Genomic DNA, 72089 nt, shown 5'->3' with positions numbered 1-72089 from the left:
TCCTTTGCATAAACAGAGGAACGACGCTCAGAAATGGCACAATCAAAATCTTGAATATGAGAAGAATAAGCTTCAGCTGCCACAACCTTTGCTTCCTCTTTGGCAGCCTTGGTATCCTCTTTTTCAAGGAGCATAAACTCAGTTGCCAGAATAGCCATCTTTTTGCATCATTGCAAATAGAGCAGTCTTCCTATACTCGGCCGTATGCTTCACAAAGGAACTTTGGCAAACAACATTTCTAATGTCGTCAACAAACTTGGCACAAGAGTTCAGATCTTCAAGCAGATCTGGTTTCAAAAGCACACAAATCTCAGCAGCCTCCCTAGAAGTAGGCTTAGTAGATTTCTCACAGATGCCCACGCGAACAGTCTCCTCTTTCCCAGCAGGCGCCACAGGCTCAGATCTAGCAGCCTCATTTTTCTTCCTGTTGGAAGAAGTCATGTCAATCACAAGCCTCCGACAGTAGGTGGACCCTCACGAGCAACAAAGGAAGTCTTCAGTTTTTTCTTAACCAGCATCTCTTGAGCAGAAGGGGAAAATCTCTTCTTTCCACCTTCATTCACAATAAGCTCCATGATAGCAATCAGACAACCCAAAGTATTCACCTTGATCCTCTTTACCGTTTCTCTCGAAAGCAACCCATATTTCTCCCAGCGAAGAGAAATAAGCAACCAATGTTATTCACGGTACTCAATAGGGGAACTCAACCCATATTGGCTTTTCCTCATTTTTTCTCTCAGACCAACAGGCAGGAGGCCTGCATGCCCAGCATTCCAGTAGCCCATAAGGCCCTCGACCTCTTTATCTCTCTCAATCGTCGGCCTGGCCCCCATCAGGTCCAAGAAGCCAGAAGACATGAGCCATGCGACTCGCCTAGCATTGCGCTTCAGTGCCTCAATCCGCGGCCCCAGCCGCACAAGTTGCCCTTGGCTCTATCCAAGCCAAACAGCCCAAGTAGTGGTCCCTGCCACAACACCTCATCAGCCAATACCAAGCCGACTCCTGGCATTTACCAACCGACATGCAGCATCACCCCGACGGCTGCCCCGTGATAGCACTATCCAAGAAGAAGACAAGAAAAATTAAATTTTTCTTACATCGGTACCGCACAGAGAAGAGGAAGAAAACAACGAAAAATGGTCCTCTGCATGGGCAAGATGTAGAAGATTGCTAGAGGAGAGGGAACAAATATCTTCTAAGCTCTCTCTTTCTTGTAGGGTAAAATAAATTGCTCTTCAAAGTTGATTTAATAACCCACTTAAGGTGGGCTTAAATAGGCTTTGAGAAAAATTTATTTCCCTTTCCTAGAAGGATCTAATTTCCTATTAAAAAGGGAATCTACATCAAAATAGGAAGCAATCTTAAGTTTCCTAAAGCAAGAAGATCTCTACACCTGTTGCCCTTTCCTGCAAGCAGCCCAACAGGTGTGGGGGCATTTGTGGAGCCAAAAATAATCAAAATGCGACACGTGGAATTTTAGGTGAAGAGGACAAAATTACCCTCAAGACACACTGGGTTTCCTACATGCAAGCAGTGGAGAATCATCCATCAACCAAGTCAAGAGTGCCCAAAATAGGTAACAAGTTCAAATTTATCTCATCCATTTTTACTCCATATTCTCTACAAGGAAATCATTTTATTGATGCACAAAATCGGCGAGGACTTTGGTACAACAGAAAGTGTCAAGTTTGTGACCTTCGCTAGATTGCTCTGGTCATTAGTATGGATAAGTATGTAAATGAATAGAGACAGGGAAACAATCAACACAAGATGTACGTGGTTCACCCAGATTGACTACGTCCACGGAGTAGAGGAGTTCTCATTAGTTATGAAGGATTTACACAAATACATAGGGTTAAGCTCTCTTTTAATGAGTTCTAGTGAATAGTTTAGTACAAATGAAATTAGGGATTATTGTGGGAGAATGATCCCCTTTTATAGAAGAGAGTTTCTAGCTTTGTTCTGACATTGCCCCGTGTCGTGTTGTGATTGGCCTCTGATATCGACACGTGTTGCGCTGTGATTGGCCTCTGATACCGACACGTGTCGCGTTGTGATTGGCCTCCTGGTTGGAGGAAACATCTTGTGGGTTCTTGATGGTATACTGTTAACCAGTACTCAGTAGTTTCGGGATTGGTCAAGTATGGTACAAACACATTCCATAACCTTCAAAACCTTCCATATAAATTAAATTAATTAGGCCAATTAATGGATTAATTCCTAATTAATCCATTAATCACCTAATTAATCACCCATTATACCAATTAATCACCCATTACACAAATTATCACACATTACACACCAAAAAGACCCCAAAGGGCCAGCCACCTTTTCTCCAAAGGGGATCAGCCATGCTCTATATATTGAACCCCATTTTTCTATAAAAAGCTAGTTCCACACTCTTGTGAAACTCCCAAAAACTCTCCAAACACTTTTCTCTCTAAGTTCTAACTTTGGCATCGGAGGTTCTTCAGCCAAAGCCGCCCCCATTCATCTTGGGCGCGTGAGGCTCTTGGCCTTGACCCTAAGGTGTTAATTGTTTTGTAGGTGTAATTTTGTCCAAGAACAAGGAAGAAGAAATTTGCATCCACAATTATGGTTAATGGAGCCTTGTGATTTGGACTACTACTATTACAAGGACGTGGTCGTTCTATCTTGGGAGACAAGCGCCGATCAACCATGAGCACCGTAGTGGGGCGTAAACTTATCTTAAAGACAAAGTGTCTAACACTTGCCTCAACTGTATTTTTAGGTTTTACTAATCCATTATGTCATGTTCATTTAACATTGGTTACTCATGTGCATGCATTAATTTTGATATATAATTGGATAAATTATTTTTTAATTTTCTAAGTGATTTAATATAGTAATTAGACCATATTTTTCCAACAATCTTAATACAAGTTTATGGTTTAGTTGCTATTGAAGTTGATCAATTAAAAATTGACTAGTGAGAAAATCATGGACAAAAAAAATATAGTATTCGATTATATGTTTTTGTCATTCTGGTAAGTATATTCGTGTGTCATTGAAAATATGAATAATATGTAATAAATCAGTATATGGTTGTGGTTTGCATGTTTATTACAAAGCATGACTCAATGTATATCAAATCCTGGTTTACGGTTGAATGCTTTGGATACATCTTGTTGTATCATATTTGACACTTTGACACTTCGACTGCTTGAACCCTTGTGAATATATGCTTTGCATTTAAAATCTGTCTACAATCTATGTATATATATACTTGGAAGTTTCTCTTACACTTGTTGACTTATAAATTTGCAGTTTTCTTTAATTTCATTTAGAAGTCTGGAGAATTAGATTGGTTGGTTACGGTTGACCAATTGAAGTCTGAAAGTGTCTTTTGAAACTAATGCAACCCTAGTAAGGGTTACATTGTTTGACCAAAGGACACAATTGGGGTCTTGGGTAGTATATGGAACTAGTACATGAAAGACCTGAAAATGAGATAATTTCTTTACTGCATATACACATGCATGAGTCTTATATGCTTGATGTGTTTTTACGTGGAAAGGGCTACCCTCTTTGCTAAGCATTGGAAAAGAAATCTATTACATGGTCTCTGTTCCAACCAATTGATTGAGACTGACAATAGCCTGAACGACGATTTTTCCCATATGTATGTTGGAAATTATATATTATAATTAATATTATAATACTTAATTTTTATATGAATGAAAAATAAAAGTCATGTGTCATAGTTGAATTCAAATTCATGAGTTGTGTTTGTTCGTTAGAACTTTAGGCAACAGTCACAATGTTTCAAAAGGGGGTGGCTTCAATTCTATATAAACTTAAACATCCCACATGTCTAGAGATTTAAGAGAAGAGTTTTTCTCTAAGGTCTTTTAGTCTTGGTTAGTCAAATTTCGAGTCGTGTTTTGAGAGTATGAAATATATGAAGTTCGCCTAAGTCCGATGATTTAAGTGCTTTGACTTCGGATTATAGATTGTTAAATCCTGAGAGACGGACTGATAGGAGCATATTTAGGCGACTTACTTAGCTTGTTTTCGTGCATCAATGTTGTTAATTCATAATTGTTTTAGTAGTTTAAGCCATTTTCGTGTGTTTTTAGGTTCATATGGCTAAGGAAGCAAAAAGATGCATTTTGGAGCATTTTGGAGCAAAATTGGGCTTGGAATGGATAGCATATGCTTGGAGCCAAAGTGTTGGACGAATTTGAAAGCCTTGTATGCACTTTGGACATAAAACAAAGGGCCTAGCCCAATCAAACAATCCTTTGAGCCATGCAAAACCTCTAGCCCAATCAACAACCCTTAGCCACATGCATTCACATGCATCACAACCCCAAAACCATCAAGAAACACCATTCACACACACATGCACTTACTCTTTCATCATTGCACCACCATTCACACACACATGCACTTACTCCTTCATCATTACACCACCTTCTCCATCTTTATTCCACATGCATTCATCATAATTCACCCTAGCTACCACCATTCACACACACATGCACTTATTCTTTCATCATTGCACCACCATTCACACACACATGCACTTACTCTTTCATCATTGCACCACCATTCACACACACATGCACTTACTTTTTCATCATTGCACCACCAATTCAACACATGCATTCACACACCAACAACCTAGCTCTTTTTCCATCATTATTTCATTCCATTCCATACACTCTCCCATTCGCAGAAACCATTCAACCTTAGCCGCTCCACCTTCATTTACAACACACTTGGAGCACCCACACCGAAGGCAACTCTTAAGGGATTTCGACATCAGTTTTGCTTCAAGGGTTCTTTCTTCTTAATCCTATGTTCACTCATGTTATATATTTTTATGTCAAACCTTTTGTAAACATGAAGTGTAACTAATCTCTCTCTAGGGATTCGATGTAGCCTTGCAAGATTGCCATGTAGTTAATTCAGAATTCTCATTTAATCTATCTATTTCTTGTTTCATTCTCCGTTTTAATTGTGACTTAGTGTGTTGATTTTAATGCTTGATCATCATTTGAATTAACCACAGGTTGTTTAGCCAAGATTAAAGCACACATCATGCATAATCTTGGTGGATATGTGAATGAATGAAGGGAATGTTTCGCAAACATCCTGCCGAGTGTTCCCTTTGGTTTTGTGAAAGTTTCTTGTGCACTATATATTCTTGATTAGGAACCAAAGTTGCACATCACAATTAGGCTCATGATTAGAGACATTTGATCAAATCCACACATCATATGGTTGATCATATCTAAGTGAAACAAACTCAAGAAATAGGTAGATGGATGAGTATAATCTGATTCAACAAGCATGGCCTTGGGTTAGCAATGGTAAAATCGAATCCCTAGCTTCATCTCCATTGGTACTATCTCATTTTATTAGCTGTTGATTCATTCATTTTGTGTTTACTTCATTTCCTTATGCTTTCAAGTTACAACAACAAATCTGCCTACATTGATTAGTTTTATTTCTCTAGTAAAGAGTTCTTGCAAAACAAGTGATTATATAGGTCCAATTAGTCCCTGTGGATTCGACACCCTTACTTGTGCCATTATACTAAACATATTCTAGCATGAAGAAGGAAATCAACAATCAAAATGGCGCCGTTGCCGGGGACTGATTTCAGTCCCTTATAATTGCTTGTTTTGATATTAAACCTTGTTCTTTTCATTTTAAGTAGATTTCTGATTTTTATTCAAACTTGTTTTATCTTGTTTCAGGTAGTATATGTCAAATAGACTTGCTGAATTAGGCCAAAGAATTGAACGGTTAAAGGGCAACACTTTGGAAAGCTTTGTGCCAACAAGTTCCTCCATTGTCCGTGAAGAAGAGGAAGGGAAACCGTCTAGTCCAACAAGTGAAGGATCTGAGCACTTTAATTGGGAAAGAGAAGAAGAGATGGCGGGCAACCAAGATGATCTTCGAGCTTTGGAGGATTTTGCTCAACCAATCATACCAAATTCACCTTCATGCATCTTGCTGCCCACAGAAGCTAGAAACTATGATCTTAAATCTTCACATTTCCATATGTTTCCTTCTTTTTATGGCTTACCTAATGAAGATCCTTTAGCTCATATTAAAGAATTTTACAATGTTGTGAGTGGTTTACCTTTACAGGGAGTAAGCGAAGCAAATCTGAGGATGAGAGTGTTCCCTTACACCTTGAAAGATAGGGCCAAGGGTTGGTTGATGACTCTAGTACCTGGTTCACTCACCACATGGGATGCCGTGGCTAAGAAGTTTTTGGAAAAGTTCTTTTCCACTCAAAAGACAGCCACATTAAGGGGACAAATCTTCAACTTCAAACAAGATGATGGAGAACCTTTCAATGAGTGTTGGGAGCGCTTTAAAGGCCTTTTGTTGCAATGTCCACACCATGGGTTACCTCTTCACTTACAAATGCAAATTTTCTATGATGGACTAACCCAAACATGTCAATCAACTGTTGATAATGCAGCAGGTGGAGCTTTGAAGAAAAAGAATGCTCAAGAGTCATATAACATTTATGAGATGTTGGGATCTAATGCTCAACACAAAGATGTAAGGGGTAAGAGAGTTGGAGTATATGAAACAAGCTCTAATCATGATCTTTCTTTGCAGGTAGCTAACCTAGAAAAGAAGCTTGAATCCGTGCTCAACATGGTGCCAAAAGCAAGTGAAGTGTGTGCCATTTGCAACATACCAAGCCACCTTACTCATCAATGTCCATCTAAGGAGGCTTACCCCGAGTATGTCCAAGAGCAAGTGAACCTCATGAATTCTTACAATCAAAGGCCAAGGAATGATGTGTATTCCAATACATATAACCCAAGTTAGAGAGATCATCCCAATCTTTCGTGGAAGAACAACAATCAATTCCAAAACTTCCAACCAAAACCTACACTTGAAGATACGGTTAAATTGTTAGCCCAAAATACCTTGCAATTCCAACAAACCACCAATAGCACTCTCCAACAACATTCGGCGGCTCTAACCAAAATGGAGACACAATTGGGGCAGATTGCAGATGCCTTGAGCCAAAGAGAGGTTGGAAAGTTTCCAAGCCAACACGTGATACTCCAAAGGAACCAAGAGCAAGCCAAAGCAATCACTACACTTAAAAGTGGTAAGGTTATCAATAATAGAGTTGGCAATGAAGCTACTAATGAATCTGATCATGTGAATGCAGGGGTTACTCAAGGAGAAAATGAGAAATCAAATGAGGAACCAAGCCATGCTACTCCTTCGTTTGAAGCACCAAATCTTCACAAGGCCGAGAAACCTTACACTCCACCAATACCATTCCGTGGAAGACTTGCCAAGAGCAAGCAGGATAAGTCATTTAAGGAGATTTTTGATATTCTAAGTAAGGTAAATGTTAACTTACCTTTGCTTGATGTCATTAGGAACATGCCAGCTTATGGGAAGTTCTTCAAAGAGTTAAACAACTACAAAATGAAGTATGGACTACATGAGAAGGTAGTGGTGTCCGAGAATGTAAGTTCCGTGTTGCAAAGAAAACTTCCACCAAAGCTCAAGGATCCAGGAAGTTTTTCTATCAACATCACCATAGGAGACAAGAAGGTAGAGAAGGCGATGCTTGACTTAGGTGCTAGCATCAACTTAATGCCTTATTCCGTATACCTTCAACTAGGTTTGGGGGAATTGAAAGCCACCACCATCTCATTACAACTTGCGGACAGATCCGTGAAATATCCAAGAGGTATAGTGGAGGATATTCTAGTTCAAATTGATAAACTAATCTTGCCTGCGGATTTTGTAGTGTTGGACATGGAAGAAGCTCCTATACATGACTGAGAATTGCCTATTTTGCTTGGGAGACCGTTTATGGCCACGGCCAAGACCATCATTGATGTGCAAAATGGACTCCTCACTATGACAGTGCTAGGAGAGACCGTTCAATTCAAAGTGTTTGAGTCTCTTTCACATCCTTCTTCATCTCTTGATTGTTATGCCATTGATGTGCTTGATTCGCTTGTTTTCTCTAAGTTCTTGCAGGCACAATCTAATGAACCATTACAAACTGTTTTGAGTCAATCTCAAGATGAGTTTGATGAAGAAGATGCACTCATGGAAGAGGTAGCTGCCTTGGAAGCATTGGCACCGTATCCTTTGAATATTTTACCTCTTTTAGAGCCTTTAGAACCATCGAGGTCACATTTAATCCCTTCCACTGTTAAGGCACCAAAACTTGAACTTAAACCACTTCCACCACATCTAAAGTATGCATATCTAGCTGAATTTGAAACTCTTCCAGTTATCATAACTTCTGACCTCACCCCAAATGAAGAAGATAAACTAATTAGGGTGTTAAAAGAGTTCAAATCAGTTATTGGTTGGTCTATTGCAGATATCAAGGGAATAAGCCCTACCATGTGCATGCATAGGATTCTTTTGGAAGAAGGAGCAAAGTCAACCCGTGAACCACAAAGGAGGCTCAATCCACACATGAAGGAAGTTGTGAGGAATGAAGTGTTGAAGTTGTTAGATGTGGGGATCATATATCCCATTTCTGATAGCAAATGGGTGAGTGCTATTCAGGTGGTACCTAAGAAGGTGGGAATCACGGTGATGAAGAATGAAAACAAAGAGCTTGTGCCCACAAAGCCCACGGCTAGTTGGCGTGTTTGCACCGATTACAGGAAGTTGAATTCTAGCACTAGAAAAGATTACTTTCCTATGCCTTTCATAGATCAAATGCTTGAGAGATTGGCAGGTTACTCACACTATTGTTTTCTTGATGGTTACTCAGGTTACAATCAAATTGCAATTGCTCCGGAGGATCAAGAGAAAACTACCTTTACTTGCCCGTTTGGCACATTTGCATATAGGAGAATGCCTTTTGGACTTTGCAATGCTCCAGCAACATTCCAAAGATGCATGTTGGCAATCTTTTCTGACATGGTAGAAAGATTCATTGAGGTATTTATGGATGACTTTTCGGTGTTTGGTTCCTCTTTTGATGAATGTCTTAACCATCTCTCTTTAGTACTTCAAAGATGTCAGGAAACAAATTTGGTTCTCAATTGGGAAAAGTGCCAATTTATGGTGAAACAAGGAATTGTGTTGGGGCATGTAATCTCTAGCCAAGGAATGGAGGTGGACAAAGCCAAAATTGACATCATCACCAATATGGCAGCTCCTACAACCGTGAAAGGAGTAAGAAGTTTTTTGGGACATGCGGGTTTTTATCGTCGTTTCATTAAGAACTTTTCAATGATCACTCGTCCATTATGCAATCTGTTAGCTAAAGATGTTGTATTTCATTTTGATAAAGCTTGTATGGATGCATTCAATACTTTGAAACATGAATTAACCTCAACCCCTATTATTATGGCACCAGATTGGTCTTTACCTTTTGAATTAATGTGTGATGCCTCTGACTATGCTATTGGTGCAGTTTTAGGGCAAAGGGTGAACAAGCTCCCACACGTGATCTACTATGCAAGCCGGACTCTAAATGATGCTCAACTTAACTATTCCACAACTGAAAAGGAGTTGCTTGCTATTGTTTTTGCCTTAGAGAAGTTTCGGTCATATCTTGTTGGATCTAAAGTTATTGTGTTTTCTGATCATGCAGCCCTTAGGTACTTGATGACAAAAAAGGATGCTAAGCCACGCTTAATTAGATGGATACTCTTACTACAAGAGTTTGACTTGGAAATTCGAGATAAGAAGGGAAGTGATAATGTTGTGGCTGACCATTTGTCACGGCTCAATGAAAACCATGGAGTTGGACAACCTTTGCCTCTAAATGAATCATTTCCAGATGAACAACTCCTTGTTATTCAAGAAAAAGAACCGTGGTATGCTGATTTTGTTAATTATCTTGTTTGTGGTATAATTAGAAATGATCTTTCTTTTCAGGAAATAAAGAAGTTCCTTGCCATGGTAAAGCACTACGTTTGGGACGAACCATATTTGTTTAAATATTGCCCTGACCAAATCATTTGGAGGTGTGTCCCAGAGAGTGAGCAACAAAACATTCTAACGTTCAGCCATACATTGGCATGTGGAGGACATTTTGGTGCGAAAAAGACATCTCTAAAGGTTTTACAATCTGGTTTCTTTTGGCCTACTTTATTCAAAGATGCTTTTGATTTTTGTTCTAAGTGTGATAGGTGCCAGAAAATGGGGAACATTAGCCGAAGAAATGAGATGCCATTGAACAACATTTTGGTGGTGGAGCTCTTTGATGTTTGGGGAATCGATTTCATGGGACCATTTCCATCCTCTTTTGGTTACTTATACATATTAGTGGCAGTAGATTATGTATCCAAATGGGTTGAAGCCATTGCTACAATAACTAATGATCATAAGGTTGTTTTGAATTTTCTTAAAGATGTGATTTTTTGTAGGTTTGGAACCCCAATAGCTATTATTAGTGATGGTGGCAGCCATTTCTGCAACAAACCCTTTGAATCATTGATGAAGAAGTACAACATCAACCACAAAGTGGCAACCCCGTACCATCCTCAAACCTCAGGACAAGTGGAGATTAGCAATAGGGAGATCAAGAACATTTTGATGAAGACCGTAAGCCCTACAAGGAAGGATTGGTCACTGAGGTTGAATGATGCACTATGGGCATATAGAACAACATATAAGACCCCCATTGGCATGAGTCCTTATCGCCTTGTGTTTGGGAAAGCTTGTCATTTGCCAATGGAGCTTGAACACCGTGCATATTGGGCCATCAAGAAGTTCAACTTTGATTACAAGGATGCTGGAATAGCAAGAAAGCTCCAACTTAATGAGTTGGAAGAACTCAGAAATGAAGCATATGAGAATGCCAAATTCTACAAGGAACGGACTAAGCTCTATCATGACAAGGCCATCCTACGGAAGGAGTTTCACCAAGGTATGAAAGTACTGTTGTATGACTCACGTTTGAGACTTTTTCCAGGTAAATTGAAGTCTAGGTGGGTGAGACCATTTAAGGTGCTGCAAACATTTCCCCACGGAGCTGTGGAGATAGAGAACATGAAGAATGGCACCTCTTTTAAAGTCAATGGGCAGCGATTGAAACCATATTTGGAGAAAGTGGAGGAAGAGCAAGTTTATCAAGTTGTAGATTTTCTTGAGTTTACAACACCGTGAACACGCTACCATGTCTTGCCTAGACATTAAATAAAGCGCTTACTAGGAGGTAACCTAGTGTGGTTTGTGTTCTTTCCTCATTTTGTGTTTATGTTGTCACCATTCCATATTCTTTGCCTACTTGCCTTGTGTTAGTTATGGTTAAGTGTGTTTTTGCTTACTAATACGAATGTATATGAGGGCTATGTTTGTAGACAAACTATTGGGTTGCTATGAAAAAGGGTTTTATGACACGAGACATGTCATAACTTTCGAAGGGGTGTTTATTTGTAATTTCATGTCGGAGCACAAAGGTAAGCCGCCTCCCCGAATTTCAATTTTCTTTTATACTAATATGTTGTTAATGATTCAGGCATCCACTCTAGAATTTAAACCATTACCGGATCATTTCAAATACCACCCTCCATTCAAAGATCAATTCCATGCCATTTGATTTGATTAAAAAAAAAAAAAAAAAAAAAGATACTAAACATGGAGAAAGATGGAGCTTCACAAAGGTTGTTTACGTGAAGCCCCACTACGAGGCATAGAAGCGGGAGGCATAGAAGCGGGAGGCATCGGAGCGGAAGCCGTCGGAGCGGAAGGCATCGGAGCTAGAGCATTCCAGGCCTCAATACTTGGCCAAGAGCTGGATGACCCAGGAAAAAGGTGCCTCTGGAGATAAGCCGCAAGCCTTTGACGGTCACTGTGAATTCGACCCTCAGATTCTTGCAGCTCATCAAGCTTCCTCTTCATGCCCGACGAATAGTTATTTGCAAGCACATGCAAACTTCTATTCTCGTACTTAAGCTGCTGGATCTCTTGCTTAAGACTTTCCACCTCTGCCATCAATGATTCCACCTGACGGGAGCGGGCAAGCAGGCGTTGGCCCATGTTGGACACAGAACTCGCACACTGAACACTAAGTGCGAGGGACTCTTGAACGGCCAACTCATCGGACCGTCCTGACAGCAGCCTACTATCTTTTGGAGTGAGGAGGTTCCTAGCTACTATTGTAGCTGTTGTGGCGTCCTGCATCACGGAGTCTTCACCTGTAAGAAGACCGTTAGAAGATAAGAAAGAAGGGCGCCATACGTTACCTTGACGCGGCGCGCCCGTATCACTGCTAAGGCTCAATTCCAAGCTAAGGTTCGATGGGTTTGCCATTTTTCAAAAGTGTTCAAAGAGAAGGGATGGAGTTAAATTTCAAAGGGCCGGAGTCGATTTTCAAGAATGGGAAATCTTCAGAGTGTGTTTGTTGGCGGTGATCGATACCTCTATAAAAAGCCAAGGCGACGCGTCCACCGATTCAAAAAGCCGGAATTTCCGGCGTAATTTTGGCGATGCTTTCTCGGCTTTTCAGAAGACGTGTTCAACTTTGTCAAAAGATTTCTTCTTTTCAGAAAACACGTGGAGGCCATCATCGCAACTACACATCTTTAGCCGACAGGCGCAAAGTCCGGCGACGCTTTCTCTGCTTTTCAGAAAACGCGTGCAGCTTTGTCAAAAGAAGCCGCATCCGCACTACTACGTGTCGTTCAGAAAGCAAAGGGGCGCCTGCTCAGAAATCGAAGGGGCGTCGTTCAGAAATTGAAGAGGCGCCTGCTATTTCAAAAAGCCGGATTTGCGGGATCAAAACGTTTGTCGACAATGGTAAAAGAACAGTACCACCACTTGATATTATCTCTATATATGTCGACCTTCGTCTTTTATGGCAAGGAAAACCTGAAGAAAATGCCCAACTCTCCCTCACCTCTGAGGGCGCACTCCCAGCAAAGCCTTTCGAAATACTCAATTCTTTCTTCTTCCCCAAAGATGATACCAGATGCCTGGAGTACAGATGACCCAGGAGGAAACGGCGGATTGAAGTGTGCTGATTCATTCACCGCTTCTTCAAAAGCAAAGGTATCTCATATCATCAAGGTCAAAAGCAAAAGTATCTCATATCATGCTCTTTCCCTGTCTTTTTCTTTGTCCTTGTTCTTACTCGCATGGCAAAGTGAAAGAAGCAATCAGCCAGCACTTGGAGTCAGTCTTCTGTTCTGGAGCCAACTGCCTGGAATCTATTCCTGATTGCTTACCTAGCGTTGCTCTCGAGTAGTCATCTTCAACGGTTGATACACTTCCAGAGAAGGGACCACTTCTGCGAAGATTGAACAAAGAAACAGATAAAAGGAGGAAGCTTAGACCTTCGGGGAATACCAAAAGAATCCTGCTGCCCAGTTCAAGAGTAGCACAAAGGAAAATCAACGATGGGCGGAAACCAGTTCAAGAGTAAGCCTGTGGAATCACAAAGATCAATGCCTCAATGCAATTACCAAGGAGAAGATGGAATTTACACTTTATAACCAGATTTGCGTCCCTAAACTCTTCTCTTTGTTAGTTACATTCTGCCATGTTTAGTATGTTTAGTGCTGTTTGTGTGTTTACTTATGTTTTGTGTGAATCTATGCTTAAAACATTGAGGACAATGTTTGATTTAAGTGTGGGGGGGTAACTAAGTTTGTTGATGCAAATTCGTTGAATTTTATCACCCATAACTTCAAGTGTTGTTCCTTGCTGTTTTAAATGTTTTTAAGTTGTGTTTTAGAATGTTTTGTTTTTATAAACTCCGAAAATCACATAAAAATTTAAAAAAAAAAAAAAAAAAAAAAACATGTTTTGAAAAGCCTAAAAAGAGTGTTTTAAGTCGTTTTTGTGTGTTTGTGTCTTAGGGTACCTTCCAACACAATGATAAGGATTTGGTTTGTAATTGCATGACTGTTAAAGAGAGTTATAAACATGGATGAAAGTTTGATTTACTCTTGGTATATGCTTGGTTATGGTTATAATGTATGACTTCACATGCAATCATAAAAAATAAAAAAAAAATTTGTGACATGCTTGAAGGAAGGAACTCAAACAAACGCTACAACCCTGTGAGACTCGAGCCATTACCTTCTTTGGAGAGTTATTTTCTGTGATTCTTTGTTTTCTAAAGTTGTTGCATGATCTCATTATTCCTTGCTTGGTTGCTACTTAGAATGCAATTGTATCATGATAGAACTAAATGCTAGAACTTATATCCATTTCATTCAAAGCATGACATTGAATTGCATAACATATATCAAGATAAAGTTGTGTAGTTACCACCATAGCCAAATAGCCTTACTTCCCATATTTCGTATTTGTTGTAAGTTTTAACCCCTTTGAGCCTTGTTTAACCTATGTTCTTTGTTAACCCATGTTATCCTTACCTAGCCTAGAATAGGACCATCCATGCCTTTGTTCTTAAAGCATAGTAAGCATGACGGAAAATGAATTCCTTTTTGATTAATATGTTGCAGAAAATAAGTGTGGGGGAAGGATTATTGATGAGAGTTGTTGTGCCATAGGCACGGCTAAAAAAAAAAATAAAAAATAAAAAATAAAAAAAAAAGAAGAAAAAAAAAATTGAAAAAAAAAATGAAAAAGAAAAGAAAAATAAAAGTTGTTTGAATTTCCCCTATTAGTCTAAAAGTTGTTTTCCGCGCTCTAAAGGGAATTCTAAGTGCCTAATTCAATACTTTGCTCACTATTGCTTTAAGAATGTTTGTTTATCCTTCACCTTTCATTGTTAACCAGTACCCTAGCCCCGTTACACCCCTTTGACTTCTATCTTGATCGTTATGTGTTCAATAATGTGGAGTTTGGATTTGATATGAGCTTATGGAATCACTGGTTCTCATTCTAAGTAGTAGCATTCCATTCATGAGATCATATTCATGTCATTATCGTAAATCCAGAAAATGCTTTCTTTGTTATAACATATGTGAGATACTAGTCTTTCATGTTTACATCAATATCTCACATATAACTAGTGTAGGGTGTGTAGTCAGAAAATCTGTGTGAAAATAGAGTGCATTCTAGTAAGGAATTGAGTAAATTCTCTAAAGCATGTTACTACATTTGAAATGTGTTTTAATTGCTTAATTGTGAACTAGTATGTGGTGACTATGATTAAGAATGTACTTAAGTGTAAAGATGGCTAAAATCTGTGAGAATAATGATTTTTAACTTGTCATGTGCATTGGAAATCCCTAAGACGGTTGTTGGAAGGTTTAGGTTGTGTTTTACTTGTTTAGTGTCGTTTTGTTTATTTGTTATTATTTTGTTTTGCTCGAGGACTAGCAAAAGCTAAGTGTGGGGGAATTTGATAGGAGCATATTTAGGCGACTTACTTAGCTTGTTTTCGTGCATTTATGTTGTTAATTCATAATTGTTTTAGTAGTTTAAGCCATTTTCGTGTGTTTTTAGGTTCATATGGCTAAGGAAGCAAAAAGATGCATTTTGGAGCATTTTGGAGCAAAATTGGGCTTGGAATGGATAGCATATGCTTGGAGCCAAAGTGTTGGACGAATTTGAAAGCCTTGTATGCACTTTGGACATAAAACAAAGGGCCTAGCCCAATCAAACAATCCTTTGAGCCATGCAAAACATCTAGCCCAATCAACAACCCTTAGCCACATGCATTCACATGCATCACAACCCCAAAACCATCAAGAAACACCATTCACACACACATGCACTTACTCTTTCATCATTGCACCACCATTCACACACACATGCACTTACTCCTTCATCATTACACCACCTTCTCCATCTTTATTCCACATGCATTCATCATAATTCACCCTAGCTACCACCATTCACACACACATGCACTTACTCTTTCATCATTGCACCACCATTCACACACACATGCACTTACTCACACACACATGCACTTACTCTTTCATCATTGCACCACCATTCACACACACATGCACTTACTCTTTCATCATTGCACCACCAATTCAACACATGCATTCACACACCAACAACCTAGCTCTTTTTCCATCATTATTTCATTCCATTCCATACACTCTCCCATTCGCAGAAACCATTCAACCTTAGCCGCTCCACCTTCATTTACAACACACTTGGAGCACCCACACCGAAGGCAACTCTTAAGGGATTTCGACATCAGTTTTGCTTCAAGGGTTCTTTCTTCTTAATCCTATGTTCACTCATGTTATATATTTTTATGTCAAACCTTTTGTAAACATGAAGTGTAACTAATCTCTCTCTAGGGATTCGATGTAGCCTTGCAAGATTGCCATGTAGTTAATTCAGAATTCTCATTTAATCTATCTATTTCTTGTTTCATTCTCCGTTTTAATTGTGACTTAGTGTGTTGATTTTAATGCTTGATCATCATTTGAATTAACCACAGGTTGTTTAGCCAAGATTAAAGCACACATCATGCATAATCTTGGTGGATATGTGAATGAATGAAGGGAATGTTTCGCAAACATCCTGCCGAGTGTTCCCTTTGGTTTTGTGAAAGTTTCTTGTGCACTATATATTCTTGATTAGGAACCAAAGTTGCACATCACAATTAGGCTCATGATTAGAGACATTTGATCAAATCCACACATCATATGGTTGATCATATCTAAGTGAAACAAACTCAAGAAATAGGTAGATGGATGAGTATAATCTGATTCAACAAGCATGGCCTTGGGTTAGCAATGGTAAAATCGAATCCCTAACTTCATCTCCATTGGTACTATCTCATTTTATTAGCTGTTGATTCATTCATTTTGTGTTTACTTCATTTCCTTATGCTTTCTAGTTACAACAACAAATCTGCCTACATTGATTAGTTTTATTTCTCTAGTAAAGAGTTCTTGCAAAACAAGTGATTATATAGGTCCAATTAGTCCCTGTGGATTCGACACCCTTACTTGTGCCATTATACTAAACATATTCTAGCATGAAGAAGGAAATCAACAATCACGGACGCCTACCGAACTACAAGCACAAGAGTAGGAGCGAAATTCTGTCTTTAGGACATTGCATTTATGCAAGCCTCAATATCCAAGTTTGTCAGTTTTTCTAACTTTCTCTTTAGTTGTTTATATTAATCTCATGTATAATTGATGTTGTGAATTTCTTTATGATTATTATCATTGGAATTATATTGTTATTTTTCATATTTTCTAATATTGCTCCAACAATCTAAAGATAGAATTTTTATATGCAATTGTTAGAAAATATATTTTGAAAGATTGTGGGATGTAAGACGTATATGCATTATACGTAAAACAATGAAGAAAAAAAAATCATCAAACAAGTTGGTGATGATCTTTAGATCATTGCACATGATGATCGTTATGGAAGTATGACTTGCGTCTAATATCATTATCCATATTGATTACAACGGTGCTGGATATATTATCATATATTAATTAACTACTGAAAGACATTACATGTTTAATTGCATGACTATGTTTTTTTTTCCCTCAAGATTGACATAGTATACAAGTAATCTGTCATATTCAAAGCGGTGCATTTGCTTGTCTAATGAATCGTATTCTTACCATAGTACTGATTGGTATTTCCGTTTTCATATGAATCACGATTCATGATTATGATATTAATCTTGGTGCATGCTGACAATTAATTATTTAGTTATCTCTTTGTTTGGCAAACCAATTTCAGATGTTATATAATTTACCAAAGAATGCGCACACAGATTTGAAGGAATGTATCTAGAACAATTGATTGTAATTTTCATGTTAAGCCTTTTGAGTGTAGATTAGTTTCTGGAATAAAACAAAGTGGTACAACGGTTTCACAATTCAAACCGTATGTCATCAAGCATATGTTTAATTATTTGAATATAAATCATAATGTTTGCTCAGATTGGTTACTGATTGGCGAAAGAATGTAGTAGGCTGGAAATTACATTTTTCCGGCTAAGCCTAAAAGGGAACAGCTATGATTCTTCAAATCCGAACAAATGCATGAAAAACTAAGCAGATGCCATTTTCCAAAAATGTTGAAAGGGTATGATGACTTATGGGTCTTTTGTTAGTAACTATATTGAGTTACAAAGATGTGGTTATGACTTGATCTTTTTCAGTCTAACGAAAGAGATCAATGGTGTCTATGAATGGCATCAGTTTGCAGTTGGCAATCACGTCTTCCTGCTAAAGACGTAAATGGTGTATCTTTTGCATTTAAAATGGAAAGATATGTTAATTGGTAAAACAGCCAAACACATATGTTGGATTACATGAATTGTACCATAAGTCACAACTAATTGAGAGGCTTTGCCATGTGTGTGTGTGTGTGATTGCATGTGAAGTATGATTTTTGTGTTCGCAAGAAAATTTACTTCACACGAACAACTTGCATTTCTAATTAATAGAATACATTCTCAAACCTGATCCATTGGAATGAGTTGTATTCAAATGAAAGGGTATATAACCCTAAGAGAACTGGACACACACCCTTTGATGTTGTCAGAACCCATTATTACGCTGTAACAGAAATGCATGTCAAACTCATTTTGCATGAGTTATTCAACTCTAGAAGATGACGATTGGACTGTAGGGGGCAAGGTCTATTTGAAAGACTTAAAGCACTCTATAGATGAGTCTTTAACAATGGGAACTTTGAAAGTTGTCAAGACCTCCTTACAAGTGAAGATAGATATGATATAGAAAGTCTATTTTCATCGGCTTTCTTCTCAAGTATGATGTATGATGAAAGAGTTATTAATAACATTAAAAGCAACCACAATGCGTGCGAATTGTGGGGGAGTGACTTGGCTATCCTTGAGATTATATGTCAACTTAAGAAGTCTAAAAAAAAAAAAAAAATGCTTCTAGAAAGAGAGAAAAAAGTATCTCTCTTGCAATGGTATAGGCAAATTAAGGCCTATATTCAAAGGGAGTTGACATTCCTTGGCAGGGATTCTAGTGAGGCGTGAATGCCTAAAAAGATAGATAGAGTTTATCTTAGTTGTTCCTTACTTCTTAAAGTGAAAAATGTGACCAATTTAATGATAGCACTAAAAGAAACTACAATTTTGAAGGAATTGTGGGGGTTGGTTAAAATTAGTTTGCTAATTGAACGACATTTAAGATGTCATCTCTTGTAATGAGTAATTGTTTAAGGTATGGCAAGGTCAGAGATCTTCTTAGAAATACCTTAAATGTGGGGGAGTTTACCCAAGTGCTTATTGTTAGCAAATTGCTTAGTAATTAAGTCCTAATACAATTTTGAGGACTTGAGATTTCAAACAATGTCAAACAACTACTCTTGTATGAAATATAATTTCATATATGGATTGTGCACATCATTAATGATAGTCAACCTAGTGGTGAATCCAATTATTAAAGGTTAGACTAGAGAGTGAGTTGATCATCGAGGGGAATGAGGCTAAAGCCAACATAACTAATGAATCAACCGGATGGAAACCTAACTTAGTTGATTGGAGATCCCATGGTCTAAGTTCAATAGGCAAACTGGTTGGGCATGATTCAAAGAAGTTAATACATTATATACATCATTCCTATGGTGGAACAAATGTGTTGTCTGCAGACGTTTTAGGTTGTATATTTATACTTAATGACAGTGATATCTTATAAATAAGAGGAATAGAACAGACTATTCTTAATCAGTGGTCACCTATGTGAGAGTAGAAGCGAGTTGTTTCTATGAGTCTAAGATGGCTAAATTCTCTAAAGCTCTTACGAATTGGGGATTTGTTCAGGACCAAAATAAACACAACCGTATGAACCGGAATATATTAGGATTAGTGATGTGTGTTGCTTATTGTCTCGGTTTATTACTGCGGTGAACAGTTCAAGATTCTATATTCATTGCGTCACCAAGTAAATCCGATAAGTATTCACTAGGGTAGGTTCAAGTCCAAAAGACACCTCTCCTGATGCATGTCTTGTCTACCTGTACTCTCAAATTCTTCCTAATTTTTCATTTATGTGGGGGATTGTTGGAAATTATATATTATAATTAATATTATAATATTTAATTTTTATATGAATGAAAAATAAAAGTCATGTGTCATAGTTGAATTCAAATTCATGAGTTGTGTCTATTCGTTGGAATTTTAGGCAACAGTCACAATGTTTCAAAAGGGGGTGGCTTCAGTTCTATATAAACTTAAACATCCCACATGTCTATAGATTTAAGAGAAGAGTTTTTCTCTAAGGTCTTTTAGTCTTTGTTAGTCAAATTTCGAGTCGTGTCTTGAGAGTATGGAATATATGAAGTTTGCCCGAGTCCGATGATTTAAGTGCTTTAACTTCAGATTATAGATTGTTGAATCCTGGGAGATGGACGCCTACCGAACTACAAGCACACGAGTAGGAGCGAAATTCTGTCTTTAGGACATTGCATTTATCCAAGCCTCAATCTCTAAGTTTGTTAGTTTTTCTAACTTTCTCTTTAGTTGTTTATATTAATCTTATGTATAGTTGATGTTGTGAATTTCCTTATGATTATTATCATTGGAATTATGTTGTTATTTTTCATATTTTCTAATATTGCTCTAACAATGTATTTATGGAGAAATGCAGAATGTTTGGTTGTGCCCATTATTTCCTGAAGAAATATTAGTGGATTAAAATTAAATGCTTTGTGAGTGTTAGTAATGTATTTGATGCAGCCGTGATGGATATGTATATGAGGTATTATGAAGGAACATTAGTTGGTTAGATTTGATTTATTAAATGGATATTTCTTGCCTCTTGGCATTATAGAGGTGATAAGAAAATCTAAGAAAAGGTGAAATATCTTTTCATGAAAAGATGTTTTTTTTTTTCACTTGGAAAGTTTACGCATGGTGTGCGTTGATACAAAAAGACTGAACGTTTGAGATATCGTGTATGTGGTATAACTAATATTTCATATCTTGTGAATCTTAAACATGGCGTCCTACTGAACGCATATAATGCATAATGTGACATACATACATATATATGTGTGTGTGTGTAGGTATATATATTTGTGATGAGACATAATTATTATACCGTGCTGCCATTTGCTTTGATTGAAAAGTTACACTGATGCTTACATTTGTTGGGTCCTGCATAGTGTTGAATATACGTATATCTTACAGTAGTTTGGATTGGTGTTTCAACGTAGTTTTGAACGGATGAATATTTATGAAAAATAAAATAAAATAAAATTGATGCCATACGTCAATATATAAACCAAATTTCTATGTCTGAGATATCCGATTGTTTAGTATGAAAGTTGGGACATCATTCATGTTGGTTTTATTTTGGTGATTTGCATATATGTTTATATTGACTCACATATTCCTAGATGACTTATATAGTATGTATAAACTCGTCTAGTTGTTTTAAATATTTAATTTTATGCATATGTAACTAACTCATGCATTCATATTTGGGCCATGGCTGACAGTAAGTGATATGCATGATGTCTGTAAGTTCTTATACAAAATTAGGAAATGTTGGTTTCAATTGGTATATATCCCAGGCGCGATGCACATAGTGTTGCATCCGTCTGGTTTAGACTCCCTTTGAAGTGTCAGACATACTGCAGTTACACTAATTAACTGTGTTTTGACGCGAGGCATCTACATATATTACAGTTGCATAAATATTTGTGCTTAACAGACATAACTAAAACTTACAGTGATATCATGAGTATGATCATATTCTATAGAATTTGACAAAAGGGCATGATCGCTTCGATCGTGGGGTCATTAATTTGGTCTGTCTCAAACTGTAACCTTCGGTTGCAGTGATGGTGCTGTTTGAATGGCAATAGTTGGTTTTGTTATGCTTGAAAAGTCACCATATGAAAGTTACATGTAAATTCTCTTAATTGTAAAAACAGAGGTACAGAGGTTTCAATATCATATTTATGCCAAAGGATGTAAACGGTGGTGCATCACTTATACCTGTTCGTGAAATGCCAAGTTAGTTTCTACAAATTCATAGCCGAATTCTCAATTTCAGATCTAATAAACGGTGACCGCGGGGTTTCCGGCCCATTTTCGGCAAAACCTGCCGGAATTGGACCTTGACCCAAAAGGTAAAAATGATCCTTTCCTCGACGGATATCCTCCAATGTAAGTGCTTTTCCAAAATAAAAGGTTTTAGTTATGGGATCAATTCTAGATTTCAAATTTTAATTACATTATCAGTATGCATGTCAAAGATTAGGTTCGAGGAAGGTGAATTAAAGTTGTTTCCAAACTAAGCCGACCCTCCCAAGCGTCCTTCACTTCCACATCCGTGGATCCACTCTCTGTTTGGGTAAAATTCTTTTTTTTTTTTTTTTTAAATTTTTTTATTCTGTGTAATTGTTGAAATTATTCACCAGATGGATTTATACATGTGTAGGTATTTTAATTATTTGGAAATTAAAGTGGAACTTTGGAAATTAAATCTCAGCAGTTCCTCGTTGGTGCCATTTTCAAAAACCCAATCAGAGAATTATGGAAACGAAACTTGAAGCCCTGCCGGACGACGGAGATGGGCCGTGTACGGTTTTGCTTCGCCGTGTTGAACTTTTTTTACTGCAAAATCACCTCTGTACGTTTTTACTTTCTCGTTAATTATTAATTACTTTCCTTAATCTCCTTCGTGTTAATATTTCCGGATTTGATGCGTTTAACTGAGTTTAACTTCAAGATTAATAAATTAATTAAATTTCCAGATTGTTGTACTAGGTTGCTTAGCTATGAATTTTGCTGTAATTAGAATTCGGCTCAGGTGATGAGTGGTGTAAACAAAGCCAGTGAGCTACTGTGTGAAAACTGAGACTAATTTGACTCACAAAGCATGTTTTAAGTTAATTAATTTGTCGTTTTAGCCTTGCAGGGTTGTTTGAGACTAATGAAGCTGTAGAATCAGCCTATTTTCGTGCATGTGGAACACCCTCTGCTTGCTAGAATTAAACATGTATCTTTGTGACTGTGGGATCAGAATCACTTGAGTAATATGGGGTGAAATTTTTTTTTTATTAGTTCGTTGAAATTGAAGAAGTTCTATATTGCTCAATAAATTGACCTATATTTATTTGTCCACTACCACTATGTTACGTAAGAAATCTAAAAAAGGGTTATGATAAAATAAGCTACCGGAGGCTCTGGGGAAGTAGGAATTGGAGAGCACTCATCTTGGGGTGGGTTTACTACTTAGATGTTTTCAGCAGTTATCCGCTCCGCACTTGGCTACCAAGCGTTTACCATGGACACGATAACTGGTACACCAGAGGTGCGTCCTTCCCGGTCCACACCAATTCGTTATGTATGAATGATGAGATTCCATTGATACAGAGCCAATTCCAATAGACTTATTGGAGGGTCCCATTTTGTTTTGTTCATTCTGTAATCTTTACATTCGTTGATGTTAGAACGGAACTCAAAAGTTTTCATCATTTGTGTAATGTGAACTTCTTTTGAGATGCAGCTGAAATTTAAGAAACCCCAATGAGACAATGAGGCTTGTGGTGACAATCTTTGTTGGAGCTGTAGTCGGGTTTTTTTTAGGAGTATCGTTTTCAACAATTTCGTTGACTAAGGTGCACAAATTATTATTATGTATTTTTTTCTGTATGGTTGTGTTTCAGATGAATTTGGTTCTAAATCATATGATTGTATGAAGAGTAACATGGACTTCTTGATTGTGTTTGAATATGGTAGATGAATCTTCCGTCCACCCTTTTTCCTTCTATTGATCTTTCGTACATAGAGGAAAACTACTTCGGGTTTTCAACCCAAGCATTGTTGAGTGCCTTGTCTTCTTTGAAGGGAAACAAGCAGCGCATTGAAAAATATGTATCTCAGGAAACAAAGTGTATTCTTAAATTATACTTGTGCAGCATGAAAGGATTTTAGGCCTTCTCCTAGGCTAATTATCGTAACAATAATGAGCAGAAATTGCTTGCTTGCCCGTATAGTGGTTCTAGAGGCAAAGTTATAGGGTTCAGTGAAAGGTTATACTTTTCTTCTGGATGTTTTGATGTTGTAATTGTTCCAGGAAATTTGGTGATATCTACTGTTCTGATGTTTATGTGCTGGCACTGACTTGTAATCATTTTGATTGCAAAGCAGATTTGGGTTCCAACTAATCCTCGAGCGACTGAAAGCCTAGCGCCTGGTATCATTGCATCTAAGTCGGATTTCTATCTTCACCGACTATGGGGTCTGCCCAGTGAGGTGTGCACCTGCTACTCTTAACTTTAATATGAATGACATGTCCTGTTTTGTTTGAGAATTGGATTATTTTTTCAGACCTGTTCTCTAATCTTAGCCTTTTCTTTTGAAGGTGGAACTTGTAGGACTTATTGTCATGCCAAAGTATCTTGTAACCTTCACCATAGGTTTTGCTCGGAAAAATAACGTTGATGCAGCAGTTAAAAAGGTCAATTCTCTCAACAATAGCAAAGTTCACGTGTAAGATTGGCATAACATGATTAAGCTCTTTGGAAACAGAGTGTTCAAACACTTTTCAAAGTTTGAGTCCTAACATTTGTTCAAAATTGTATAAAAGATCAGTTATGCAAATTTGTAGTATATTCTTATATCAAAGATATTACAATTTGTTTACTCACCAACAAAATAAAAAAATAAAAAAAAAGAAAAGGAAATATTATATTCATATTTGGGTGCCCGTGAAGCATCCTTTTTTTCTTAATATTATTTCGCAACTTTGCCACCAATGTGAATTAGGGCATTGTTTGTAGATGACACCAATGCAATATTGGTAGCCATTGTTACAGTAAAGTCCTCTACATAGGACATGTTCTCTAGTTTAGTGGCCACTTGGTGGCCACTGAGGTTTGCCACCAATGAGAGTGTCCACACTTGACAATAGACACTAATGAAAGGGTGGCTTTTAGCCAAAATTCTAGTAATGTGGTGACATTTTGGAATTAGCTTCCGTAGTGGACACATCTTTAGTTGTAGCCTTAACCACTATAATAATGTTGTGATTAATTTTATGAATGTGGTTAATTTTATGAGTGTGGTTCTTGTTTAATTTCAAGAAATAAAAGGTCTGGATACCTAGTTGAATGTAAAAGGAGTGCTTCTCATAGAAAGGACTTGTGAGGCTTGAAAGCTAGAAGTGAAGATAGATAAAGAGACAATACCTTCATTGGTACTTACTTCTTAAGTATGATGAATGAGTAATTGATAGCATTAAAAAGCAACCACAATGTGAGGGAATTTTGGGGGTAGCTTAGCTATTTTTTAGAAATGAAATATACTTAAAAAGAATGTAAAAGTAATTTGCTTCTAGAAAGAGATGGTGACCATCTCTTGTAATTGACGTTTTAAGGTATTGAAAGGTTGGAGATCTTCTAGCAAATGCCTTAAATGTGGGGGAGTTTACTCAAGTGTTAGCAAATTACTTATCAAGTCCGAACACATGTTTGGAGGAATTACGTTGGAAAACAACTACTCTCGAATGAAATATAATTTTATAACTGGAAGTGTGCACCATAAGAGATAGTCATCAATCTAGTGGATCCAAATTAATTAAAGGTTTGACTAGAAAGTAAGTTGCATCATCGAAGGGAATGAGTTAAAAGCCTACGTCTTGAGAGCCATAAAACCCAACCTAGCTGACTAGAGATCTAGGTTCAAAGGGACAACTGAATTGTGGATGATTCAATGGGAGCACTGTGGAGATAATCTCCTACCCATATCCTATGATGCAATAGTGTTATCTGCAACGTGTTTAGGATAAGCTTTACTTTTAATGATTCATATACTTGGAAATAACAAGTGGGGTATTGCAGGATACTCTTAATGGGAAGTCACCTATCTTAAGTGAGGAATATGGTTGTTTCTATGATTATTTTCTGAATAGCTTAATTCTCTAAAAGCACTCATGAGAAACTGAGAATTGTTCAAGGTTAAAATCAACACAACCGAGCAACCACAAGGTGTCTGGAAGGGTATTGTGTGATTACTATTATCTTGGTTTACACAAACAGCTGAGCAGTTTAAGACATCGCGTTCACTGATTAGCTAAGTAAATCCGATAGTAATTCACTACGGAAGGTTCAAAGCCAAAAACTACCTATTCCGATGAGGTACTTTTCCTATTGAATTTCTCTCTAGTGTCTACATTGCCATTTGCATAGTGTGGAGTCAATTTCCATTTATGTGGGGGGATTGCTGGAAAATTTAATAATAATATTATTATATTAAATTTATTAATTGAATGGAAATTAGAAGTGAAGCCTTTTGGTAAAAAGATGCCTCTACTCAAATGAAGAGTTGCAACTTTTCACCTCTTTATGAATAGTCACATGCTTTCCAATAAGGTATCTCAAAATCTATAAATAAGGAAGCCCTTATCAGCATAAAATAACTTTTTTCATTTACATAATTGTACATATATTGAACTAAATATTAAAGTTTCATTGAGTTCATATGAGAGAGTTTTCAACACAATTGTGGCTTATGGAGCCTTGTAATTTGGACTACTACTATTATAAGGACATGGTTGTTGTATCTTGGAGACAAACACTGATCAACCATGAGCATCATAGTGGGGCGTAAACTTGCCTTAAGGACAAAGTGTCTTAACACTTGCCTCGACCATATTTTCAGGTTTTCCTAATCCATTATGTCATGTTCATTTAACATTGATTACTCATGTGCATGCATTAATTTTGATATATAATTAGGTGAACTATTTCTTAATATTCTATGTGATTTAATATAGCAATTAGACCCTATTTTTCCACCACAAACTCCGGCGGTCAGAGGTGCAGCCGCACCTCCTCACCTCTTTGGGTTCGCCAATGAATTCAAAGTGTTGTATGAGCTTTGATACCACTTGTTGTGCAAAAGTTGGTGATCCAAGAGTTAGACAATTTTGGCATTAAGGGTAGTTGGGTACACCAAATTCATGCATCAAAAAAGACTTTGCCCAACGAAAGACCATTCGTCGCGCAATGTCTTAGAGCTTGTTTGGATTTACTTTTGAAAGAGTCAAAATCACTTTCTAATGAGTAAAAGCACTTCGGTGTAAGAAAAGGCCATTTGACAAATATTTCAAAAGTGATTTTAGTTGGACAAAAGCACTGTAAAGCATTTTATCAAGAAATACCTAGAAAATAAGGGATAAAGATGCTCTCCCTTCCCTTTTCCCCTCCCCTCCTTTCACAGGTTTCCCTCTCTCTCTCTCTCTCTCTCTCTCTCTCTCTCTCTCTACAAAGATGAAAAAACAATATGAAATCTTGAGCATTCAAACAGGAGGGGGAGGAAAAAAAAAAAAAAAAAGAGAATCCCTATCCGAAAATAAGGGAATCACTTTTCTCCCTTTAATTAAACATTTTGAATTCCAAAATCAACCTTAACTTTTTAATTTGCAAAGTCTAAAATGTCATTCCATTTGAAAGAAGGGTAATGCTAGGTAGATAATTTGTAGACTAAATTTCCAAATTAAATGATGCGTCACTAATAAGAAATAATCATCAACTTTCATGTCATTTAGTTTACAAAATTTTGTCTACAAGCTTCCATTACCACTTTTTTCTAGTGTTCTATGTTGTCATATAAGCAAACCAAAAGATTTTTTCTTTTCAGATTATTTTGGAGAGTGGAGCAGTCTTCTTGGTCTCGGTCTCTTCGTTTTAATCTTCTTCAAATCTCTCTGCATCTTCATCACTTGAATATTTGTTGATGTATGTTCTCCTACTTCTTACTTAATTTTGTATGTTGTGTGTGAATTTTTTTGGTGATATGTTCTTTTTGCTGAAATTGTTGTCACGAAAAGAATTTCCCCACCAAACTGCAGCTGGGTAACTGGCAAGGGGTGGCGGAGAGGTGGTTTCCCATGGCAAAGGCGCCTGGGGGAGCTTGAGGAAGAAGAAAATTAGAGGAGCATGAACTTCTTTGGTTCTCTATTACTACCTTTCTTATTTTATTTTATTTTATTTTTTTTTTTTTTTAGGAGACGATAGGGAGAATTGGCTTAGGATTGGGTGGGATGGGGCTGAAGAAGATTGAGAAGATGCATACGGTGGCGATGGATGTTGTTCGGGCTAGAATGTCCCTCGCATAACTCCCCTTGTCTTGCATGTCGGGTAAAAGTTCATTGCTTGATTTTCTACATCATGAATTTGGAATTAGTTTGAAAGGTAATCTTCTACATCAGAATTTTAAACATAATTGTGACGAAATGACCACGTTGATTTGTAACACCTATTTTCAGGGACTAAATTAATTGATTTTTAATTTTAGGGACCATCTTGATGGTGATGGTCAATTTTAAAGACCATTTATGATAAAAACCTCTTTTTTTTTAATCAAAAGATAGACTTTATTTATAATTTAATCAAAACGTTTATATGCAAGAATATTAAATGAAAACTCAGGGCATATTTCATCCCAAATAAATGGATTACCATTTTTGACAGTAAGCGAGGCAATTGTGTGAGCAGCCAGGTTGCTACCCGCGGCACAAACCCAATTTTGACATCTCCAATATACTTCGCCAAAGAATCAATATCAAACAGAAGACATTCTTGTAGAAAATATGGAAGAGAATGCTTTGTGGAAAATATGGAAGAGAATGCTTTTTTCTCATTAATTTTTCTCTACAAGATTACAAGGATATATATACATGATACAAATGTGTAGGTAGGACAAGGTAGGACGGCTGTAGAGGACAAGGTAGCCGTCCTAGTGTGTAGGTAGGACAAGGTAAGACGGATGTAGGACGGCTTGACGGCTGTAGGACGGCTAGTGTGTAGGTAGGACAAGGTAGGACGGCTGTAGGACGGCTTATTCTTCCAATAATAATATTATATACAATTACACAAGGACTCCAACCATATTCCTTATTTGTCTAACACTCCCCCTCAAGTTGGAGAGTGGATGTCAAGAACTCCCAACTTGCGTAACATACCCGAAAACTTTTCTTTCCCAAGAGGTTTGGTAAACAAGTCTGCCAACTGTTGTGCCGTACCCACATGCTTGGTCTGTATTGTGCCATCTACAATCTTATCTCGTATAAAGTGACAATCCATCTCAATGTGACGAGTTCGTTCATGAAAAACAGGATTGGCAGCTATATGTAACGCTGCTTGATTATCACAAAATAAAATGGAAGGACCATCCAAAGGAATGTTCAAATCCTTCAACAAAAAACGAAGCCAAACTATCTCGCAACAAGCACCTGCCATGGCCCTATATTCCGCCTCTGCTGAAGAGAGCGAAAAGGTTTTCTGTCGTTTCGTCCGCCAAGAAATCAAAGAACCGCCCAAGAATACACAATACCCAGTAGTCGAACGGCGAGTGATAGGGCAACCTGCCCAATCAGAATCACAAAACGCAGTTAACTTGGTCTGGTTGTCAGAACGAAATAATAAACCTTGACCTGGAGTAGCCTTCAAATAACGAACAATACGAAGCGCAGCATCCATATGAGATATCCTTGGCTCGTGCATAAAACGGCTTAGAACATACACAGAATAGGTGATATCTGATGCGAGATTTATACGCACACAAATTAAACCCTCTTTTCGTCAAATTGTAGTATATGTATAAGTAGGGATCGTTCTGGACCGGGGATTAGGAGGGATTGTTAATCACTTGGATTTGACTCAAAAACGTAAAAACACAAAATAAAATACTATACTAGACTCAAACATTGCAAAACTAAACTTTAAAACACTAAAACAAACCAAAAGACTCAAACAGTACCCAAAGCACTCGAAACTAAAAAAAAAACACTTTCTGGGCAGTTTTGAGCACCTTGAGTACTTTGGACGAATTTGGGAAACAAAATGAATCAAAATACTTATAAGCACAAGCTAAATGTATTTCTAACTAATCTAACACTTTAAAATAAATGGGGGATTGGTTTTGGATGAATTTAAACTAAATGCACAGATTCTAATTAAAACAGATTATAAAAACGAAATTGATAAAATAGAATGATGAAAAACTAGTTAGAGGGTTCCTTATCCACACATGAACATAAGCATATAATTTGACTCCCAGTTATGACTTCAACAAACGATGAATGACAATGCTCCAAGTTAATTAGGTCCGCTTAAATTAACCTTCAGATTTCCCTAGATTCATTGGATTGAATGGGATATGCATTACAACCAAATTATTCCTAATCAAAGTCTCTCACATGGAATACACATGATAGAGACATTCAACAAAGATCATTAAGTTCAACGGAAATCATAAACATCGACTAGGCATTCATAACTATGGGATACGCATGTTAATCCAGCCTAGGGTTTACTAAACACAATCGTGACTAGCGATTTTTACTACTCATGAATATAAGTTCATAACGATTAGGTGAAATTCCCTTATATCCTAGCATCAAGTTTTAGGCATGCAAATTAAGTGTCGACCCTCAACCCACATACATAAACAAGTTCTTAATCAAAACAGGAAAGTAACCCACATCTAAAGTTCATGAATTCATACCTGGAGTAAATCAAATCATAATCAACATATGTCCATGGCTTCAAATTCGCTTCTAACTAAAAAGAAATTAGTTTCACATGTTTAACAGAATTGAATAACAAGTTAAATTAAACATGAAAACAGAAACAAGAAAAGAAAGAACAAATGGATGGAATTGAATGGATGGAAAGTTAGCTACGGGGTTCATCTCCACATATGTTATACTTGCATAATAAAACGATTTCCAATTGCATTTCAACAAATCATTAATTCTCAACGCCCCGGGTCAATTAGGTCCGCTTAAATTAACCGTCAAGTTTTCCTTAAGTTAATGAATTGGATGGGTTAGCGCAACGCAATTCACAACATTCTCCAAAAGTCCTTTACGTGAAAAGCACAATAAAGATACAATCAAAGATCATTAAGCATCATGAAAACTTTAAGTGTTGACGAGGCATTCGTTACTATGGAATACGCATGAAACTTATGCCAAGAATTCATTTAACGCGATTGTTTATAAGCAACCTCCACTACTTGTGAATATAAGTTCGTAACTATTAGGTGAAACTCACTTATATTCTAGCGTCATATTCATGCATGAAAATTAAGTGTACACTCTCAATAAACATACATAAATAAGTTATCAATCAAACGGTTAAACAAATTGAACCACAACTTATGAAACGCAATTAGAAGTAATCAAATCAAAATGCAAGCATAAACATATATTTCGAATCACCCCCCTAGCTAAAGGGGGTTTAGTTTATTATAACTTTGAAATCAAAGAAACACCTAAACATTCCAACAACTCAAACTTGAATTGTATGAACGTTTAGGCACTCTTCTCTTCCATTCCTCATACGTACAAACAAAGAGAATTGAATTTAAACATTGAAATCAAAGAAACACCTAAATATTCCAACAACTCAAACTTGAATTGTATGAACGTTTAGGCCCTCTTCTCTTCCTCTTTATTGTAGCATAAGGTCTAAGGATAGTTGGTTTGGGGGAATGGAAGTGTGGAATGGAGTGAGGAGTGATGGAAATGGAAAGATGGTTTTGGATTCTAAGGGGACTCACGGCAAAGAGAAGGAATGGAAGTGTTTGTGGTGTGTTGTGTATGAAATGAGATGATGCTTGAATGAATGAATGCAAGGGTATTTATAGGGGGAATGGGAGAATATGTGGGTGATTGTTTAAGAGTGAATGTGGTTGTTATGATTGAGAGTGCATGTGGATGAAATAATGATGGAAAAAGAGCTAGGTTGTTGGTGTGTGAATGCATGTGTTGAATTGGTGGTGCAATGATGAAAGAGTAAGTGCATGTGTGTGTGAATGGTGGTGTAATGATGAAAGAATAAGTGCATGTGTGTGTGAATGGTGGTGCAATGATGAAAGAGTAAGTGCATGTGTGTGTGAATGCATGTGGCTAAGGGTTGTTGATTGGGCTAGAGGTTTTGCATGGCTCAAAGGATTGTTTGATTGGGCTAGGCCCTTTGTTTTATGTCCAAAGTGCATACAAGGCTTTCAAATTCGTCCAACACTTTGGCTCCAAGCATATGCTATCCATTCCAAGCCCAATTTTGCTCCAAAATGCTCCAAAATGCATCTTTTTGCTTCCTTAGCCATATGAACCTAAAAACACACGAAAATGGCTTAAACTACTAAAACAACTATGAATTAACAACATAGATGCACGAAAACAAGCTAAGTAAGTCGCCTAAATATGCTCCTATCAATATCCGACCGAGTGATAGTGAGATATATTAACCGACCTACTAATCGTCGATACTTTTCAGGATCCTTGAGAAGTTCTCCTTTATCAGATAATTTTGTGTCATCCATAGGAAAAGCAATGGGTCGTGCTCCCAAAAAACCATAGTCCTTGAGAATCTCTAATGCATACTTGCGTTGAGAAATATAAATCCCTTGTTTGGAACGAGAAACCTCAATACCCAAAAAATATTTTAAATCACCAAGGTCTTTTATCCGAAAATGATCACGGAGAAAAGACTTCAGAGAATTAATGGCACTAGCATCATTGCCTGTAATCACAATATCATCCACATAAATGAGCAAAGCTGTGAAAGAAATACCAGACTTTTTAGTGAACAATGAATAGTCAGCTTTGGATTGTTGAAAACCGGCAGAAATGATGGCACTAGTGAATTTGGCAAACCATTGGCGAGAAGCCTGCTTAAGACCATAAAGTGACTTGTGAAGGCGACACACAAGATTCTCCCCTTGTCGCCGAAGACCAGGAGGAGGAGACATATAGATTTCTTCATGTAAGTCACCATGTAAGAAAGCATTATTAACATCAAGCTAATGAAGAGACCAAGACTGACTAGCAGCAAGAGCAAGAAGACAACGCACCGTAATCATCTTAGCAGTAGGAGAAAAAGTGTCATGATAATCAATACCTTCAGCCTGAGTGAAGCCTTTAGCAACCAAACGAGCTTTGTAGCGGTCAATAGAGCCGTCAGAATTGTGCTTGAGTTTGTACACCCACTTACAACCAATGAGAATTTTGCTAGGGGGCAAGGAAGTTAAAGTCCAAGTACCATTAGCATGTAAAGCTTGAAGCTCCTCAGTCATAACACGTTGCCAATTGGGGTCAGTGGCAGCCTCGGCAAAGGAGGAAGGCTCCACAGTCCGACTGACAGAGTTAATGTAAGAAAAATGCCTGGGAAAGTAACGATGATAAAAGAGAAAATTACAAAGTGGATATCGTGTACCTTGTGTAGAACCGGGTTGCGAAGTCGAAGATGGGTGGGATGGCAGAATCACCTGCGAGCAAACGTAGTATTTTAAATAGGATGGAGGTTTATGGGCACCGGAAGAGGTGCGGGGAAGGGGAGGATTGGTAGGTAGTGGGGGATAGGGATGTCCGTGGGTAAAAGGGTGAAAGGTAAGGAAGTAGCGGGGGGAGGGGGGGAAGGAGGGGATGCCGAGAGGGCAGGGGCATGGGGAGGAACGGGTAATGGGGCAGCAAGGGAATCTGTGGGAGGTGTGGAAGGGGAGGAAGGTGGTGGGTTATATGTAAAGTCCAGAGGGGGTGGGATGGGTAGGGTAGGCGAAGAGGATGGGATAGGAGGGTGAGAAACGGCATAAGGGAAAGTAGTTTCGTGAAAGATGACGTCTCGACTAGTGAAAATGCGGTGATTGTCGAGATCGTAAAGGGTATAGGCCTTTTGTCCATGAGGATAACCGAGAAAAATGCAACGATGAGCCTGAGGGGAAAATTTGGTGGTGGGAGTGACAGAGGTGGCATATGCCAGACAACCAAAGACGCGGAAGTGGTCATAAGATGGGGTTTTCGAAAAGAGAACCTCAAATGGGGATTTATGATGGAGAAGACGGGTAGGGAGACGATTGATGAGATAAGTAGCGGTAAGAACACATTCCCCCCAAAAGATGAGATTGAAAACGAAGGGCGCGAGCGGTTTCAAGAAGATGACGATGTTTTCTTTCAACAACGCCATTTTGTTGGGGGGTATAAACACAAGAAGTTTGTAAAAGCACCCCATGATCAGAGAAAAAACTACGAAGAGATAAAAATTCACCACCATTGTCAGTACGAATGCATTGGATGGTAGTGCGGAATTGGGTAGTGACATAAGCAAAAAAATCCTTAATTAATTGTTGAGTGTCGGATTTATGTTTCATGAGGAAGACCCACGTAAAGCGAGAAAAATCATCCACAATGGTTAAGAAATAATGAGCACCAGAAAGAGAAGATTGACGATTCGGGCCCCAAATATCACAATGAATTAAAGCAAAAGGGAAAGTTGAGGAAATTGAACTCAAAAGAAAAGGTTGACGAGTTTGTTTTGCCAACGGACAAACATCACAAATATGACTAGAATCAAAAGTACAATTAAGAGAGCTAGATGCTAAAGCTTGCAAACGAGTGGAGGAGGGGTGACCAAGACGCCTATGCCAGAGGGAGGAGGGGATGGTAATGATGTTGCAGAGAGGTTGACGGGTGGGGAGAGAAGAGGTAAAGGCCACAAGGTAATACAGATCGCCACGTCGCTTACCCACACCAATCATCGCCTTCGAAACCAAGTCCTGCAAAACACACCAAGAAGGAAAGAAGGTTATGGAACACGATAATCCATCTGTAAGTTTACCAACCGATAAAAGGTCCACTCAGAAATTAGGGACACATAAAACATCCTTCAAAGTAACTGATGAATTTAAAGGAAGAGTGCCGGTAAAAGTAATGGGAGCGGAAGCACCACTAGGCAAAGAAACAGGCGGCAAATGTGAAGGAGAACGATTAACCAAACATGAAGCGGAAGAAGTAATATGATCCGTAGCACCACTGTCAAGAATCCATTGACCATGACGAGAGGTGACAGGTAACAAACCTTGGGCAAAATCAGTAGTGAGAACGGCATTGGCCTGAGGAGGGGTGGTGGTGTCACGTAGAGCAGCTAGAACACGGGAGTGCTGCTCGGCAGAGAGGTCAGGCATGGCAAGCTGCAAGTCATGCAAAGTGGGATGGGCTCCGTGCACTTGGTGGGTCGCTAGAGTAGAAGAGGAGACGGGGGCCTGGGTGCCTTGCACGTGATGGGCCTGGGTGAAATTATGGGGCCGGGAAGCAGAAAATCGTGGCTGCCGGGGAGGACTGGAAGGTGCATGGCTACGGGAAGAACTGGAAGCAGTGGCATGGCGCGGTGGTCGCCACGGTTGGCCATGGAGGGGATGGCCAACGGGATAGCCATGAAGTTTATGGCAGGTGTATCGGGTATGATAATCAAAATTGTAGTAGGTGCAATGGAGGGGAGGACGAGCAGAGGAGGGACAGGACGGGCCACGAATAGCCATGGGAACGGCAGAGAAAGCTGCCGAAAAAAAATTAGGGCTAGGGTTATAAACCTGCTCTGTATACCATGTAGAAAATATGGAAGAGAATGCTTTGTGGAAAATAAGGAAGAGAATGTTTTTTTCTCATTAATTTTTCTCTACAAGATTACAAGGATATATATACATGATACAAATGTGTAGGTAGGACAAGGTAGCCGTCCTAGTGTGTAGGTAAGACAAGGTAGGACGGCTGTAGAGGACAAGGTAGTCGTCCTAGTGTGTAGGTAGGACAAGGTAGGACGGCTGTAGGACGGCTTGACGGCTGTAGGACGGCTTATTCTTCCAATAATAATATTATATACAATTACACAAGGACTCCAACCGTATTCCTTATTTGTCTAACAATTCTGAATCAGCATCTACTTCAACCTCCTTGTTAATCATTCGCAGCAGCACTTGGGCATCCGATTCAATCTCCAACTTCGTAAATCCTTCATTTTTGTAAAACACAAGTGCTGCACGAATAGCCTCCGCTTCCGCCAAGATTGCCGAATGAAAGGCCTCTTCCCCCGCCCCTCCTGCTCTCCGCAAACACCTCGCAAAATCTCGAATCACCCACTCATAACTCCCCAGCCTTGTCTTCGAATTCCATGATCCATCACAATTTACTTTCAAAGTACGAACAGATGACTTAGAGGAAAGTGGGTCTTCAGCGACGAGCGGTGAAGACGACGACAAAGGCGAAAGTGAGCCTCAGAGGCTTATGAGAGCTCAATGAAAAAGACTCCGCACGGAAGCTTCTCGTTGCAGGGGAATTATTGGGCCTCTTTTACCTTCAACAATATATCCATTTGAAAATGAAGCACAAGGTGTTCGACATAATGCCTCTAAGAAACCTGGCGCTGTTGACACTGAGAAACTGGGTTAGAAAACGTTGGGAAGTGATCTTCTCGCACAATCTTGTTTAAATTATAAAGTTTTAATTGAATAAATGAAAGGAGAATAAAAAGACCTAAATAAACACGAGAGTGCAGAAATCTTTTGGATTGTTTCGTAATTATGGTTTCTATTTTGGGTAATTTCATTTGAAATTTTGAAAAATGGAGCGAAAATTAACGCGAGAGTGCGTTTGTTCAGGCAATGAGACACCTGCTTGCGGTAATCAGAACAAAGTGAAGCAAAGGGGGAAGGCAAAGAAGCAAGCTAAAGAAAGAGGGCAAGATTAAAACAAGGGCAAATAATGCCCTATGCAAAATGGTGTTGATATGTCATATGAATAGTGTTTGTATGTCTTGCACAGAACGTTTTTTTTATGATCAGCCTATTTGCCATTTCACGTTTATATACAATCAATCTAGTAGTATTCTAAATTACAATAAGAGGGATGCCCATAATTAGTAAAATCAATCATTTTTATTGTTCATAATATCCGGTTCCGTTTGGGTTGCCTTGGGTTGACATTGTTCAACCCAACCTTCCATTGAGCCTATCGTTTCAAACCGCTATAGAACGAAGTCTTGGTATTACAAACTTAAAACTTATTTCAATATTGAAAAGAGAAATATCATTAGACTGTAAGTTGTGGAAGCTTCCAATGTTTGCCAACAAAACTTATTGCATAGTGAGATGTGAATTTACAAGAAGTACATCAAATGAAATGTGAGGAAGGGAGGGGAGAGATGCATTCATAACTTTTATATAGATCTCGAATATATATGAAAATAAGCAAGCATTACAAAATCTTCCTTTTATGTTGGTTATTGAAAAGACTCATTGCACTATTGCACCATTATTTGAAGAGATTTTTCTGTGTATCCGTAGCATAATATGGTACATTATGTGTTATAAAATGAAGAGATACTGAACAATATGCTCTAAAGTGAGACATATCAATCTTGTTGTTTACTTATATTATAATACGTAGTGTATCATCTATGTGTCCCGAATACACATTAAAATTTATCCATCATTTATATCACTATCTTATGAATATATGTAAACTAATTATGAACTTGAAGTTTTCTTTATACACGTGGTATCGGAGGTGGCGAGAATCAAATGGAGGAATAAACTCTTTGACAATTTGAACAAGAACTAGAGATTATGTGACAATAATTTGCATTGGTGGGTTGCAATTTTATAAGCTTAAAATCTTATGTTTATCACTTGTTTGAATGTTGCCACCTGTCTGGGTAATTATCAATCAACATCATAACGAATTCAATTCCAGACTATGCCCACTCTATTTTGCCAAACCAATTCCTGCCAAATAAAAGAAATCCTTTTGCAGAATTTTTTAAAAGTAAAACTCTGCGTTGACTCTTTGTCAGCTTATTTTTATACTAATATTTTAATATATTATGTAAAAAATATAAAATGTTTAAGAATTCATAAAAAATCTCAATTTTGAAAAAATCTCGAGAATATTTCTTGCCAAATAATATAAATTTTAGGCTTCCTTTTCATCCCAAGCAAGTCCATGTTCATTATTAATATCACAATAAAGTACACCTAAATGACCATAATACCTTCCTTCATTCCTTTCTTGTGAGCCGCACCCACACTGTAAAGTAACATGGTGTGGGTCATAAAAGTAAAAGCGACAAAATTCTAATTTCTACCCACGAAGGTGTCGGTTCACAAACACATACATACACGTGTCTGCTTGATCAAGGTGTAGGCTAGACAAAGGGACCCAACGAATGCCGTAGATCGTGGCGCACTTTAGCATCTTCAGCGCTACTAAACCGACTATGCACTCTACACTCCCCCCACTTAAACCCTTCTGCTAAACATATCCAGAGGACCAGAATAGAAGCTGTACGAAACCCTTCATCCATGGCCGCAAAACGACACCGTTAACAATCCAACCCTGTCGCATTTTCCATTTCCAATGCTTTCCCCTGAGTTGCCTCAAATGTCGAAACCCTATGCCAGAACAAGGCCCTCTTCCTGGGTCGCCGACGGACTGCTTTTCTTCGGCGGCGCATTTATCGCTCTTCTCCTCCTCCTCACTCTCTGGACCTTCGTAACCCCTTCTTCTATCCCCAATTTCAACCGCACGGTCGCTCCGCCGCCAACTGCTGCTGAAACCGATCAATGCGCCGACGACTCTGACCTGCGCCGGGATCCCCGGAACCGAACCTTCTACGATGATCGGGAGGTCCGGTACACGCTCGGGCAGCCGGTTCGGGACTGGGACGAGAAGCGGCGGCAGTGGCTGCTACACCACCCGTCGTTGGCGGCGGGAGCGGGCGAAAGGATTCTGATGGTGACGGGATCCCAGCCGTCCGCGTGTAAAAATCCTATCGGCGATCATTTCCTCCTGAGATTCTTCAAGAACAAGGTGGACTACTGTAGAATCCACGGCCACGAAATCTTCTACAACAACGCATTGCTGCACCCGCGGATGGGGAACTACTGGGCCAAGCTCCCCGTAATCCGGGCCGCCATGGTGGCCCACCCGGAGGCCGAGTGGATCTGGTGGGTCGACTCGGACGCGTTGTTCACCGATATGGAGTTCAAGCTCCCGCTGGACCGGTACAAAAACCACAACCTCATCGTCCACGGGTGGACCCACCTGGTAACGGAGACGCACAGCTGGACCGGGCTCAATGCAGGTGTGTTCTTAATCCGGAACTCCCAGTGGGCCATGGATTTCCTCGAGGTGTGGGCCAGCATGGGCCCGCAGACCCCGGAGTACGAGAAGTGGGGGGAGACCCTCCGGTCAACGTTCAAGGACAAGGCGTTCCCGGAGTCGGACGATCAGACGGGACTGGCTTACTTGATCTACATGGAGAAGGAGAAATGGGGGGACAAGATTTATCTGGAGAGCGAGTATTATTTCGAAGGGTACTGGGCGGAGATCGTGGGGACGCTGGATAAGATCGAGGCCAGGTACGATGAGATAGAGAGAGGGGAGGAGGACAATGCGGTGCGTTTAAGGAGGAGGCACGCGGAAAAGGTGAGCGAGCGGTACGGTGCGTATAGGGAGGAGTACTTGCGTGAGGCGGGGTACGGGAAGGGGAGCTGGAGGCGGCCGTTCGTCACGCACTTTACGGGATGCCAGCCGTGCAGCGGAATGCACAACGAGATGTATTCCGGGGAGTCGTGCTGGGACGGGATGCGGAAGGCGTTGAATTTCGCGGATAACCAGGTGCTCCGTAAATATGGGTACGTGCACGCGAGCACGGGGGATAGTGCGGCCACTCCGGTGCCGTTTGATTACCCGGCCGAGTTTTGAAAAGGTTAAGATTGGCATATAGCTTTTGTTTGATTGCTTTTCCCTTTGGCTTTTGTTTATTCGGCTTTTGTAAAAGCTGGATTTATTAGTCACTTACTTATGCTGTTGGATTCATTGGATGATGAAAGCTCTTGACTGATTTGTTGACTAAATGGTATACATGGCACCTTGGAAAGTGACTAAATTATTGGATCTGTTTTATGAGTGGGGAGGTGTTTGGCCATGCAAAAGGTATATAGGGGGGAGGAGTTGATGATGATGACAATTTGGGAAAACCCTAATGATAGCTTAATCGTTGTTAGGAATAATGATAAATATACTTGTGTTTTTTAATGGGGAATTCAAGACTTGGAAGTTATATCAAACACGTATCTTAATTTCTCATCACTGTTTTATTAGGGGTTTGGTGTCGCATAGCTACCTTACCTACCCTCTTTTACTTTGCATTGTGCTCAATTGATCCTTTAGCTTTCATATCTCCGTTGGCGGATCCACCTAGGGGCCGCCAAGGCTTCCAATTGCTCGACTGCCCACCGTTATTGCTACACATGATATCGTCCAAGTTCTTTTGATGTTCTCCTTGGGGCAAATGCTTGATAAAATGCCTCAAAGAGGTTGAGCCATGGTATGGTAGGGCACCACAGGCTACTACTTAAAGTGGCCTGATATGAAAATTTCTTGAATCCTCCAGGCCACTTATAGTGTACACAACTTTCGTTGTTCACACATCACGTGGATTGGCGGATTTCTTAGACTCATAAGTTCAGATGCAAGAGAGTTGAGGACGACAGATGTGCTGTCTAGTTGGATAGGGTGAGGCGAAAAGTCGAATAGGTATCTTGTTCCACTTGTTGCCCGCCTGCTTTTGCATATCTGTTACACGTCTACTTAGTTAGCATCCCAAATTCAAACTCTTAGCGACAGCTAGCATGGATCGCTAGACAAGCAATCAGACCAACAATAAATGTTTAATGAAAAAATAAAAACCCACCCCCAACTCAATTTTTTGACAACAAATTTTTTTCAACTTACAAATTGGTAAGCAAATGGTAAGCAGAAACGTAATAACTACAAGGAAAAAGCATCTTACATGAAAATTGGCACAGAAAGTGTCCTACAATCCATATGGAGATAATGTTTTAAAATTACAAATTAATAATAATAATCTTCTCGGTCTTATTAATATTACTTACACAGAAAAACAACCAAAACCAAAAGTAAATAGTGGAGATTAACATTAACACTAACAGATACCAATGTCAGAAGATTCGCATCCTAATCACTTACATAACTGGTTTTTTAACCTGTTTAATATTGTCTTAAGTGGGACCCTTCTTGCCTTTGTAATCCTTTACATTTTATAAAATTACACCACTACATTGTTGACAAGTATAATGAAATTCTTACCTTTGGGACAGAAAAAAAAATTTTAAACGTAGCGTGATCGTTACACCAATCAAGAATGACACATTGTTTATAAACAGTGACCACCTACAAACCAGTAATCATGTGTTTTTTTTTATCGACCAAAGTTTTCTAATTTAGCACCATTTCCCATTTCATAATATATTGCAAACCTTCGCTTCTACACTCCACGGAATCTAAGGATCATTTAGTTGAAATCAAATACATTGTTTTATCCCTTTTTTTTTATTCTCAATAAAATATGATTACTTGTAGAGGACATATTTCATCAAATACAACATGTACAACCAACAAAAACACAACCACGCTTATTATCTTTCTATAATTTAAAACCTCACAATTTATTTAATCAATCAAACGTTACAACAAAACAGAAACAGTTGACGAACTCAAATCAGGGTGCACAAAACCATAATTTCGAAGCACTTGATTATCCGCGAAATTCAAAGCCCTATTCATCTCGTCCCAACACGAATCCCCGGTATACTGCGGATTGTGCTCTCCGCTGCACGGTTGACACCCGGTAAAATGCGTCACAAACGGTCTCCTCACGCGCCCCTTAATATACGTCTCTCTTTTCGCACCGTACCACTCGTTCACTTTCTCCGCATGTCTCCTCCTCAAACCGCTGTCGTTTCGCTCCGTCTCGGCGTAACTCTCCGTGAAGTTATCGTACTTCCCCACTACCCCTATCCAATAAGCTTCCAAGTAGTACTCCCACTCCAAATAAGTCTTTTTCCCCCACCTCTCCTCATCCGTGAAGAGCAAGTAAATCAGAGCGGATTGATCGTCTGGGAGTGGGAACGGCTTGTCCTTGAATACCGATGTCAATATTCGTCCCCAGTTTTCAAAATCCGGGGTCTGTGGGCCGATCGAGGCCCATTCATCAATTAAGTCCATGGACCATTGACAATTTCGAATTAACAACACCCCGGCATTGAGCCCGGTCCAACTTTTATTATATATGTCCCCATAAACCATATTGGGCCAACCGTGGACTACAAGGTTGTGATTTTCGTACCGACCCAATGGAACCCTAAATTCCATGTCGGTAAAAACCGCATCCGAATCTATCCACCAGATCCATTCGGCTTCCGGGTGGGCCAGCATCGTGGCCCGAATAACCGGAAGCTTGGCCCAATAGGAGTCCATCTTGGGATGCAAGTACGCGTTGTTGTAGAAAATGTCGTGTCCGTGTAAACGACAGTAGTCCACCTTGTTCTTGAACAGCCTCAGAAGAAGATGATCGCCAATCGGGTTCTTACACTTGGACGGTTGCGATCCGGTGACGAGGAGGACCCGGTCCCGCGACCCGGAAGCGAGCGACGGATGTAGGTCCAGCCAAACGCGCCGCTTCTGGTCCCAGTTCTTGACCGGGCTTTCTATGAAGTAGCTCAGTTCCGGGTCGTCGTAGAAAGTCGTGTCGATGGGGTCGGGTTGTGGATTCGGGTCGTGGGCGGCGTATCCCGAGCCGGGTATAGGAAAAGGGAGGAATCCGAAATTGGGTTTGTGATGGTACAGGGCGATGAAGCACCAGAAGAACCAGACGAAGAAAAGGGCGAAGAATAGGCCGGCGAGGAAGGAAAACCCGTCGGTGCAGGGTCGGGATTGGTGGGTGGGTTTCGCCATTGGCAGGTGTTTGGGAGGTGGGAAGGTGGAGTAAGTGGGAGGAGTGGGATAGGATGAGGATGCATATTTGAAGAGAGATAGAGAAGGGGGGGGGGATTGGGATTCTGGGGATTGTGGGGATTTTTGTTAATGTGAGACAAATGCCTAAAATTGGAAGTGGGAATTGAATTTTGGGGAGACGTTTACGGGAGAAAGGGGATTTGTTTCCGAAAGGAAAGTAATCATTGCAGTGCCGGTTGTGATCTGGGATTTTATGAACAGAAATGAATGACCAAATGATGGAGAAAGGAGGAAGAAAGATGAAGTTTGGACTATGGCTGCTACTTTTGGATGAAGTTTGGACTATGGTTGTGATCTGGGATTTTATGAACAGAAATGAATGACCAAATTGATGATTGTGACGATTGTAGTTTGGCCGAAGTTATACTAATTTAATTTAGTTGGATTTTTCATGATTTTAAATAATTTACTAATTATGTTTATTTAATTTAGTACGTTCGGATCGCATGGGAGGCGTTTCTCAAACAATTTAGTTGACCTTGGGAAAAAATCTGTAAAATTAAAATAGAACTTTAACCAAACTACAATATCAAAATCAGTTAATTTACCAAACTAGGTTCATTTATCAAATATTGCTTGGATCTACTTAAATATACAAATTTTCTTCCCATTAATTTCCGCGCTAATAAATGGATGAACGGGAAAAGGGGATGCATTGGAAAAGAAAATCGGAGGAAAATACGGTGTGAAAAATTTACCGTCTAGATACACCCACAGGCCGTATTATTGTCAAAAAAAAAGCCCGATGGAATATATAACAAGAAGCTTTCATAGCTCAGTTGGTTAGAGCACCCGTTTAGTAAGCGGGAGGTCCTGAGTTCAACTCTCAATGAAAGCAAAACCAAAATATTTTTATTCCTTTTTTGTTCGCGTACTGCACTGCAATTCTTTCATATAGAAAGCGTACAAGAAAACAGAAATACTCCAATACAATGTTTCCTTTTTTTCATTTTCCCGCGAACCAAACACGATTTTCTGTGCCCGATTCTAGTCACAAATCGGAAATCACATTATTTACACTAGAGAAACGTCATTCTTCACCTACGCATAAAATAACAACAAACAGAGACCTTACCCACTAATACTAGAGTCAATGGGCAATCTTCCTAATTCACTAAATCAGCAACCCGCTAAGTCGCGCCACTTGAGGTACACGAGCCCTGCACGGTAATGGGTGTATGCCCCCGCCACCACCAATACGTGAAACAGCTGGTGACTGTGCCCTGCTATGTCGAACTTCCCAGGCATCCATCGTTCTGGAATCCTTGTGGCATAAACCAGGGCTCCCACCCCGTAGAGAAGCCCCATCAGAATCTCATACCCGGTTGTGTGGAGTGCCTCAGGTTGATCTGAAAACAAGATCAGCTTGTGCATGACGGGTAGAATCCCGGACAAGCCCATGCCAAGAAAAAGAGATACACGGACAATTCGGTATTCGGGATTTTGAAATACTGGGATGAGGGAGACCAAAACTGTGGCAATTCCCAAGAGGGTTATGCATCCCATGTAGAGGGCGCAGAAGAAAGGGTTGCACATGAAGGTGTAGTAGACGAGAGGGTAGAATGAGGTAGATATAAGGGCTGCGATTCCAGCATAGTCCATCCTGAGCATTATATACGACATGCGCTCGGAGTGGCAAGAGAGAAGATGGCATGCGCTGCTGGTCAGCAAGCAAAACATGGCTCCCCCCAAGAAAGCAAAAAATGGCCATCTCGTGATTGGTCTAATCATCAATGGTGCTATTATGTTTGCTACATCCTCCTTCATGCTACGCTGCATTAATCCAAACAACAAATTAAAGTATATTAGCGGATGCATATCCCAAAGTACAGTAACATTGACAATGGAAAGTAGATTTATATGATTGGGGATTCTAACTGCTCATGCTTTTATATTATTTAATGCTCCAAGGGCTCACACAATTAGATTGTGCACGCGCCCGTGTGTGTGAAATAGTACACAACTATCAGTCAACTTTCCTACATATCATCTTACATGGATAGCTATGCGATAATTTGAGTAGCCAAACTACTAAGGGAAACCATTTTGCAAAAATCACATTTATACTAAAAAAATCTCACATAAATGACACAATTCTAAGCACATTATGCTAGAAAATCAAAGCCTTATAAATGGCACGCTGGGGATGAGTGTGTAGATGTGAGGAACTAAATAATTAAATGCCAAAGGATCAAAATAAGTTAAACATATTTCAACAATACATAAACTATTTATTGTTCATGTTGAATTGGAGGAGAACGTCAAATAGCAAAATGTTCATTAAGGAAGAAAGAACCTATTGAACATAATGGAAGCATCTAAAAGCTTAAAAGGTATTACGAATGTATATAAATGATCAGTGGATAAGTTAATATCATTGGATCTAGGGCTTTAAAGGTCGAGCATACCAGCATACAGACATCAGTTTGGTTGCCATGGGAGAATCGTTGCGGCAAACAGTTTTTCAGAAGTTCCATAACATGCCAACCAGAGAGCGACGGTAGCAGATCGATTGAAGTTAACGATGTCTTTAACTCTTCTCTAAGTCTGTTAAGATCTGGCATGTTGGGTAAGGAAGGGAGGCAGGTCATGAATTCTTCATGTAATTTGTGCAGATCAGCCTTTTTCAGCACATCAGGTAAATGCTGCAGAGCATGAAGATCAACGACCTCGGGAACCTTAATTGCAGTGTATATGGTCAAGGAAAGAAAAAGGAAGAATCCGATCAAATGCCTGGAAAGCAATAATTTGTTAGAAAAGATTGTCCAACGTTGAAGTTTATGCCGTTCTGGTTCTGACATATCAGTTACCAAAAATGTATTTTTACACAAGTTAAAGAAACCAACTGCGCACCTCTACAACAAAAAAAGCATACATAATTTCACATCAGAGAATTTCGTGGGTTTGACATAGAAATATGGAAGTCAATACAATTCTTGTGATCGAAGTAAATTGTCATATTCACAGTTTAATCCACTACAGTTAACTCAGAAGAAACAAGGAAAATTATGAACAGTTTTTGCTTTCTCATTAAATATTGCAAACTTCAAGAGGGGAAATATAGAAACTTACGTCCAAACGTTCAGCGTCTCGTTGTGGATGGTAAACATACTAAGCAAGACCTGCTTCAATGGCCATTCTGACCGGTAATGGCCTAAGATGAACTCATTGTCCCTCAAGTAATTTGGCAAAGTGTGGTACTCAACCAGCTGATACTTCACCTTCTCCCACAGCCGCTTTCCTTTGCCTTCCTTCGACGAAGATGCACGATTGTTCTCCAATGCTTCAGATGAAAGTTTTGGATCTTCAAATTCTTCGATTTCGCTGCCCATTTTCTGTTTAACCCCAAATCATACAATGTCACACTTAACACATTGAAAAATTATCTCTTTCGTTGCCAAAGAACAATTATAAGGTACCAGGCAACGAACCCAGATCCTGAAGCATTGATCCTTATCAAATCCAACGTAAAAGAACGAAAATTGCATCAAATTTTTTATTTTTGAATTGAAATATGAACAATTGCAGAGAGAATGCAAACCCATTACAAAAAATGTAGTCTTAATCTAATTGTCCATTTTCTTTTGCTGCATTTTCTTGGAAACCAAAGCCAAATTAAAGGCATCCAAAATCCAGCATTAACAATCTAATCACAAATAGTAAGTAATGGTGGGAAATCAAAGCATGCCAAGCAAACCCCAGGTGAGAAAACGTACCGAAAAAGCGAAGACCCGCCAGCTGAGAACAATCAAAGCAGCCCCAGAAGGAGATTCGTCTTCTTTCCCAGATGGGGTCTTCAGAGTCGGTCCTTTTTATATATATATTTGTATAAATAATGGAGCAGTGATAATCAGAAAAAGGAGAATTGTCCTTGATAGAAAGGCCAAAAATAAAGAATTGGACAATGAGAAGAAGAATCCACAAGGGGAAATTGGACGTGGGTGATTAAAAATTAAAACACAGATTTGGGAATTGAGAGGAGAGATTCGATTGAGGAGATGCGGAGATGCCGGTGGAGGTCGATCGGGTGGGCCAGCAGACACTTGTTAGTTGTGACGAAATTTGGCACGTCTTGTAGGAATGTCAAGATATTTTGCCGAAGTGCTTTTAGATTAAGCAGGGCGGTGTTCGAGTGGTAAAAGTTACGTGAAACAATGCAATCTTTTGTTGAGAGATGTGTCCCATAAAGCGCCATCAGGCTGACAAATTAATAGAAACATAATTTTTAAATTCAAAATAATTTTTTTTCCTTTTACCTTTTTTTTTTTACGTTTTACACATTTTTTTTGTTTATTTATGTTATTTGATATTCTTTAATTCATTCGATTCGACAATAAAAATCTGAGATATGCATGTAGATAGCATCACCCTATCAGCAATAATGGATCATATTCGTGTCAAGCAAATAATATTAACTGATTTGTTAATGAACTTTGGCAGTAAAAAAAAAAAAGAGCCATGAGTTGAGTTTCGAAGATTAAGTGAAAATATATGAATTCTAAAGAGTTATGTGATATTCGTGTTAAGTCTTTAGAAGTATTGTTGTAAATAAGTAAATATTATAGGATTTTTTTTTTTTTACACACCCACAACTTTATGAAGACAATTTCAACTTTGTCCCTCATTCTTTTGCGTTTAGGATCCTTTTTGTGAGGATTCCGCAGATCTTCCAATCGTGTTCGTTCATCGTATATCGTGCGGTCAGAAATTTTTTTATTTAAAATTGAATATAAATAGTACCTGATGAAAATTAGTCACACGATATATGTTGAACAAACGTGATTGGAGGATCTTCAAAAAGAAAATCCGGAGAAGATCCTCATTTATTCTTCTAAAGCCACCCCACGTCCCCACCCCCAAAAACAAAAAGCACACCTGGCAACCCCAATTCGACGACCAAGTATATCTAACTACCTCCATAGGCATCGGCTGAAAACTCCCATTTCATTGGTTACAATCCAACACTTCAACTCACCAACCTGGATGCTCCTTTACCTCTACCACCTTGGTCGTGGAAGTCTGTCCTCCCGCACAGGCCCCGCAAGGAAATAGTTAGGTGGTGGGGTTTTCTCCTTGTTTACTAACTTAAATCAAATAGGGGTAAAAAAAAAAACAGACATTTAAGTGAAAAAATAAAGTACGGGGTTTCTTCATAAGATTGTAGGGTGTTAATAGAATTATGCATATTATAAATACAACTTATTTTTTTTATTTGCAAATATTTGTGACTCAGTTTTTACTTTGCACTATTTTCCTTTCCACAATAATTGTTCGTATCCATGAGAAGAAAAAAATTTATTTCTTTTCAACACTTAAACACACAGAAAAATTAGAAATAAAATAAAATAAAGACGTTGTCATGCATCCATTTTATTCCTAACGAATACAATGGACAAATTTGAATTAACTTTAAAAGTACAGACAAGACATAATTTGTAATTAATTTTATGGAGTAGTAGTATATTCTTTACTGAGAAATCTTTGTTTAATTCTTAATGATGGTGAAGAGCAAAAGATGATAGTGGTGGTTCTGGGACAAGAGGTTGATCGGCAGTGAAATTTCCGAATGCGATGGTGGGAGTAGGATGGGCCAAAGCTACTTGCTCTTTAGGTCTTCCATTTGTTCTTTGCAGACAAATAAGCCCTTTTTTTTTTTTTTTTTCCTTCTAATAGTACAATGTTATTATACTAAAGGGTTGGAAAATGAATTAAGGGTTAGTTTGGGATTGTGGTGTTTAAAAAAATAAAAATAAAATAAAAAAAAATAATAATAATTTTAAGAAACTGTTGACAATGACAATAGAAAAACATAAATTAAAAAATTAAAATTAAAAATTAAAAAAAAAAAAAAAAAAGCATAAGCAAAGTCTACCAAGCTTTTAAAAAATGGCAAGTATACCATTGTCTTACATAGTAATCACTAATCAGTGTCCATTTAATGAAATTTTTAAATGGCAAGTATGCCACATATTTTACAAAATTACAATCATTGTCTTACATTTCTCTTTGACCATTATTATATTGCATTAAACCATTTCTATTTGTCACTTAGTACTACAGTCTACAGGTATTCTTTTTCCCTTGTAAGTGAGATATCTTAGGTTTGATTCTCGCCAAATACAAACTTGAACCACATTATTGCTAGCCTATTGCGAGGTTTAACCCACGCCCTCACCTCCTTAGTGTAGATAATATCGTTTGAAAAAAATACCATATCTTTTTTAGTCATTTAACATATTCACACTAATTTATGTAAAAGTTTACCAAACACTTGTACACTTTTTTTTTTTTTTTTGTTAAAAGCACTTTTACAAAAAATAAGTTTACCAAACACTCAACAACTATTTACTCTCACAACACAGCATAAACATTGAATTTTTTTTAATAGCACAACACCACCAAACTAGCCCTAAGATTCAACCCATAATAATTTTACTCAAATTCATTTTTAGTGAGAATCAAACTTAAAACCTTTCACTTATAAATTAATAAAAATACCACTAGATCTTTTACTATGAGGCCACAAATAAGTTAACTATACCATATTAACTAACTTTTTAAAGTTTTTTCTTCTTCAACGTCTCCTTAAGAATTGGATGACCTCTCACTTATAAATGAATCATATTCTAGTACATATTAGTGCAATCCTCGTGGGAATGATCTCGTACTTGTTTTCTACACTATGTGTTTGATCTTGTGCACTTGTGAGTTTAAAACATGTAATTAGTAGCCTAATATTTAAGTTGCTAATTTCCTAACAACTTTCTGGCACCGTTGCTGGGGATCGAATTTGATTATATTACTTACTTAATTGGATTGTTACATCTTTTAGTTGGTTTAGCTTTAAAGTTAATTGTTGCTTTTTTTTATTTTTTTTATTTTTTATTTTTACAATAGTAAATTATTTCTTAAGTCTCTTGTTTAGCTTATCCATTGTTTTTTGTTTTTGCAGAAAAGTGGAGCCACTTTAGCTTGTGCCGATACAAAAATTCGAGTTTAGGGGTGGTTTGCCATCTACATCTTTGCTTGCCCGTCTCCTTTAAACCCTCAGCTCGAAGCCTAACCTACCCTAAACGACAAAAAAGGGCAAGGTCTCTGGGGAATTCTCTAAAAGTGCCAAGAAAAGAGAGTCATTCAATAACTGTGATGTAAAGAGTGACAAGCGAGGGAATGGGCAAGAGAAGGCAGCTCCTGCAACATCTCAACAAACAAGTACATCTCCTTCCTTTACTATGTCCTTTCACATACGTTGTTGTGCTCGAATTTTAATTCTTGAAATGCTTGGCTTAGGTGGCAAGGAAAAGCGTTTCAATCAAAGGTTATGCAAGACGGTCCTTCACTACTACAAAAGTACCTAGTAATGTCATTTTAAAACGACAAAAAGGCCCATTTATGTCGGAAATTAGCAAAAAATTCGACAAAAATTCATGTAATGGCTAATAAAAGAACCGACATCATTGTTTGTGTTGCGAAAAGGCTTTTGTTGTCAGATAGGACTCTTAATCCGCCAAGAAAAAGGAAAGTCCATTAAACAAGAAAAGCAAAAGGGTGTCGGATAGGAGACAATGCATCAGCTACAAGTGACATTAATCCTTCTGTCGGATTCAATCGACACTAAATTTTGAGAAATTCGGGGATACAAAGACAATTATGTGGTCCATAACTGACAGAAAAAATATTAATAATAAAAAAAAATATAAAAACGACAATTTAAATAATCATAAACAAAACTAGTAATTGAATAAATAATAATAATAAACAAAACTAATAATATTCCGTCATAATATATATTCATATATACATATAAGTTCGTTAATTATGTTTATAATCTTTTACTAATTATACAATTTGTAAGGAAAAAAAATATACCTACATTCAACTTCCTTAATCAAGCGTCAATCCTTCATCAAAGGAATATTTTGAGGATTGTTAACCTCAAAAGCAATAAACTTTAAAAAATGATCACTATTCAAACTTCTGCATTTTCCGATGGAATCAAATTAATAGTTTTGTTTTCCTATCCATTTTGGGATTCCACAGCTCCGAGCTCTTCGTTCAGGCATCGCTCCTTGTTAATAATAATAATAAAAAAAAATTGTGATGCATGTGGATTCAAATTTCTATCTTCCTTTGTTTGACAAAATATGCACCTGCAAAATAATAACACCTAAGATTAAGGCCAAAAGCCTCACGCGTCCACGATAAATAGGGGGATTTGGCGGAAGAATCTTCAATGCTAAAGTTAGAATTCTGAGAAGAATGTGTTTGAGTGTTTGTGGGAAGCAAAAAGCCTCTTTAGGGGTAGCTAAAGCTTACTGAATTTTGGAGATAAATGGAGAAGTGGGAGGTTATGCGTAGTACTTCCCTAGGTTATAGGCATTCCGCCGCTTGTCGATCTCTTTGTCGTTCATGGTGCTTAGGGTGCAGCTATTCTTACCACCTGTTCTGCTGACTTTGTACGGACCTTCCTAGATATGATTCATCTTTTTGGAGCCTTCTCTTCAAGTAGTGATGAATGCTTTTCTTAAGACCAGATCTTCAGGCTGAAACTGCCTAATCTTTGCCCTTTTGTTGTAACTAGAGAGGAGTTGTTGCTGGTAGGCTACAATGTGGGTGATAACCTTAACTCCTCACTTTGTTTCCTGAGATTTAAAATTGATAGAAGTGACCATTGAATTTGTCCACCGTCAAACATATTGGTCATTCCATGAGAAATCTCCATTAAGGTAGACCGAAATAACAAAATACTCTTAAATTTCATCAAATTATTTTGACATATTGTTTATTAAATTGAGGGTATTTTTGATATTTTTAGTCCTGATTTAACAAAGATTTTATACGGAATAACCAATATGATTGATGGTGAAGAAGCTCAAGCATCGCTTATATCGATAACATTGGAAGGGATGATTGCTACTGAATCGAATGCCAATGAGAAAGGAGTTTCACCAGTTGCTCGTCGTTTGGTTGTGTGATATGCCTATAGGACACCGAGAAGTTTGTCTGGCCACTTTCCCTGCTTGTCTGTGAGAGATTTCTTGAGGCTATCTAGGATTGTCATGTTGGATGCCTCCGCCTACCCGTTGCCTTGGGGATATCTAGGCGTAAACATGTGTTGTCTGATGCCATATTTCTGGAAGAACTTTGCCAAGTCTTTTGCCCACGAATTGCAGGCCATTGTCGGTGACGATAGATTAAGGGGTGTCGAGCCAGTAGATGATGTTCCTCCATATGAAGCACTCTATATCTGATTGAGTAGTGATGGTCATGGGCTCGGCTTCTACACACTTGGTGAAGTAGCCGGTAGCCACAATCACCATACCCCTACCCCTAGTAGTGATGGTCATGGGCTTGTCTACGAGTAGAGCTCACTGGCAGGCAATGTGGGTACAGGCTTGAAGCGTTGGCAGCTGGCACACTTTTGAATGAATTCCTTAGCTTCTTGATGCACGGTGGGCCAATAGTAGCTGGCGTTGAAAACCTTCTGTGCTAAGGATTGGTCTTCTGAGTGGTTTCCACAAACTCATTCGTGGATTGAGCTCATAACTTTTAAGTCGTCAGGATGTGTTAGGCAGTAGAGATGTAGGCTTGAAAAAGACATTCGGACGAGAATGTCATTCTACATGTAGTAACGTGTTGCCTTCATTTGAAGCTTCCTAACTTCCAATCTTTTTGCAGAGAGAGCTCCATTGACTAGGTAGTTGATGATGGGATCTTGCCAGCTTAGGGTTGTATTAACTTGGAACACCTCTGCTGCTGGTTCTTCTTCTATGCTCGGTTTTCCTAAATACTCGATTGGGTGAAGCGCCTGAACTGGCAGTCCAAAGCGAAGCCTTAGGCTACCAAGGCGTCTGCATGAGTGTTGTCTACCTCTGGCACCTGTGTAAGGGTGTAAGTCTAAAATGCCTCGAGCTGCTTTCGTACTTTCTCGAGGTATAATACCATCCTTGGATGCTTTGCTGCATATTCCCCGGTAGTCTAGCTACTGATAAGCTGAAAATCGGAATAGATTGTGAGCTTATTGACTGCTAGATTTTATGCCATTCGGAAGCCTGCCAATAAGGCCTCATACTCTAATTTATTGTTTGATGCCTTGAACCTTAGAGTGATTGCCTGCTCGAGCACTGAGCCGTCGGGGGTGATGAGAACTAAGCCTGCTCCAATACCTTTATAGTTGGATGAACCGTCGACATACAGGCGCCAAAAGTTTTTGTCATAAAGGGTTGGTTCGGCCAAGGCATGCTTGAGGGCGTCTTTGGGATATGTCGTTACGTCTTCCAGGACAGCAGTGAACTTTGCTATGAAGTTTGCCAAGGCTTGAGCTTTTATCGTTGTCAGGGGTCGGTAAACCAAGTCGTATTGGCCGAGTTTCAACATCCACTTCATCACTTATTGAGAAGTGTCTGGACTATGTAAGATAGATCATAGGGGATACTAAGTCAAAACGACGATCGTATGCGCTTGAAAGTATGGTTTGAGTTTCCCAACTGCAATAACTAACACCAAAATTAGCTTTTCGATCCTCGGATATCTTGTTTCCTCATAGAGGAGAGCTTTAGAAGTGTAGAATACTGGCAATTGAGCCCTTAGCTCTTCTCGTATGAGGGCAGAGTTTGCTGCTACGTTTGAGACTACCAAGTAAATGTATAATTCTTTGATTGCTTCTAGCTTGGATAGTAGCGGAGAGGATGCCAAATATTTCTTCAAGTTTTGAAATGCCTTCTTGCACTCGTTGTCCTACTTGTCTCTTTGCGCTTTCTTGATGGCCTTGAAAAGGGGCTTGCATCGATCGGTTGAGCGCGAGAGAAAACGGTTGAGCACGGTTGCTCGTCTGGTTAGACTTTGGATCTCCTTCAAAGTGGTGGGGGATTTCACCTCTAACATTGCTTTGATCTACTTAAGATGTCCCTTAATTCCTCGCTAGGTTACGACGTACCCTAAGAATGGCCCTGATGAGACTCCAAATGTGCATTTGGAATGGTTGAGCTTCATATTGTACTCCCTAAAGATAATGAATGTCTCTACCAAGTTTCTAAGGTGGTCTGACCGCTGCTTTCCTTTTACCATGATGTCGTCGACGTAGACCTCCATGGTAACCTCAATATACTTCTTGAACATCATGTTTACTAACCTTTGATATGTAGCTCCTACATTCTTGAGGCCAAAAGGCATAACCTTGTAGCAGTAGGTGCTTCGTTCGATCACAAATGTAGTTTTCTCTTTGTTGGGCTCAAACATAGCAATCTAATTGCAGCTCAAATATGCATCCAAGAAGTTGAGCAGCTGATTCCCTGCAGTTGAGTCCACCAGTAAGTTAATTCGAGGGACATAGAACAGATCTTTCAGGCAAGCCTTGTTAAGGTTGGTGCAATCTACGTATACTCTCTACTTACCCTTCTCTTTCTTCATTATCAGCATGACGTTGGCTAGCCATGTTGAATGCGCCACTTCCTCGATGAATCTGGCTTCCAATAGCTTGTCTATCTTTGCCTCAATGATCACTACTCCTTCTTGAGCGAAGTGTCTTTTTTTTTTGGATTACCAGTTTGGCAGCGAGGTCAACATATAGCTTGTGATAGGCTACCTTGGGATCAATGTCAGGCATGTCGGAGGGTGACCATGCAAAAACATCATAGTTTTCCCTAATGAAAGGCCGTGAACTTTTCTTTTTCCTTTAAGCTCAGTTGTGAGCCGATTCTAGACATCTTCTCTAGCTCAACATGTGTCTTCCTGAATACCATCATCTTGATCCACCTATTGTATTTGTTATTTGGTAACAGGCTCGTCATTCTCAACCTCAGTAGCTCCTACGGGGGTAAATGATTTTTTCTTTGACTCATTCAACATTTGCACCGTGCATCATCGAGATACGGCCTGGTCAGACTTAATCTCTCCGACTCCTCATTCTAAGATGCAGAATCAGATTTTCTGGTACTCGATGGAGGTTACGGCGTTCAATTTCACTAACCAGGGCCTTCCCAGAATCCTGTTATAAGGAGATAGGTCACTAACTACGTCTACTTTGAGACTACTGGTAGTGTTCTTACATCGAGTGTTATGTTGCCAATAGCAATCGAGATGTATCCATTAAATTCGGTGAGTACCTCTATTCAGCATGTTATCATGTTTTCTAAGCCCATCTTCGTGTTTTCTAGGCCCATCTTCTGAATAACAGATAGCTGAAGTAGCTTTATTATGTGTTGTCCACCATCACTATGTCGGCTATAACGTGTCCCAGTTGAGCAAACATTATCATAGCATCGTCATGTGGAAAGTCAACTCCCTCAACATCCTGCTCGATGAAACTAACAATGGGTCCAGGTTTGGCATAGGCTACTTAAACCTAGGAGATTGCTATAGACTGCTGGATCATTCTCTTGCCAGAGACCAGTCTCTGCATTTGGCCCCTGCCTTCTTCGGTTGTTGGACTACTTCTTGTCTACGTTCTTATGGGCTACCTCAAACTTTTTCTGAGGCTGTTCAGGTGCCTTGATTGCTCATTAGGCCTCATCCTAAGGCGCATGCTTATCCATTCTCCAAATAGAGGATGATCTGTTATGAGTCTTTTTTGGAAGGCTGTACTAGCAATCGAGTCGTTGCAACCGACTATCTTCGCCTTCTCCACCTTAAACCTCTTGACATTGTTCCAGGGCGACTCATTTGCATTCTTCTTGATGTTGAAGAGATGATCGGACTACTTCTTGATCCAGCGGTATAATGAGTACTCCTTAGTGAAAACTCCGGAAAGCTCATCAAAACTCCAGATGAACTGTAGAGGCAGGGTATGGAACCAATCCTGCAGCTCGTCCTGCAAAGTAGTGGTGAATATCCTACACATTAAGGCATCATTGGCCCCGTAGAGGATCATCGCTACGGTAGTGCTTCAAGTGCCTTTCTGGATCTCCATCTCCCTTGAATAGGGTGAAATATGGCGTATTGAACTTACACTTACGCGGAGGTTCCGTTTACTTGATCTCGTCCATAAAAGCTAATTTGGCCATTTGTGCCACGTCCCTACGAAGGGCTTCATCTGTCGTCTCAATGCGATGGAATCTGCATAATTGCTCAGTTAGGAAACTCTCTACTTCTTCTTGAATTTACCTCTGTCGTGGCAGCGGGGCTTCCGGCTGGCCCTAGAAACATGTTGGTCTCAATTGCTCTTCCCTGTGCTCAGCTAGTCAATATCGTGCCTACTATGCATGTAGTGGTTCCTGGATTACTCGTAGGCTGCCAGTTGAACTTGAGCCAGATTATGTGATTGTTTATCTCCGTCCACCGTGTTACCTACTCTGATGTAAGGTGAAGGATGCTCTTTACAGGCCTAATCGTATATGAACACTTTGCTTGGAAGGTTGTCCATGTTGATTATCGAAATATAGCCCTAACTATAAATTTATGCTTATATGAGATCCTAATTGATAGTGCACGCTTATCCACGCGCTAAGATGAGAGTCTACGCTATCTCGGAGGCCCAGGCGAGAGTGGACATTACCAAAACGCTCGGTTCATAGCTGGTTGAGGGGTTCTTGCTGGGACACCATTTGAAAGAAACGTCATCGCCTGTCCTTGTCCTACTTTTGTACACTTCGTCTGGGCACACTACATTTTGGTGCGCTGCAAGAGCTGACTCCCCAAGGTAGTCTATTGTGTGAGGGTGCTTGTTAGTTCGACGACCTATCGGGATATGTCTTGTTCATTATTTGGAGTGGAAGAGTTATGACGGTAAACGTTTGCTTGAGTTATGGAAGTGTAATAGACTCCGAGCAAGGCTTGAGCTAGGATAAGTTAGATTTATAGTAAGGTGGGGTGAAAATACCTTTGGTTCTCGGCTTTGGGATCTGGATCTGGCCTGGTTTAACTAGTTTGGGACTATGTTGGAACATCTAAAGGGTTGCGGGAGCAGGTCGGGCACATAGGCACTGGGCTACCTCAGTTGGCGTGGCTTGGGCTGCCACAGTCTGGGAAACTCGCGTCCAAGTGAAAGTGGCAGGCCCTAAAGGTTGTCGCCGAAGACGAGTAACTGCTTATGTGTGCACTTGCTAGCTGCTTATGTCATGGGCCTCATGCCCTAGGGTTTCCTTGCGTTAAGTGGAGGCTGCCTTGTGGGCCACTATATCGGCGATTGTTGCTGCTGGCATGGCCACGGTACCTCGTTGTAGCAAAGGTGCAGTCTTTGCCGTGGTAAGCCTCGATAATCGATGGCATGGAGCCACATCGTGATCTCCATCGGTTGGTCCATGTCTTTCAACTTAGGAGGTTTCATTGGTTGTAGTTTCTAAATTTCCTACCATCATAGTTATGGATCTACGAACGAATAAAGTAAAAAACGAGAGTCTTCTTCGAGTCTTCATATCATAACTCCTAATGAAAACACCAATTTGTGGATACAAATTTCCGCCTTCATTTGATTGACAAATTTTCACTTGTAAAATAATAACATCTAAGATTAAGGCCAAAAGCCTCACGCACCCACGATAAATAGGGGGCTTTGGTCGAAGAATCTTAGATGTCAAAATTAGAATTCTAAGAAGAATGTGTTTGAGTGTTTGTGGGAAGTAAAAAACCTCTTTAGGGGTAGCTAAAGCTTACTGAATTTTGGAGATAAATGGAGTAGTTATATGAGAAGAGGAGTATGGGCCAGCCCTTTAGGGTTTAGGGGTGGCCAGCCCTAAGTGGTATTTTTGGGTTGAATATTTTAAGATATTTGTGTAAATAAATATCTTAGAATAATTAGGTAAACATCCTAAATAAAAGAATTAGGATAATTTACTTGAAAAAGGTATTTTCTGATTAGGAATGTACTTATGATAAGAATAAGGAATTATTCTATCATAAATACTTTTGACTTTTCCTACGGGTAGGGCTGCCTTGGGCAGTTGTTGATCTCTGCGTACTCTACTTGAGCTACACATGGTGAAGGAGACTACTCCTTGCTCATTTAATAGGGACATTCTTGTCTTTCTTGGGAAATAATCCACATGTCAGCTCCATATTTTTTGAGATTATTTGTGGCTCCACAATGCATGTTATAAAAACAAAACCTACATAAAAGCTTTAAACAAAGACCAATTTTCAATTTATGCATAATATTTGATAAGGAATCTCAAGTGAAGATTCAAAATACAAATTTGATTTAATAACATAATCAAATTAAAAACACAAAATGAACGTAATACAAATAATTTAAAACGTACTAGTTTTAGAATGTTTCTCCTCAAATTGTTCATCCATGGTGATTGAAGCGAGAAGAAGAAGGGGAAAAGAGAAGGAGAAGGAAAGAATGAGGAGATGAGAAGGAAAGGGGGAAGGAATGTAGCGGGAAGGAGAAGAAACTAGGGATGGGAGAAGGCAGCGATGCAAGGAAGAGAAAGGGGTTTTATTATGTAGGATTGGTTAAAACCAACAAGAATCTTTTTCTGTAAAAATATATAAAAAATTTATCCAATACACTTTTGTACTGCCATCGGATATAACCGACAACACGCTTTTTCATGTAAAGAATGGACGGAAATATCCCGCCCAAAATTCCCTCCCAAAATTTCTTCACGATTTAAAAAACAAAATAATTGTTTGATTTAATAAATAATCTCTATTAATTAATAAAATCATCTTTGTCAACGAAAAAAATGATGAAAAGACAACTTAGTCTTCTATCACACAAAAAAATGATGGGCAATAATGTAATTTCACCGGTCCAAATTTTATTGTTTTTTATTGAAGCCTCACCTACGGATGATGTTAAAATATCTCTAATATTTAAAATTAAAAAATAAAATAAAAAAAATAAAAAATAAAAAAACCAAAAACAAAAACCTCCCACTCCCCCTCCCCACGTTCTCTCTATCTCTCCCTCTCTCCTCATTTTCTAAAAAAAATATGTTCATACACACAAAGTGTGCAGGTAAATGCTAGTATGTATTAAATAGAATACGTTTTTAACAAAGAAATAAATAATTATTTGGTTTAATAGATAATACGTATTTAAATAGATAATAGCCCATGTAAATATGTGATAAAGAAATAAAAAGATAATTGTACAATGAAATGTCATCACACAACCGAAATATTGCCTAATCTCTACTTCAAAAACATAAATAAAAATTTACCACAAATTATTTTTCCCACTTCAAAATTTAGGCACAAATTTAACAGAGATATGCATCCTATGAAACTAGTTTCAACGATCCAACCATCAAACTTGTTTGTATATACTACAAAATCACATACGTAAAAAATTGCAAAAAAAATTAAAAATTTAGAGATTAGGTAGCGGAACAAAAAATCACAATTTAACAGTTATTTTAGCTCCGATTTTGATGATTTTTTACAGCTACGCTCCTCGACCCTGTAAGAATACAATGAATCAATTCAATCTTAATTTAAAATATTACACTAGTGGATACCACAAAATCTTATGTTGTACTTAATTTAAAATATTACACTAGTAGATACCACAATGACTACTTTTTGCTTCTGCAGCAAACTCCTCCTTTATACACTTTCTCGGACTCAACATTCCAATCACAGGTCTACTTGCACTCGGCAGTTCCTATCTAACATCCATAAACTTCTCAACACCCTCATTTGGATTCTCGCAGTTAGTGGCATCTACTTTCCCATCCCTAACCACTACATCCTGACCCCAAAGATTCATTAACAATAAATCATCATTTATCAATAATCTAAACAAATCATCAGATTGTGCCCAATAGTTTAAATCAATCTCTAAAGCAGCATCCAAAACCTGGACATTATTATCAACTAGAGTAGGCTTATAACAATCAACATCGAAAGGCAAAGGAGATAAGAATGAATCCGAGTTTCCCCAACAAGCAGTACTTATATTAGGAATAGAAAAGTTAGTAAAAGGTTCGCTTACACAGAGGCCTCAGAGTCCTTATCAGAAGTCACCCTTCACTTTTGCACAAGATCAGCTTTTGGTACCCATTGCTTGTGGCCTCTTACCACATCGTGATAGACACTTCCATTCCTAGCTTCCGATACACTCTTTTTTCTATTCACCTTCTGCTTCCACTTTGGAATCACCGCAGTCTAACCCTCCTGATTTTCACCCTCTACACCAGTCTCCAGAGCCTCCTCACCACCACCTCCAGCTTCCTCAAAACCCACCTCCTCATCAACACTAACCGGTTGAAGAAAAACAAAGCATAGAATCTTCCTCAATATCGCCCAAAGTCTCCTTGTCAACATGGTTATTCTCAAACAAAACCCTTGGTTCATCATCAAATAATCTGGTTATGAGAAACCACCTCACATCAGCATTCAATTCAGGAGGTGGTACGTTTTTTGTACGAATATTTGGGTACAGAAAATTCAAGGGCATTCAAGTATGCACTGTACCAGTCACCAGATGAATGAGAAGGTTACAGACAATATATTTTATAAAAACTTTAGTATATGAATTTAAATTGAAGACTCCATATCAAAAACATCGGTTTTATTTATTTCGGACTTACATTTTGATTTAAAAAGAGTACATAAAAAACATTAGTTATGCTTCTATAGAAGGAGAAGAAGCTGGCGAGATATCAACACAAAACTCCCAAATTTGCGCACTCCTGATGACAAGAGGTCCCGCAAAAGATTTATGCACTAATGCTTTGTGGCATGGTTCACCGATTGATACAAGTTGAGAGCAACAACCCTCGGTGAGATGCCAATCCTCAGTTATAGCATAATATATTTCTCTTCCACACTCGACTGTAATTCTTTTTTCGCAATCTTCTGTATATTTTTGAACTGCCGAGGTGGGTGATATATTTGCACGTCCAGGTAAAACTAGCATAGCTGCAGCCACGAAAATCAAGATTGCGGCACAAGTTTGATAACTGTTCAACCTTGCCATATTTTTTTCAACTTTATGTTTCTTTTTTGGTTGCAAATGATGATGCCGAGGATGGTAAAGAACAAATAACAGGATTGTCCTTTTATAGGCCAAGTGTTATTAATGACATGAAACGTAATTACAATAGGGTAACATAACTTGCACCATAACACTAAACTGAACCTTAAATTAATTCGAATATATATTTTCTTTTAAACTTTAATGGTTGTGTAACTGGCGTTGTTGCATTCAGTCAATTTTATTAAGAGTAAGAGTTAAGTATTAAACGGTACACGCCAATACGGGTGTGTTTGAGAGAGGCTAGAACAAGTTTACTTTTATTTTGTTTTTTATTTTTAAATAAGACCTGCTATGCTTAAATAGGTGTGAGGGTGGCGTAAAAATATATTATAAACATTTTAAGTGCTTTTTCAGAATTCGTTGTATTTTTACTAAGAATTGGTTCCGAAATTATTTTCTTCGAAAGTGTTTTGTGTTATTATAAAAGAACGTGTCGTGTCTTAAGTTCAAATCTCGTAGATAGATGGAAATTAAGAAAATTCCTCTTACTCTTAGTGTAGTCATATTTTTGTACATATAAGGAAAAAAGTGAGCACAAAATTAGGCTAAAAATTCAAGCTTCTCAAGCATAAGGCATTCACAGATAATGTTTTACTGCAGTAATGAAAATTAACAATGCATATGCACTTTGTGCGGGTTTGATCCCGATTGATCATCTTCTCTTTTTAACATTTAATAATTTAACCCAATAACACTATCATTTGTAAAAATAAAAAATTAGGCATTCGCAAGTTGGAGCCCAATGACTGTGGACTCGTTTGTCAATGGAAAAGCTCAATGAGAATGGAGTCATTTGCCATAACAAATAATGCCCAATAATGAACATGGACCAAATAAAGCTTGAAAAACATGACCAAAACAAGTCCGATCATTAATAACACATTTTTTGAAAAGAGGATGGGGAGAATGTTCAAATTTGTTATATATTGAACATTTCTTTATTGGGGAGACTCTTCAAAAGGGGTAGTTCATATTGAAATAGGATAACATAATATGTTATATATTGAATACAACAATATTATATGCATTAAGGGGTGGAGATTTGGGTTATAACACATAATGGATCAATTACAATAATTTGGTATCACAAACTCAATTTACAAGACTTGAACCTAAAACCTCTCACTTATAAGTGAAAAAAATTATCACTAGACCGTGGTAACAAAGGACAAATGGTGATATAATATGTTACACTCAAATTATTTAACAAGATAACATTTCCCTTGATGGTGCAAGGAAGGTGATGTGTGGGGACAAAAATAATCAAGAAAATTATGGAGGTGACACGTGAACTTTTGAGTGAGAAGGACAAAGTTACCCTCGAGACACACTAAGATTCTCATGTTCATGCAACGGACAATAATGACTCAATCAAATAAGAGTCAAAGGTGATCAAAATGATATTTATTCAAATATCTATAATCACTCCTCATCAAATGCTTATTCAAAAGGTAACTCCCAAAATCCTATTTAATTTGAGATTAATTACCATGTTAATTGCAAGATATTATTTCACATAATATCTTGCAATTATTCTTCAATTACCACCATATATGGCCGGCCATTCCCCTATGAATAACCATATTATCCTACTAAAAATTTAAGCCATTTGCTACTCACAAACTCCTAAACACATTTTTTTTTCTTCAGAATTCTAACGTTGGCATCAGAGATTTTTCGACCAAAGTCCCCTATTCATCATGGGCGCGTGAGTCTTTTGGCCTTAATCTTAGGCGTTATTATTTTGTAGATGCATTTTCGTCAAATGAGAAGATGGCGGAAATTTGCATTCACAAATTGGTGCTTTCATTGAGAGTTTGATTCACACGCTCGAAGAAGACTCTTGCATTCAAAGTTTCGCATTTCTCGTTTGTTCGTAAATTTTTTGTACTTTCTTATTCCTATAATTTTTTAATTCTTTGAATAGAGGTAAGGAAAAAAAATACAATGACAGGAAATTCAGAAACCACGATGAACGGAACTTCATACGTTCAAAGATCTAGATCGAATGATGAAGGAAGAGACGTAGCCCTACCATGATGATCCACAAGGCTCAACACGATGGCAAGATGAGCAACTTTGCCACCACGGAACACACCCACCATGGCAGCCACGGAGACCACCATGGTAGTGGGGAGTAGGTTAGCTCTATGTTAGCAAACCCATAAAAAACAGGGAGCAACTGCGCTAGCAGCCTAAGAGGCAACCCAAGCAACCCATGCCACAAGGCAGCTGAGCTAGGCTCGTCACAAGCTGGCCCAAGCCGTTACCCTAGCAATCCTGTAGACCCAAGCCGATGCCCCAACAACACAAATTTAACATGCTCTAAGTGGCACACCACGTCTCACAATTGGCTCGGCCCACTTGGCGATCCTAACCATTTCAAGATCGGTTCAACCGTCTCGACTTTAGATTTCTGGACCAACGATTGAACTAAGGAATTTTCACCCTAAGTTTTTTGCGAATTTGACCTATCTCGACTCAAATTTTACACCCAGAGTCCACTACACTCTTACCATTTATAAAGAAACCTACCATCTAAGCCATTTCATCCCGCATAGTGAACAACACTTGTCCCGACAAGTCATAGAGTTAACAAGCGCCTTCGCGCAGCAAACGACTTTGGTGAATCAGCTTTGGCAGCCTACCGAGATGCAGTGTGCCCTAGACAAGGTGTCCCGAAGCAGGACAAGGGCAAACAATGAACATCTCTAGCAGTGTCCTGACAAGTAGTCCCTCAACCAGCCACAAACCGAGCGTTCTGGCAGTTTACACTCCCGCCTGGGTCCTCGGGATAACATATATTCTTATCTTAAAGTGCGAAAGAGTGTGCACTCCCAATCAAGCCTATGACGAGTATACGTTCACAGTTGAGGCCATACTCCAATTATCAACATGGATAACCTTCTAAGCGAAATGTTTATTCACAGCTAGGCCCGTAAGGAGCATTCTCCACCTTACATCGAAGTAGGTAGCACGACAGACGGAGAGAATCAGTTACTCAATCCGGCTCAAGTTCAATAGGCAGCTTATGAGCAACCCGCTCACTTGCCAAGAACATGCCACATGCACCACAGTTATGGCATTGACGAGTCGAGCATATGGAAAAACGATCGACATTAATAGGTCACGATCATAGACAATCGAAAGTTCCATTGCCCCATCATAGGCAAATTCAAGAAGAAGCTGAGAGGCTCCTGACCGAACAATTATGTAATTTCCATTACAACAAGGCTATTGACGATGTGCTTTGACAAGACATGACCAACATAAGCATATCACTATTCACAGATGATTATCTTCAAGAAAGCGTCAATGCCCCATATAACAAATCTTACGACTCGCTGACAAGTAAATAGATTCTTTATCATGCATGTAATGTGGACAGGCTTTATAGCCATGTGTACTCCATCCTGACAACATTCCATAAGCTGGAAAATCACTTATAATCCATAACACGGTAGCCTTCATCGTAAAACTTTGGATGGAATATGCATCATAAGTGGGAGTGCCCACCTCCCACAACTCATTCAGCTCGTCAATCAATGGACGTATGTATACATCAATCTCTTTACTAGGATTGTGCGGTCCTGGTATTAACAAAGACAACAACAAATTTGGTTGTTTCATGCACATCCAAGGTGGCAAATTATAAACAAAAAGCACCACAAGCCATGTGCTATGGTCATTCCTCATTTTCCCAAAAGGATTAAATCCATCACTGGCCAACCCTAATCTGACATTTCGAATTTTTGACGCAAAATCCGGATATAAATTATCTAAATGCTTCCATGCTGGAGAATCTGAAGGATGTCTCATAAACTCATCCTTAGGACATTCAGTTGCGTGCCACCTCATATGTTCAGCCATATGCTTCGACATAAAAAATCGTTGCAATCGTGGTTTTAAAGGAAAATACCACATAACCTTAGCTGCGATCTTTTTCCTCGAGCTATACTTTGCATTGGTAATTTTATATCTTGATCTGCCACAAATCGAGCACACGGTCAAATCTAAAGTATATTTCCAATAGATCATGCAATCATTGGGACATAGATCAATTTTCACATACGTCAGACCCAAGTCATTTATAAGTTTTTTTTTGCCTTATAACAGGATTCAGGCAAACAATCCCCTTCAGGCAACATTCTTTTAATTAACTCCAGTAAAGTGGTGAAGATCTCGTCAGGCATTCCCGCTAAACACTTGATCTGATACAGTCTTACAACTGCTTCCAATTTCTTGAACTCCTTACAACCCAACCATAAATCTTGATCTGCCTCTTCAAGCAACCTAAAAAAAAGTCTCCACCTCTTCTGGATGCCCTTCCCCAATAAGGGGTTCAGTAGACGGCCCAACACCTTCTTCTGTTAATGGTTGCACAAATACATCATTAAGAAAATCATGCATGCCAATCACCTCATCTCCTGTTTCTGCTTCTCCAATTGCCACATTTTCCTCTCCAATGTTTTGCTCGCCATGATGTCGCCAGCAAGCATTTTTATAATCTTTATCCATATCATACAATATGAGATGTTCTACAATAGTGTTCCTAACAAAAGTACATCGATTACAACATCTTTTGCAATGACATCTAAACGTATCAGGACCAACACCATTTGCAATTCGCTTGATCCAAAAACAAATTAATGCCAGTTGTATATGCTTCAAAACTTCGGGGTATCATCAACCAACTCTTGTCCATGTTTACCACTTTACGAAGGCAAAATATTACGTTGACACTAAGATGCCTACAATCTTTCAATCCCTATCATGTAGGCATAACTATTAGAATTTTGAATTTCTATCTTTCAACCCTCGAACTCTATCACGATTGCAATATTTTAATTTTCAACACCTATTATAGTAAAAAAAAATTAAAATAACAACAAAAAGTTATCAAAATTATGCTCATCTAATCCATTCTAGTAAATAACAACCAAAAGTTATCAAAGTTATCAAAATAACAACAAATTAAAATAACAATTAGAGTGCCAAAAAAAATAATTTAATTTAACATAATTATTCTTATATTCCTAAATATTATAAGTTTAGGTTATATTTAATATTGTTAATTTAACATAAATGCTTATAAATATTATTCATTCCATTTTCTCATAACAATTCAAATTATGCTCATCTAATCCATACTAGTAAATAACAACCAAAAGTTATCAAAATAACAACAAATTAAAATAACAATTAGAGTGCAAAAAAAAATTAATTTAACATAATATATTCTTATATTATTAAATATTATAAGTTTATGTTATATTTAATATTGTTAATTTAACATAAATGCGTATAAATATTATTCATTCCATTTTCTCATAACAATTCAAATTATGCTCATCTAATCCATTCTAGTAAATAACAATAAAAAATTATCAAAATAACAATTAGAGTGCAAAAAAAAAAAAAAAAATTAACATAATATATTCTTATATTACTCAATATTATAAGTTTATGTTAGATTTAATATTGCTAATTTAACATAAATGCTTATAAATATTATTCATTCCATTTTCTCATAACAATTCAAGTGACAAAATGAATTAATTCGACTAAATTTTTATTAATTTAACAAAAATAGTAGAAATTTATATAAGTACTTAAATTAAAATTTTTAAATCAATAAACTTGTATATTATACAATTTAAAAATTAAAGAATTTAGTGATAGAAACCTGATTTGTGGAAGAATTCCACCGTCGATCAATTCTTTATGTACTCAACTAGCTCAAATAAATTCCCTACAAAAATAAATTGTAACTAAAAATTAAACATAAGAGGAGAAAATAAAAATATTACAAGCAAGAAAAACTTACTGTTGTGATGAAGGAACAAATGAGGTTGGAAGAACAAATAAGAAAGGTGAAAGAGAGAGAACACGGGGAGGCTTTGTAAATTGGAAGAACGAATAAGAAAAATGCAAGAGAAGAAGAAGAAAACACCGGGGAGAATATGTGACAGCCTGTCTCGAATTATTCGTACCGTAGGTGTGAAATGATGATTTTGCCCTTGGTGGGTATTTGTCATTTTGGGGTGATTGTTTTGTGGTTTTGTTGGTTGCATCTAGACCACACACACACCTACATGCACATCATCTTCTCCCGTGTCTCTCTCTATCTCAAACTCCTTCTCTCTTTCTCACTCTCCTTCTCACTTGTACGGACAGGGTTCAAAACCCTTGCAAACGTTGCAAATCGAAGTGAAAAATGGTACCTTTGTGTTCGTGAGGATCATACGAGTTCAACCATAACAATTTCAGGTAAGGAATCCTTCGATTTCACGTCGAACCAGGAATCTCCGATTTGGTCACGTTCATGCACACGTGAATTATTGACTTTCAGGGAATTTGAAGCTCTTAGGAAGCTTAGTGAGGTCCTTAGGAAGCTCGGGGTGGTTCGTTGGGTAGAATTGGACGTCGGGATCGTGAGTTGCGAGTTTGGCCGATTTTTCTTGAATTTCTCCGACGACATCTCGTGATCTTTGAGGTTTCAAACAGGTATAATGTTGTTCTCCTCATCTCCAGCTTTCTATTGGTGCAAATTTCATAGATATTGGTGAAGAAACGAGTGAGAACGAAGGTTTTAAAGTTTTTCCAGGTTTCCGGCGACCGGCTTTTCGCTGGAGAAGAAGGCGGTATATACCGTCAGTTTTTGACGAAATATGCTGACGCCGTCAGTCAATTTTAATAGAATCTGTTAGGGTTTAACAGAATAGTCCTGACAATGTTAATTGATGTCGTCAGTGTGCCTGGCACGTGGTCGCGCATGGGGGCGCGTAGGGCCGTGCACTCGCCGGCACGTGGGGTCTCGAAAAATTATTTTAAAAATATGGGGATGTTCGTGACGTTGAGCAGATCACGTTGGTATATCCAAACATCCCATTTGAGCATTGTATGAAAAGTTATTACCTAGTTTTGGTTATGTGTTTTAAATTGACGTTTTTATAGTTGTTTTGCATATAGGTGAGACACATCCTGAGGACGAGCACAATCACTCGAGGCAATGGGTTTACAACCCTTCCATATACCAGTGAGTGGGCTTTTGATTTTCCGTATATACCTATATACTTGTGGTTTTTCCTAGAAAATGAAATGGAATGTTTATATGTTTTAAATGTCATGCATAGCGTATGCCTATTTATTTATGCATTAGTAGTTGCATGTATGTATGTTTAGTGTTGCGAACGCACAGGTAAGTTTATGGTTTATGATTGTGAATTAGTGGTTGTGAGAAGCATGGAGAGCTCATAACCTACACCCCCAGTGTCAGTGCTCCTGCCCAGAGTGAGGCACAGTCCTTCACGTGATGTTCACCTCCCGCACCACATGCTCATCTTGGATCCAAGTTAGGTGCACAGTCCTGTTGTACATACCACTACAGATGGTTCCGACTCATAGGTGACCCGCGATTATTCGCTTAGTCTTCACGTGATCATAGTACTTGAGCGTATTTATTTACACCTAGTCCTGTCGTACAGACCACTTTAGGTGGTTCCAACTCATGTGCAGGTATAGTTAGTAAGTTAGGGATTTGAGCTCTAGATTCAGCCATACGGGTCACGTTAGGTGACTCCGGCTGACATGTTACTTGCATTGATTGACATTACCTAGTTACTTATAGTTTATGTGGGGGCATTCGACATGGCATATTTCTGAACATGTTTTCGATATATGCGTATATACTATTTTCTAGGAAACTATACAGGTTTTTACAACGAGAGGTTAGAACTTTTGATAATGAATGATTTTGAAAAACTTTGTTTTTGCCCACTCACACTTTTTGTTTTACACCCCTCCAGGTTCTAGTTAGAAGCAGCTTTGGTGGTTCACGAAGACTTGACGGTGGTTCTGATAGAACATCACAAATGTAGGATCACCTTTGGGTGTTGTGTAGTATTCATTCTTTTGGACTGCACTTAGGTTTTCTGTGCTCTAATTATGTTTATCCTACTTAGTCTCACATTAGTGTGTTACCTTAACTAGTTTACTTAGTAGTTTGGTTTTTATTTATTCGTACTTTTATTATTATCTTTTGCTTCCGAACTGTGCACATGGCTACGTCACCCTCACGTGACGGCTAGTACGCCTTGATTTCGGTCGAGGTGTGTCAATTTGGTATTAAAGCATAGGTTTGGCAGTCCTGCATATTTTGTGAATGGTCTAATTGTTTTGGTGTCTTCTGTCAGAACTATGCCACCTCGTAGGGAACCACGTTGCTTTGCTGAGCCTAGTTTCCCCGATATAGCTCAATTGAGGGAAGCTATTGCTACAGCTATTCAGTCGGCGCTCTGTCCTCCCAAAGGACTCCTCTGGAGACCATGTATAATTTAAAGCTGGATAAGTTTGAGGACCACAAGGGTTTTGAGGGCGCTGAGCGGTGGATTGAGCATATTGAGAAGACTTTTCGAGTGTTGCATAATCAGGGAAATCTTCCTGTTGAAAGGTGGGTAGAGACGACTTCATGGTTCTTAGGTAAGGAATCGTCATCCTGGTGGGAACAGAAGGTTTATCGTTTGACCCCAGAGGAAATGGCTGATTGGGAAGTGTTTAAACAGTTGTTTAGGAAAATGTTTGTGCCCCCTGAGTACATTGATCGTAAGAAGCAAGAATTTATTGAATTAAGGCAAGGGAAGTTAACGGTGAATGAATATTATAGGAGGTTCACTGATTTATCTCGTTATTATCTGGAGGTTGCTGCTAATCCAGTAGAGATGTTTCGTCGTTTTCGATTGGATACTAAGAAGAAGTGGCGTTCTATGGTGACCACTACTCCTTGCAACTCTTATCAGGAGTTCTATGGGATTTTGTTAATGATTGAGGATTCTGAGAATATGCTTAACGAGAGTGAAGAAGAGGAAAAAATGGTAATCAGAGGAAAGACGATAAAGGCAAATGTCAAGCATCTTAAGGACCTCACAAGACTCAGAGTTTTAAGCGGAGTGGAGGCAGTTCCAATTCTTCCAGCGGAGGTTTTAGTGCCACTGGTCAAGGAAGATGTGGTAGATTTTCTGGGGGTCCTAGAGGCCAGAGACAAGGCGATATTGGTAAAATAAGAGCTCCGTTGTGCTCCAGGTGTAACAATCGGCATTTTGGAGAGTGCAGGAGAGGCAGCAATGGATGTTTTACTTATGGGCAAATGGGACATAGAGCTGCAAATTGTCCTTAGAATCAGCAGAGGCCCCAACAGTCTTTCTTACCACCACCTGCGCCGATCCAGCAAGTTCCAAGGCCTGGTAGTTATGGTTAGATGGGTCGTGGTGGCGCCTACTATTATTAGGGTGATGCCGTTCCTTATGCTTTAAGGCAATATCCGTATCCCCAAGATCCTTATTCTCAGAGTGGGTATCCTCAGTACTCTGGAGGTTATATGTTGTATCCTCTCATTTCTACTGGTGGATCTCAGTGGTACCAGGGAGGACAGCCTCAGCAGAGAGAGATTGCTACTAGTAGTGCGGGATCTTCAAGGCAGTGTCAGCCTAGTCAGGGGCGTAATGTGCAGGGTTGAGGTGGTCAGACTAGTAGAGGTCATGGTGGACGACAGCAGACCGAGGGGCGCATCAACAATATTTCTCTGCAAAATGCTCAGTATAATCCTGACTTGATTATGGGTACATTCAATATCCTTAGTTATTTTGCTAGAGTATTGATTGATTATGGTGCGACACATTCTGTTATTTCTCATACATTTGCTCAAGTGACGTAACCTCACCCTCCACCTCTAGGGTATGATTTAGAGTTTGCTATGCCTAGAGGGGATATATGTTATGTTGATTGTGTGTATCCATGATGTCCAGTGATGGTGGAGGATGTAGTTATGCCAGCTAACTTTATCCCGTTAGATATTGTTGGTTTTGATGTGATTTTGGGCACATATTGGTTGCATTTTAATCGTGCTAATATTGATTGCTACGGGAAAACAGTTACCTTCCATCATCCTGGATTACCTGTGGTTACTTTTCTGGGTGAGCAAAGTGGGGTGAGACATGGCGTTATTTTATTCTGTGTGAACAAAAAGGTTGTTATCAAAAGGGTGCCAGGGATACTTAGCTCATGTAGTGTTAAACGATGCTGCTCCTAGTAGCGTGGATGACGTAAAGGTAGTCAGGCATTTTCCTGATGTTTTCCCTGACGATTTACCTAAATTGCCACCAGATCGAGATGTGGAGTTTACCATTGATTTGCTTCCAGGTACTCATCCTATATCCTTAACTCCTTATCGAATGGCTTATGCTGAGTTGAGGGAATTGAAAATCCAGTTGCAGGAATTAGTAGATAAAGGTTTTATTCAGCTTAGTACTTCACCCTGGGGAGCTCCAGTGTTGTTTGTGAGGAAGAAAGACGGGACTTTGAGGCTATGCATTGATTACCGGCAATTGAATCGGGTAACAATTAAAAACCGTTATCCATTGCCTCGAATAGATGATCTGTTTGATCAGCATCGAGGTGCCCGTGTATTCTCTAAGATTGATTTGAGGTCTGGTTATTATTAGTTGAAGATCAGTAGTGATGATGTCCTTAAGATAGCTTTTAGGACTCGTTATGGTCATTACGAGTTTCTGGTAATGCCATTTGAATTGACAAATGCACCAGCAGCTTTTATGGATTTGATGAACCGAGTATTCCAGCCGTATTTGGATAGGTTTATCATTGTTTTTATTGACGATATCCTGGTATACTCTAAGTCTAAATCTGAGCATGTTCGACATCTTACTTTGGTGTTGAAAAGGTTGAGGGAACACCAACTATATGCTAAGTTTAACAAGTGCCAATTTTGGTTAGATCAAGTGGCATTTTTGGGACACGTCATATCTGCTCAAGGTATTTTGGTGGATCCTCAAAAGGTAATAGCAGTGGAGAATTGGGAGCAACCATGAACTGTCACTGAGGTGAGGAGTCTTCTTGGCTTAGCAAGATATTACCGACGGTTTGTACAGGATTTTTACGTGATTGCTTTACCACTAACTAGACTAACTAGGAAGGATGTTAAATTTGAGTGGGATGATAATTGTGAGCAGAGTTTCCAGCAATTGAAGTATTGTCTCACTCATGCACCTGTTTTGGCATTCCTGAATGATAGTGGTAATTTCAAAGTCTACAGGGATGCTTCCTTAAATGGTCTGGGATGTGTGCTGATGTAACATGGTAGGGTGATTACTTATACTTCACGACAATTAAAGCCTCATGAGTTGAATTACCCTACGCATAATTTGGAGTTAGCGGACATTATCTTTGCTTTGAAGATGTGGAGACATTATCTTTATGGATAAAAATGTAAGATCTTTACGGATCATAAAAATCTTCAATATCTTTTCACTCAGAGAGACTTTAATCTTCGTCAACAGAGATGGTTAGAACTGCTTAGTGATTATGATTACATGATTCATTATCACCCTTGTCGTGCGAATGTGGTAGCTGATACTTAGCAGAAAACTCAAGGCCGTATTAACGCGTTGTACACTAGTCGTGTTCCTCTTCTATCAGACTTGAGATCAACTGGAGTAAGGTTAGAGGTAAAAGATCAGGAGGTAGCCTTACTTACTAATTTTCAAGTGAGGCCGATTTTAATTGATCGTGTACTTGAAGCCAGATGGTTGATGAAGAGACCCAGGAAATAATTCAAGCAAGGAATCAGGGGAAAAAGAAAGACT

The 72089-nt window shown here is 38.7% G+C and overlaps 3 protein-coding genes, 2 non-coding genes and 1 pseudogene across 5 annotated transcripts in view; 3 read left to right on the top strand and 3 right to left on the bottom strand.

Moving 5' to 3' along the window:
- Window positions 1-6281: 6281 nt before the first annotated feature.
- LOC137749100 (small nucleolar RNA R71) lies at window positions 6282-6392 on the bottom strand. The gene has a single exon (XR_011070170.1). It is a non-coding gene; the product is annotated as a small nucleolar RNA R71 (small nucleolar RNA).
- Window positions 6393-37869: 31477 nt separating this feature from the next.
- On the top strand, window positions 37870-39502 carry LOC137747532 (galactomannan galactosyltransferase 1-like; annotated as a pseudogene).
- A 1627-nt stretch (window positions 39503-41129) lies between these two features.
- Window positions 41130-42760, bottom strand: LOC137747238 (glycosyltransferase 6-like). The gene has a single exon (XM_068487307.1). It carries the CDS (start codon window positions 42444-42446, stop codon window positions 41178-41180), a length of 1269 nt encoding a protein of 422 aa, XP_068343408.1. The 5' UTR covers window positions 42447-42760; the 3' UTR covers window positions 41130-41177.
- A 499-nt stretch (window positions 42761-43259) lies between these two features.
- Window positions 43260-46537, bottom strand: LOC137747239 (heptahelical transmembrane protein 4-like). Its single transcript, XM_068487309.1, has 4 exons — window positions 46223-46537; window positions 45579-45841; window positions 44915-45239; window positions 43260-44279 (listed from the first exon to the last, which is right to left on the bottom strand). Exons 2-4 carry the CDS (start codon window positions 45836-45838, stop codon window positions 43626-43628), a joined length of 1239 nt encoding a protein of 412 aa, XP_068343410.1. The 5' UTR covers window positions 45839-45841; window positions 46223-46537; the 3' UTR covers window positions 43260-43625.
- On the top strand, window positions 43271-43344 carry TRNAT-AGU (transfer RNA threonine (anticodon AGU)). Its single transcript has one exon. It is a non-coding gene; the product is annotated as a tRNA-Thr (tRNA).
- A 22222-nt stretch (window positions 46538-68759) lies between the features above and the next one.
- The window catches only part of LOC137747866 (uncharacterized), a 4625-nt gene continuing 1295 nt past the window's right edge, over window positions 68760-72089 (top strand). Inside the window, exons 1-7 of the mRNA XM_068488005.1 lie at window positions 68760-69485; window positions 69719-69941; window positions 70236-70403; window positions 70471-70823; window positions 70932-71111; window positions 71457-71575; window positions 72025-72089. The exon at window positions 72025-72089 is cut by the window's right edge and continues 113 nt beyond it. Of these exons, the coding sequence (XP_068344106.1) occupies window positions 68760-69485; window positions 69719-69941; window positions 70236-70403; window positions 70471-70823; window positions 70932-71111; window positions 71457-71575; window positions 72025-72089 (1834 nt within the window). The remainder of the gene's footprint in view (window positions 69486-69718; window positions 69942-70235; window positions 70404-70470; window positions 70824-70931; window positions 71112-71456; window positions 71576-72024) is intronic.

Source organism: Pyrus communis, chromosome 10 (genome assembly GCF_963583255.1).
Source record: "Pyrus communis chromosome 10, drPyrComm1.1, whole genome shotgun sequence".
Classification (NCBI taxonomy): domain Eukaryota; kingdom Viridiplantae; phylum Streptophyta; class Magnoliopsida; order Rosales; family Rosaceae; genus Pyrus; species Pyrus communis.
This window is presented reverse-complemented; position numbering and strand designations above follow the sequence as displayed.

Excerpts from the sequence above, each read along its gene's own strand:
- LOC137747238 (XM_068487307.1), bottom strand. The coding sequence starts at position 42,446 with ATGGCGAAACCCACCCACCAATCCCGACCCTGCACCGACGGGTTTTCC.
- LOC137747239 (XM_068487309.1), bottom strand. The coding sequence starts at position 45,838 with ATGGGCAGCGAAATCGAAGAATTTGAAGATCCAAAACTTTCATCTGAA. Across the intron at positions 45,240-45,578 it reads GAGACGCTGAACGTTTGGAC|GCATTTGATCGGATTCTTCC; the intron begins GTAAGTTTCTAT and ends ATTGCTTTCCAG. Across the intron at positions 44,280-44,914 it reads AAACTGATGTCTGTATGCTG|CGTAGCATGAAGGAGGATGT; the intron begins GTATGCTCGACC and ends GGATTAATGCAG.